Raw genomic sequence first — 72089 nt, 5'->3', positions numbered from 1 at the left:
GCTTGGACTTTTCATTTTTCATTTTGTTTTCATGTCAAACATGACGTAACATGTAATAATTAAATATAATAATATAAAAACATTAAATATACTATAGAATAAAACTAATTTGATGACAAATAAAATAACTGTAAATAAGAATTGTGGCACTTAGCATATTTCATTGTTTATGGACGTTGTAATAACATACTTTGGAAGTGTACATTACATAATCATTTTATTTAGTATTTTCTGTTATACAAGCGTTTTGTGATTTTTCCCTTATCCAAAGTGATTAGAATCCCCAGAATTCACTTTTGTTTATGGTATATAAGCTGTATGTGTTGGGCTAACCTGTAGCAAAGTCTTACGTCTCTCTCTGACCTATCAACAGAACCAGCAACTTCTTACGGATCGAGCCAATGAGCATTCTCCCCTAGAGCGTGACAGCTTAATGCAGTCAGATGAGGCTAGTGAAACCTCCCGCAAGACCTGGACGGCCTCTTCCCAGAGGAGTTCCCGCCACATGGAGGACGAGTACTCTGACGCCTATCAGGATCTCTACCAGCCTCATCGACACCACAACAGTGGACTGCACAACACCAATGGCCATGACTCACAGGACCGACTTCTGGAGCGCGACTCTGAGCAGAACCACAACGACAGGAACTGGCAGCGCAACCGTCCCTGGCCCAAGGACAGCTATTGAGCGGGATCTCACTGCACACACTCGTTTAGCACACATTCCCACACTATTCCTGCATGGCAGTGCATGCCATGAGGCACAGCCACCAAGTGTAAATTCCAGGGTAGCACCAAGCGGCACGAATGCACTATGGAGACAAACAGCCTGCCATTTGCTTGGTATCTCTTGCCTACAAAATATCCCGACAGAAGGGCTGTTTTATGAGTTGTTCACCTGCCTGCAGTATGAGTCAGAAAGCCAAGACACAAAACATGTTCCTGTAGTTTACAGGTAGGGGTAGTGCAGTGCTGGAAACAGGCAACAAATCTTAAATATTCACTGTTTAAATATTTATCTGTTAATATTTCAGATCTCGTTCTGTCATTTTAAAACGTTTTCCTAAATACTGTAAAACACTTAAAGTAGAAATATCCAGTATGTTTACAGAGCAGGACACGTAAATATCTATATGCTGAACACCCAGCACTGTCTCCCAAGGTAAGAATGAGTCATTGGTGGAAGACTGAGCGTCTACCATGATCCCCTCCCTCCTTATACTCCAGGCTGCTATGGGCAGTGGTCACACCCCAAGACAAGGTTACAGATCTGCGTCTTGTCTTGTATTGCATTGCCACAAAACATTACCTTCCGTGTTTAAAAGTATCAGCTCTTGTTTACAACAGACATGCTTCAACATGCAAGTGGCTCAGTTTGTTACCCAGTTAGCACCCTGATAATTTGGGGGGGAGTTTGCATTGAAAAAAACACAATGTTCTTATTCACCTAAAAAGAAATAGTTTACTAGTTGCCTTTGTGCATGGAGGACTTCTAAATGTCAATATACTATGGACAAAGTAGCACTGGCGTGGCATTAGGTAAATAGAATGGCAGACTGCACTCTGGGTACGTTTTTGGATAGGAAGCACATGGCAGATACCTGCCCCAGATAGTCTGTATGATCATCTCACAAGATGACAAAGTTTAGACACTGTGTACTATGTCTTCTAGGAGCTCAGCAGAAAAGCTGCCAGGGATAGTAGCTTCTTGCTGCACCCTCTCCTTAAAATTCAGAGAGCCCTTTCCATAAACCTACTGAGAATCATTATAAGAGATTAGTTATGCTAGAACTTACTGCAGTGAGTTGTCCTCATAAATACATCTATTCTTTAGGTTAAGTCTCCAAGCCTTATGTGTACACACAATTGCATAATGCTGTATTTGTTTGGTGGAACGGAGTAAACCAATATGGAGTCATGTTTTTATGCTTAGATCATAAAATTTCCCACCTTGATTCCTATTACATAATCTCATATTATCTAGGGCCTTTGTGATTTGAGAATGATAGTCCATGTCCTAAGTCTGCACAATGCTCCATTCTAGACTGTGTAGAGAATACATACATGAACTGTGACCATGTTATACGATTCTGATTTTAGTGTTCTGACGGTAACCTTAGAGTACAGAGATAAAGAACAATTGTACCATATAAAGAGAGCAAGGCTGTAACTATTGCTGTTAGGTAAGAGGCACCTGCCTAAGGCGCTAAGCTGAAGGGGGTGTGCACAAGGAAATTAACATTTTAGGTCAGCTTGGTTGCCCGTTTTCCTTCTTCTAAGCACTAAAATTTCTAGTTACAGCCCTGGTAGAGAACTTTGCAGGAGCACATTTTATTTTTGCAAAGTCTACAACCCGGGGGCTCCAGCAAGTATTGTTTCATGTCTCTAAACCCCACTGTCTCACAATATCCTCATTTTAAAAGATAATCATTCACTTCTAAAAAGCCATTTAAAAACTCCCTAGCTTCAGTCATGTTTTAGAGAAATCCCAGCTTACTTATTCTATGATATTGGATGACAGATGTGTTAGAACTTGATTGTAGAAACATGTTGTTTGATTCCAGAACAGGCAGTGTAGGAAGGAATTATAAACATCCCCTTTGATTGTTCATCACCAATCCTTGAAGCTTTCTAACGAACTTTCATGATTTGTTCTTGATTGGCAACAGTATGGACCACCTAGAAAGGCATACTCACGTCACAAGCTGAATTGTCTATCCAGGAAACTGGAGCATTGAATGTAAAGACTGAGCTTCCTCATGCCAGACACCACTATTATACATTAAATAGCAACACATCACAAATAGATGACATTGTAATGATTTGTGAACTGACATACTAATACCTGAGGGGCAGCTGGAGAGGAAACTTGAAGACAACACGGTGAGACAACAGAACTGAGTATTCAACTGTTCTCTCACTGCAAAGTGATTGTTAAATAACATTAGTTATGTGTTACAGTATCATGTCTATACACATACTGCCTGATACTCTCAATATCATAATACAGTACATTTAGAAAGGATTTAAGTTCAGGACTGAAGCAGGACAATCTGTATAGTTTTTAGCAATGTTGACTTCTGACACAAATCTATTCAGACATTCCCATGGCCAGTACACTATACTGCACTCTAATATAGGGAGGTAACTTCATAACCATTACAATAATGCACTGCCCCAGTCTAAAGACTAGACCTCAAAAGGCCATATATAATACGATTACAGGAAGCCATATTTAATCCTTCATAAACAGAACAGATTATGTATTTGCATCAAATATTGATATTGTGTCATATTTCACTTTTCGTGTCATGTTATCAATGAGTCTTTTCTATGGATTAATGCACGCCCTAGGGCAAATTATAAGGATATCGGTAGTCACTGAGAAAAAACATGCAAGCTGCTTTCGTACAGGTCATGGAACTCTAAGGTGACGGCAAATGACCTTACTATCTACACTAGATGAGTATGGTATGCCCTTACCTCCTGATTTAGGACCAATTAGACTACTAATCTTCTGTGCGCAGTCTATGTTGGAGGCGAGATGTCCTTACATTGCTGCAGGCAAGTATTTGTATGGCATATCAGGAAAGGGCTCTTTTGGGGGGAGGCTCATATTACAAAAATACTAAAGCTAGAGTGATAACCTCAATACCATTAACACACATATAATTTACAGGAGTTTATATGTATATTAATAGCACATGAGCATTTTATATGAACAAAATATTAGCCATAAGTTCACTAGACATAGCTTTAATTAGCATTTTTGCACAGGCAAATGGAGTAGTAAATATATTATCTTTCTACCACATCTAGGGCTAGTGTTATTAAATAATAGTGTAAAAGTATGTGTGCTTACTAATCGCCATGAATTTGCAGGCATGTTTTGTAATTGGGGGAAAAAAAATCTAATTTTGTCAAAAATACAGTATAAGATTTGTTTATCTTCAAAGTACAAAGAATGTTCCAATATCATTAGAGAACAATGTATCCTTCAACCAATCTAGTACATAGAGACAATTAGTATACAAGTGTGATGCCATTATGGTAAAAGACCATTCCAATGACCAATGCAAGTAATCCAATTGAAATGCTAGTCTTCCTGATATTGTTACAATCTAGGGAATGATGTATGGGTATAAAGTATGCACTAGGGTGGAATGTGGAACTGGAATATGTTCTGTGTCATGTATGTAGCTCAGCTAATTTCCTGTGTCCTTTCATGCATCAGTTCAATATTCTGTAGAAACTCTTGTAGCCTTAGGGCCTCTCGGCCTATACACAGCTCTGCTTCCACGTAACAATTCATTGACGTCAGGCAGTTGGTTCAGCTCACCTTTGTAATTCTCTTCCTTGGCAGCTTCTGCTCTTGATTACATTACGGCTCAATGAAAGCTTGTGCTATGACTATGAACACCCATTATGACATGCATCACAAAACACTCCATATATACATACAAGACATTTATGAACAAAGTGGTTACGTGTAGTATAACCTCTATAAAGGGTTATCTGTTGCTGAACAGAATATTCTGTACAACATATCAGTGAATAGAGCATTTACTCGCCGTGGATCAAACTGGAGTGCTACTAATGTGATGGAATTGTGCAAAAAAAAAAACACGTTTGTTTTTGTTGTTAAAGCATGTTTTAATTGTATAGTAATGTTCTTTGCTGTCTATGTACCACTGGTAAAAAAAATTGACACGGCAGCATAGAACAAATGATTAATTCAGTCTTGAAAAGAATTGGCAGAGATCATTTGATGTGCTAATATTAAAGTATATCATCTACATACAGTGGAGGCAGCACTTGTGTGCTGACACGATATTCATGAGAATCCAGCTTATTAGATACTAGTACCTGGTGAAATCATAGACCAATTATTGGGTCATCCCTAAGGTATAGGTGACAGGCGCACTTTAAATGACACCTCTGCCATTCTCTTTTCTGCCATCCTTTCTACCATTGTAGAACGCTACCCTTTGTATGGCATGTTTGAATGTTTTGACCATTTTGCACACTATAAGATAGAAATAAATGTTGCACTTGTGTACCAGAGCCTGCACGTAAGATAAGCAAGATTCTGCGGTAGAGAACTTTCATTATCACCTTATCTCTGATGTTCTACATGTAAATAGTGAATATCTGTTTACCGTTCAATTTTTGGAAAGCATTTTTTTTTTCTACAATTCATTGTAAGATGTTTCTGGTTTTCTAAAAAGAAATGAAAAATAGAAAAGCAAAATATATAATGTTGTTTAATTTTTTATTTTTTTTTAGAGGCTGAAATTTAATTATTACAGGACGTCAGGGTTTAGAGTGTAAAGCCTTCTGTGCTTGAACGGTCTGTAACAAGTTATTGTCAACGCTGATTTTAATTCAGTCAAGTTCATCCCTGTTGTTGCTGCTATTGCCACCTACTGACTGCTTTGAAAAGTCAAACTGCAATATCTACCTGCTGGGGCACACAAATATTTAAATCAGAAGAGGATTTTTTATTCTGCTTTCCTACAGAAAGAAATTATACAATTCTCTCCTCTCAGCTTCAGCACCTCTTACACAATATAAGTATACAGTTTAAAGTCACCCTTACTTTTTTAATATCTTGTAAACCATAGGTGTTCCATATAATGTTTTGTTTCATGTTGAAGCAGGAATACGTTTTATAACAGATTACCAGTAACTCCTCAACTGTAAGCAAATTTATGTTTTTATTGCAGGCTAACATGTTGTTGTTACATGGAATTGATCACACAGGGAGTTATTTTGCAAAACTTGCAGAAGTTAGGAGAAGGACATAATTAAAAAAAAAAAAGTAGAAATCCATCATTAAATTTGAATCTGATACTCCTACGCAAAATATTTTAGCACTTAATGTAGGAATAACATTGATTGTTCTTATTTTTTTTAAATGAATTATCTGGCAAATAGCAATATATTATAAATCTTTTTTTTTTTTTTCTCGCATGTTGATGGAACAAAGTGGTCAGATCAGACTATTAGAAATTTGGTTCAATTCCAAACTGAAAATAATCTTGATTAGGTGCCCAGTAAAATTGCATAGACAGTGAAAGTATCCCAGAACCCTGGGACAGTCTATTCTAATACAGAACATATTCCATCAGCTCTCATTCTATCATATTAACCTTGTGTGTTTGTATGCCCAACAGTCACCCCTGCTGTCAATCTGTATTCGAATAACCTAGTAAAAGGAGGCAGCTACTAACTTAACTGCAGTGAAATAGGACATGTCACCACAAACAGACTGATTACCTAGTCTAGTGCTATTTGAAATGCACAATTTTACAAAAATGTGCTCAGCAACTCTTAAGCTGTAGCGATGTAACCGTACAAGTAAACATTACAAGAGAGCAGAGTGAGAGTTCAGGGGGTATATTTACTAAACTGCGGGTTTAAAAAAGTGGATAGCAACCAATCAGATTCTAGCTTTCATTTATTTAGTGTGTTCTACAAAATTACAGCTAGAATCTGATTGGTTGCTATAGGTAACATCTCCACTTTTTCAAACCCGCAGTTTAGTAAATATAACTCAAAGAGTGTATTCAAAATGAAGTTCTGCAGGCTCATCATGGAACAAGATATCATCATCATCATCAACATTTATTTATATAGCGCCAGCAGATTCCGTAGCGCTTTAAAATTGGGAACAAACATTAATAAAACAAAACTGGGTAATACATACAGACAGAGAAGTAAGAAGGCCCTGCTCGCAAGTTTACAATCTATGGGACAATAGGAGTTTGAAACACAAGGGCATTTGCTACATCATATTGCACACTGGTCCAGCTAGAATGCAAAGGTAAAAAGTATTCAGTGGGCTGTCAGATCAGTCACACAGCAATGTTGGTCAGAGGGTTGTTGTCTCGTGTTAGCTGTGTAGAGGGTGATAAATAGAGTGACCTGGGGAGATTAAGATGCTGGTTGAGGAATATCATAAGCTTGTCTGAAAAGGTGGGTTTTCAGAGAATGCTTGAAGGTTTGAAGACTAGAGGAATGTCTTATTGTGCGATGGAGGGAATTCCACAGAGTGGGTGCAGCCTGAAAAAAGTCCTATAACTGGGAATGGGAGGTTGTGATGTGAGTGGAAGAGAGACGCAGATCTTGTGCAGAGTGGAGGTGTCAAGTTGGGAGATATTTTGAGACAAGTGAGGAGATGTATGTCGGTGCAATTTTGTTGACGGCCTTGTATGTTAGTAAAAGAATTTTATATTGGATTTGTTGAAAAGCAGGCAACCAATGTAGAGACTGACAGAGTGGCTCAGCAGAAGAAAAACGGTTTGCAAGGAAAATCAATCTAGCCGTTGAGTGCAAAATAGATTGTAGGGGTTCAAGTCTTATTTTGGGAAGACCAGTAAGGAGGGAATTTCAATAGCCGATGTGGGAGATGATGAGTGCATGAACTAAAAATAGTGATACAAAGGTCGCAATTGAAAATGACGTTCAAACAAGATGCCGTTCTTACTAGGGATCGGGATTTGTTCTCACACTGCCGGGAACTTCTTCTGTCATTGTTAAGGTCAGTGATCATTTCTTCAAAGTCGGGGAAGTCATTTTCGTTTTTTTCCCTTCGTGGTAGTCACCGTTAAAGTGACTACCACCGAGGAGAGGATAGATAGATTTGTGTATCATCCGCATAGAGATGATATTAAAATCCAAAGGAGCTTATTAGTTTTCCAAGAGAAGTGGTGTAGATAGAGAATAGCAGAGGACCTAGGACTGAGCCTTGTGGTACTCCAACTGATAAAGGAAGCGGAGCAGAGGTGGATCCCGAGAAATTAACACTGAAAGAGCGATTAGATAGGTAGGATGAGAACCAGGATAGGACAGTGTGTTCAAGACCTAGGGATTGTAGCGTTAGTTTTTGCTGTGATCAAATCATTGACAACCTTGGTCAGCGCAGTCTCTGTGGAGTGTTGAGAGCGAAATCCTGACTGAAGGGAATCCAGTAGGTTGTTTGCTGTAAGAAAGTGTGTGAGGCGAGTGTTGGCAATTCTCTCGAGAAGCTTGGAGGGGCATGGGAGCTGAGAGATGGGGCGGTAATTTGAGAGAGTTTGGGTCAGAATTTTGTTTTTTCAAAATAGGAGTAATCACTGCATTTTTGAATGGTGATGGAAAAATACGAATAGAAGGAGAGAGATTACAGATTATAGTTAGAGGTGGAATGAGCACAGGAGACAGGGACATACCAATTTGTGAGGGTATGGGATCAAGAGGACAGGAGGTAGAGTAGGAAGATGAGAAGAGAGTAGAAACTTCCTCTTCATTTGTGCGATCAAGATATGCCTAGAAGTTCTTTTTTAATCCTTAACTAACATGTAATGCCACTATTTGATATTAATGTGCAAGTTGTGTGCTACTGAGCTGAAAAATACATGTGAAACTAAGTGTTTATACTAAATATGTCAGAGTGTGAATGAAGGTATATTTTGTAGAGCAGGTCTGCTCTACAAGCCTGTGTGGACTGGTGGACTCATACACAGGCTGGACCACTCACAGCAAGTTAACGGGCTGACATTTTGGCTTTTTGACCTGAATCAGATCCCATTAGACTCTATCCTAAAGTTATGGCAGGTTTAATCTGCCTGTAATGGGGGGGAGGGAGTGGTAATAGACTATTAATCTTTTTGTTGAAAGGGTTGCAGCTGAATGTCAGTTATACCTTTTTTTAGCTTCATATCTGAAAACTTCAATTTGGTGGTTCAGTTCTTTATTATTCACATGCTTCTTAAAATCCTGAAAACCATTGCGGTTTTGTTTTTTTCTAAAAAAAAAAAAGGCAAAGTAAACTCAGTTAATTTTATTTCCTCGATGTACTCCATGGCAGCCCTCACAAATGGATTAATCCTTAGCCAGCTGAGTAGAGACAGGAAAAACTTGACACCCCTGGAAGGTATCTAGTCTTACTCCTCCTTCCTTTGTTGTCCTTGATTAAATTCCCAAGCTGTCTCTGACACTTAAAAAGCAAATTATACTCATCAATAATTTAGCCCTAATATAATATTAGTGAGAATAATTTGCTTTTTTCCCCTCTTCAGATTCCATGGCAGCCCTCACAAATGGATGTGCCAAAGGTATATAGGGAGCATTACACAAGGGCAGTGGCAGCCTCCTGGGTACAGAGGGCTCAGCATTCTTTCAGGAAATGAATCCAGGATTTGCTTAAAACACTATTTTATGGGTGTACATGTTCAAAAATGGTTCCTTGCACCATAAAGCCTGAAGTTCTACTCTTCTAGCAGATGAGATTGGAACTAAGAATAGCACCAGGAGAGTAAGCCATTTAAGTTAAACTTCATATAAGGGTTCTGAAACTAGAGCCTACAAAACAAGATAATGTTTTTTGGTGCCACAAAAGATTTGATGGAAGGATGAATCCTTTTAGCTGCTTGGAAGAATTTTTCCACTAGATAATCAGAAGGCAGTCTTATATCTAAGAACCGAGATCTGTATATTCAATGTACTAAGGACCAAGCCCTTCTCTAAACCCAATTAAAAGAAATCCAGTACCTGAGAAATGTTAGCAGCAACAGAATTAATCAGAGTATGAATATCTTCTAGATGTTGTGATACACTATTGAAGAACCTTTCTTTCTTGCTTCCAAAGATGCCTCAATCATTTTGTCAGAGATTGCTTTACTTTTCAGCAGTGACCACTTATTCTCCACACCATCAGGGAGAGAGTCTCTGGATTTGGGTGAATAGCTGATGCAGACAACAGTAGAGGTATTGTCCAATGCTGTTCCAGGATCAGCTCCCACGTCAGTGTGTACCCACGTCAAGCTCCCACGTCAGTGTGTGGCTTGCAAGGCCAAAAAGAATCGCTATTACTTCCACACCTTTCTCTTGATATTCGTGGGATGTATAATCCTATACCCCATTTAAAGTTCCAGAGCCTTGTTAGAACTTCTATTCCATCTGCTTTGGAGTCTCTGTGACGGACGAAGAATTGATCATCTTTGGTGTTTTGACTTGCTGCCATCAGATCTATATGAGGGTCATCAACTGTTGGATCACCTCCTAGTGTAACCCATTCTCCTGTGTGGATCTGATGCCAGCTGAGATAATCTGCCACCTCTTTGCCTGCTACATGTAGAGCTGTAAGAGTTCTCAGATTGTTGCTGAAGTGATCTTGAGATATTTCTGCTGCAACTCAGATAGAAAATATTGCATTGTATGCCATACTGCCTTGCTGTCAGGATGCAATTTATTCTCATTGTGTAACTATGAACCTATTACTGCTTAGTTGTGAAGATGAGCACACCAAACTTTGGCACTGTCCATTCCAGTTCTGAGAGGGGTACTCCCTTTTCCTTTAATGCTGGATCTTGCCACCAGTCAAGATATTCCCTGGTGCTCATTGGAAGTCTAGACTCATCCAGTAAATCTGGACTGTGATCCCACTGATCGAGTACCTCTAGTTGAAGACTACTCAGTATGCGCTCTCTCCTGGAAGGACAGCTATGGCTGAAGAAAACATTCCTAATTGCTGTTACGAGCCACGGCGGTGCCCAGCCGCCGCGACTCTCCTACCTCCGTCCCGGCCGTCGCTATGACGACCGAGACGTCGCTTCCGGGGCCAGCCCGACCGTAGCAACGGTCGGACGCTGAGTAGTTCAGCGCTGCGTCCCGACACTGTGGGGCAGCCGGGCGCATGCGCGATATTCCTAGCAAGTGACCACTGACCTCGGCCTGTTCTTTGGGTTTGCTGTTTGCCATTACCCTCTGCTCCTGGGTTCCCCGCAGCTGGTACACATCACACGACCCTCTGTAGTCTGCAGCCAAGTCTGTCCCCACCACTAGGGGCTCCAGTGAACACCAGACTGTCAGAGCAGACTCCGGGTGGTGTTGTACTGGCTGGAGGGGTTTCTGACAATAGCCTGAGAAATTCCCTAATTGTGGATTGTTGTGGACACAAAGTCAGGTACTGAATGTTTTGGAAGCCTTTCCTCTGACACAGATGCTTTGTGTTTCTTTGCATCTATATGTATTCCCAGAGATCCGTTGAGAAGAAGCACCAGGTGTCTCCTGATTGTTTTTAGGATCCAGACATGTTCTGGTAGAAAAGAGATTACTTTGAATGTTTTTGTTCGGGCACTGTATACTGATTTCCCTATTACCAGAATATCGTCCTAGTTCCTGAGGGCAGCAATAAGCACCACTAGTGAGGCCAAATTGCAAACAGATAATCTGGAAATTTTACCCCAGGCTGAAGAATCAGAGAAAACAATACTGTTGTGAAAATATCTGGCATATACAAATTGATTGAGTCTTTTTAGATCGAGAACTTTTTAAAAGCCTGATTCTCTATGAGAAAGTGTTTAGAGTAGAAGCAGGTGCCTTTCTGAGCAGTAGGTACAAAGAAATTACCTGTTTGCCACATACTGTCTAGCATACGATTTGTGAGGATGATATGTTAGGACCTCTTTAAATTACTGTCTTCAAGAAGCAGCAGTAAACGGTTCTCTACAATCCAGTGAGGAATTATGTAATTTATCTTCTGGATCAGAACATCCAGTTTGTCACCAAAAAGAAAATCCCCTTCAAAAGGGAGCGCAGTTAACAAATATTAACTGTTGATCTGCCACTACTGTTGATGCAGCCATAGTGTTCTCCTATCCACCACTGTAGAAGATGCACATCTTGCAGAAAACATGGTCGTATCTAGTGGTGCCTCAGAAAGGAAATACATTTCATTTTTCATTATTTCCATACTCTTCGCAAGTGTTGTCTTTATACAGATTGTCTATCCAAATTGTGAGTGCGCTGGAGACAGAAGATATGGCTACCCTAGATTTAATTACCGTTCCTCAGGAAATATAAAGTGTTTTAATACATTTCTCCATTTTCCTATCCATTGGGTCCTTTAATGGACCTCGATCTCCCACAGCTTTTTTGTTTCCCAAAAGTCAGGCCACTGCAGCATCAACATTAGTTAATGAGCCTCACATAAAGGAGTCAGTCTCTCGTCAGGGATAACATACTCTCCAAACTTTTGTAGTTTGCCTATTTTCCTGGGTTGTCTCTATAGGGAATACAGTCTCATTATAGTCATTAGGTAAATATCACAAGCACCACAGATGTGATTGTGAGTCTTGTTAGTCTTCTCCTTCACAGGCTCTGAAAGAATACGGAGAGGAAGAGGTAAAATAAGCAACTACTGATATAATAAAACGCTCCTAGTTAGGGGCTTACCTTGAACAGGACTCTGCGATGCTAGCTCCTGTTTTCTAGAAGTACGTTGATCTGGAAATAACCACAGCTGCTTAGGTCACGCTACCAACGGCCACTACAGAAACTCACAATTTTTTAAAAAATCTACATTTTACATGTATTTACTCCTAAAATGCGGTAAAGAATGGCCTACAAAACTAGGTAAGCTCATTAGATAAAAAAAAATAAAGTTGCTTCCTACTCTAACCACTGCTTTAATCAGCTTGAAGAGACAGGAAAAAGGTAATAAAGGAGTCACACGCTACCTTCCGGGAGTGCCAACTACTTCCTGTCTCTGCCCAGCTGACTAGGAGTTAACCTATTGTGAGGGCTGCCGTGGAGTCTGAAGAGGAAAATTATGTTTTAAGACAAGATATAAATAGATGGGAGTCTACACTTTACCAACACTAGACGACAAGAAGCAAATAAAAATGTGTATATATGCATGTATACATATGTATGTGTGTGTGTGTGTGTGTGTGTGTATATATATATATATATATATATATATATATATATATATATATATATATATATATATATATATAGACAGTATAATCGGTGTGCAGTCAAAAAAGCCAATTTGTTCTTCCACGATAATTCAAACACCAGTAGAGTATATTCTACGCGTCCTTCCCTTCTACCACCCGATCTTCACGGGGGACCAGCAACAATTCGACAATATCAAACAGACAGGGGCGCTTCCATGGTGTATTATCCAAGTAAAATGTTTTATTCAAAACAATAAAATGCACGTACCAAAATATAAAAGATTTCAGGCATTGATCATAAAAACGGCATCAGTTCAATATAGCTCTTGGAATATATCCACAATCACCTCTACGCGTTTCATCACAAGGACTTCGTCAGGAGGGGGGATCTCTTTACAAGGGTTCACCTATTTAAAGGTTATTACTAATTCATTCACAGGTGGAACAACCTCCACTCATTTGCAAAGACATAGAAGCACATATTAACAATATGTTAACCATTAACAGCTCAGTATAGTTACCAATGATTTAAACACGGATACTTTCATATATATGTCAGTCTTTTTTAAAAAATATACAAATAAAATACATACAAAATTTATAAAAAAGGTGTAACCTCACATCCTTCATTTAGGCCCCATAGAACAAATGTGTTTAAAGTATAAATCCAGAAAGTTTCCCTTTGAGCCAGTTTTAACAATCGATCTCTTTTATCTAGCTCTACATATTCAGTCGCTTTAAAGTGTAGGGATTCCGGATTAGCATTATGGCAAGAGGAAAAATGTTTTGGAACACTATGGGGCATATTCAATTAGCTTTTGGATTCGCGGTAATGCGCCGGAACAGCCGCGAAACGTAATACACGGTACCGCAATAACGTGGATTTTCGTTCGCAGCCCATAGGGTTGCGAACGAAAATCCGCGTTAATGCGGTACCGTAATACCCGCAAGAACGCGCACTTTTCGCGGCAACGCGCGTTACCGCAAATCAAAAAGCTAATTGAATATGCCCCTATGATTTTCTATCTTGTGCAGAATATTTCGTAGATGTTCAAACACACGTATTTTAACAGATCTCTTTGTCTTCCCTACGTATTTCTGCCCGCAGCCACATTCCAGCAAATATACTACATAAGTAGTATTACAGTTCATAAATGACTTTATAGTTCTCTCTTTAGTATTAGATGAATCAGCGAAAGATTTATGTTCTTTGTGTACATATTTGCAGACTTTACAATGCCCGCATGCAAAGAAGCCTTTTAGCGGAGCTAGCCAACCATTCCTTTCAATCATAGATTCCTTAAGATATGAAGGGGCTAGCATAGATCTTAATATCTTAGGTTTTTAAAGATAATACGTGGTTTAGCTGGTAATAAACTCGTAAGAGATGAATCCAGTTTCAAACGCTTGGAACAATGTATTAATGCAGTGGTTCCCAAACTTTCTCGGCTCGAGGCACCCTTAGGGTCGCCATAATTTTTCCAAGGCACCCCTAAGCAAAAATAATTACCGGGTAGTCCCGTTTTTTAAGTAGTTGGGTCAAAATGACGTAAGATGTATTTAGACCGCTTCACCATCACATTGTGCCCCTTTATCATATGACTCTATCCCCTTCGCCATCTCACACCCTGTGTCGCCCTCTTCGCCATCTCACACCCTGTGTCCCCCTCTTCGCCATCTCACACCCTGTGTCCCCCTCTTCGCCATCTCACACCCTGTGTCCCTCTTCATCAGCTCACACTCTGACCCCCCTTCAGCGTCTCTCTCTGTCCCCCTCCTTCAGTGTCTCTCTGTCCCCCTCCTTCAGTGTCTCTCTGTCCCCCTCCTTCAGCGTCTCTCTGTCCCCCTCCTTCAGCGTCTCTCTGTCCCCCTCCTTCAGTGTCTCTCTCTCTCCCCCTCCTTCAGTGTCTATCTGTCCCCTTCAGCCTCTCTATGTCCCCCTTCAGTGTCTCTCTGCCCCTTTCAGCCTCTATGTTCCCCTTCAGCCTGTCTGTTTCCCCCTTCAGTGCCTCTGTCCCCTTCAGCCTGTCTGTGTCTCCCTTCAGTGTCTTTCTGTCCCCTTCAGTGTCTCTCAGTGCCCCCCTTCAGCCTCTCTGTGTCCCCTTCAGCCTCTCTGTGTCCCCCATCAGCCTCTCTGTGTCCCCCTTCAGCATCTCTGTGTCCCCCTTCAGCGTCTCTGTGTCCCCCTTCAGCGTCTCTCTGTCCCCTTCAGCCTCTCTGTCCCCTTCAGCGTCTCTGTCCCCTTCAGCCTGTCTGTTTCCCCCTTCAGTGCCTCTGTCCCCTTCAGCCTGTCTGTGTCTCCCTTCAGTGTCTTTCTGTCCCCTTCAGTGTCTCTCAGTGCCCCCCTTCAGCGTCTCTCTGTGTCCCCCTTCAGTGCCTCTCTGTCCCCTTCAGCCTGTCTGTGTCTCCCTTCAGCGTCTCTCTGTCCCCTTCAGCCTGTCTGTGCCCCCCTTCAGCCTGTCTGTGCCCCCCTTCAGCGTCTCTCTGTCCCCTTCAGTGCCTCTCTGTCCCCTTCAGCCTGTCTGTGCCCCCTTCAGTGTCTCTCTGTCCCCTTCAGTGTCTCTCTGTCCCCTTCAGCGTCTCTCTGTCCCCTTTAGCATGTCTCTCAGTGCCCCCTTCACTTACCTTCTTTTCTGACGTCTTCTCTGCTGCAGCTCCTCACTGAGGCTGCCGGACATGATGACGTCACGCCCGGCAGTCAGTGAGGAGAAGGATCCGGCGCTGGATGATGGGTAAGTTTGTTTTTTTTTTGCTTTTTTCTCTTTTTTTCTAGGGCGATCGCGGCACCCCAGGGAGCCGCGGTGCACAGTTTGGGAACCGCCGTATTAATGTGTTTGACGAGGGACTGATTCACACAGCCGTTTCTAGTCCTCAGACATACAATATGTGCAAACAAATCTCTAGATAACCCTTTTTGTGACTATTAGTTAAAGAAACAAAAGCCTGGTGGGAAATCACAGGTCTTGAAAATTACCTCAAAGTTAATAGAATACCTCGAGGTTTAAAATTGCTCAAAATGCCTACTTTTGGACAGTCAAATGAGGTGTTTTTGAAGGAATGGTTTCGATTGCTAGATGATTGTTCATTCGGATTAATGAAGTTAATTATATCAGAGAAAAAGAAGATTTTGGAAAGTATAAATACAGAACTTAAAGAAGCGGAACTTACACTTCAGACTCTTAAAATCCCAGTTGAAATAGAAAAATTTAAGAATGAGGTTGATTTAAAAGTTAACAAAATTGAAAGTGAAGTTATAGTCAAAAAAGAAAAAATTTCAGAGAGATAAAACCGATTATTTATTATTTGAATAATAGAGTACGCAGTTGGAGTAAATATTCGGGTCAGTTAAAGAACTCATTGAATACTAACCAATTTACAACAAATAAAGATCAACGTATCTTTGGTAATGCTCAGCGCAAAAAAGGCGCAACAGACCAATAGATATGATTACAGAGAGCAGTGGAATACTGTTCCATATAAGAAAACATTTTCTAGACAACAACGAAATAAATCAGATACTCAATTTTCTATTGATACTGGCAATAGATTTGAAGTTTTAGACGAAATAAATATGGAATCTGAAACACGGGGTACTACTCCTCCCACTACCTCAGCTGCTTTTTTAGGACAGCGGAACAGACATATGTGGCTAGACTTACTAAGCTGCGGGTTTGAAAAAGTGGGGATGTTGCCTATAGCAACCAATCAGATTCTAGCTGTCATTTTGTAGAAGGTACTAAATAAATGAAAGCTAGAATCTGATTGATTGCTATAGGCAACATCCCCACTTTTTCAAACCCGCAGCTTAATAAATCTAGCCCATGGACTTCAAAAGTCCTATGTTAGAAAATATGGTTCGGTCACCAAGGAAAAGATATGGACAACACATAGAGGAAAGAGAGCAAAAAAGAGATCACAGAAAGAGATAATATCTGCGAATACCCCTACACAAGGAATTTTTAATTTGTCAGACAAAGTTTTGTCAGTTGATGAATTAAAACTTTTATCTAAAGGTCTGTCATTCGCCCCAACTTGTTTCCCTAATGGGTTTGATCTTTTTATTGATATCAATAAATATATTAGAAAGCTAACTTTAAAAAGACATTTTTTGAAAGCAGATAAAACTTTAGGTGATAAGATACTAGCAATGCCGAGTGATTCAGTGAGCAAAACGGGTTTGAGAAAACAATCTACATTTTATCCAGTAGAATCAAGAGGGACGTATATTGACATGTTTGGAGAATTGGTCAAAAGAGACCTTAAGATGTTAGCCACTAATAAAATAGGAATAAAATCTAACCTAACAAGAAATGAAAAGATAGCTTTGAATCCCTTATCAATAATGAGGAAATGATAATCAAACCAGCGGATAAGGGAGGTGGCCTGGTGATTTTAAATAAGAGAAATTATATTGATGAAACATTAAGATTGGTGAATGACCTTGAATTTTATAAGAAATTAACAACGGACCCAACAAATGTGTTTTTACAAGAATTAGAAGAATTACTCTTAAAGGGGTTAAAAAATGATTGTATTAATAAAAGTGAATTTGATTATATCTTGAACAAACGTCCTAGGATTGCTACTCTCTACCATTTACCGAAGATACATAAACGATTAGTCAACCCTCCGGGACGCCCTATTGTCTCGGGTATTGACTCTTTAACGGCACATTTGTCTGAATTTATAGATCTTCAGTTAAAGAAATATGTATCCGGTTTAAAGTCCTATGTGAAAGATTCTACTCAGGTATTACAAATTGTGGGAGATGTGGAATGGCAAACAAATTATTTTTGGTGTACTATTGATGTACAGTCTTTGTACACCGCCATTCCACACTCTAAAGGTATACAGGCAATTAAAGAATGTTAGAGTAGTGTTTAGTTTTTCATCATTACTCAATGCAATTTTTTTGTAGAATGTACTAAATTTATATTGGAACATAATTTTTTCATTTTCTTGAATCAATTTTACCATCAGGTGCGAGGGACTGCGATGGGCAGTCCCTTTGCACCCAGTTACGCGAATATATATATGGGTCACTGGGAAAATCAAGTGATTTATATGAATAGTAAGTTTATGGATAATATTGTCTTATTTAAGCGCTATATAGATGATATTCTAGTAATTTGGAGAGGATCAGAATTATAATTCCATTTGTTTGTTCAAGAGATCAATGTTAATGATTATGAATTAAAATTTACATCTGTGATTAACAAGGATAAGATAGAATTTCTGGATCTAGTGTTGGATACACAATTATTTACAGAGAAACTCAAGATTGATACATATACTCACATTAAAAAAGTAGACAGCAACAGTTATATTGATTATAAGAGCTGCCACCTGAGACGTTGGAAGGACAATATACCTGTTTCACAACTAATGAGGATCAGACGAAACTGTGAGGATGTTAATACATTTGAAATACAAGCCGCTGTGTTAATAGAGAGATTTAGAGAACGTGGTTATCCAGAAAATATCTTCGCAAATAGTCTAATAAAAGCTAGGCAATGTGATAGGAGTAAACTTCTTGTGTAGAAGGATAAAAATAAACAAGAGGTTAAACCTGTGGAATTGGACTGTGCATTTGTGACTACATACAACACAGCTAACCAACAAATTAAAAGAACTTTAGAGAAACATTGGGCTATTTTGAAACTGGATTCATCTCTAAACGTATTATCTTTAAAAAACCTAAGATATTAAGATCTATGCTAGCCCCTTCATATCTTAAGGAATCTATGATTGAAAGTAATGGTTGGCTAGCTCCGCTAAAAGACTTCTTTGCATGCGGGCATTGTAAAGCCTGCAAATATGTACACAAAGAACATAAATCTTTCTCCGATTCATCTAATACTAAAGAGAGAACTATAAAGTAATTTATGAACTGTAATACTACTTATGTAGTATATTTGCTGGAATGTGACTGCGGGAAGAAATACGTAGGGAAGACAAAGAGATCAGTTAAAATACGTGTGTTTGAACATCTACGAAATATTCTGCACAAGATAGAAAATCATAGTGTTCCAAAACATTTTTCCTCTTGCCATAATGCTAATCCGGAATCCCTACGCTTTAAAGGGATTGAATATGTAGAGCTAGATAAAAGAGGAGGAATCGATTGTTAAAACTGTCTCAAAGAGAAACTTTCTGGATTTATACTTTAAACACGTTTGTTCCATGGGGCCTAAATGAAGGATGTGAGGTTACACCTTTTTTTATAAATTTTGTATGTATTTTATTTGTATATTTTTTAAAAAAGACTGACATATATATGAAAGTATCCGTGTTTAAATCATTGGTAACTATACTGAGCTGTTAATGGTTAACATATTGTTAATATGTGCTTCTATGTCTTTGCAAATGAGTGGAGGTTGTTCCACCTGTGAATGAATTAGTAATAACCTTTAAATAGGTAAACCCTTGTAAAGAGATCCCCCCCTCCTGACGAAGTCCTTGTGATGAAACGCGTAGAGGTGATTGTGGATATATTCCAAGAGCTATATTGAACTGATGCCTGCCGTTTTTATGATCAATGCCTGAAATCTTTTATATTTTGGTACGTGCATTTTATTGTTTTGAATAAAACATTTTACTTGGATAATACACCATGGAAGCGCCCCTGTCTGTTTGATATTGTAATATATATATATACACACACACATACAGTATATACACTGATCAGCCACAACATTAAATCCACTGCTAAGTGAATAACATTGATTATTTTGTTACAATGGCACCTGTCAAGGAGTGAGATATATTCAGCATCAAGCGAACACTCAGTTCTTGATGTTGATGTGTTGGAAGCAGGAAAATGGGCAAGCACAAGGATTTGAGCCACTTTGACAAGCACTAAATTGTGATGGCTAGATGACTCGGTCAGGGCATCTCCAAAACGGCAGGTCTTGTGGGGTGTTCCCGGTATGCAATGGGTAGTACTTTCCAAAAGTATTCCAAGGAAAGGCAATAGGCAGCAGGGTACTCTAGGCTCATTCGTGTGTGGGGAGTGAAGGTTAGCCCATCTGGTCCAATCCCACAGAAGAGCTACTGTAGCACAAATTGCTGAAAAAGCTATTGCTCGTTATGATAGAAAGGTGTCAGAACACATAGCGCGTCGCAGCTTGCCACAGGCTGGTCAGTGTGCCCATTGCGGACTCCAGTGCACTGCTGAAAACACCTACCAAGAGCACCACAACTGGAGCAATGGTAGATGACCTGGTCTTAGGAATCACGTTTTTTTGTGTTTCGTGGATGGCTTGGTGCGTGTGCAACATTTAGCTGGGAAAGAGACGGCACCAAGAGACACTATGGGAAGAAGGCAAGTCGGCAGAGGCAGTTTGATGCTTTGAGCAATGTTCTGCTGGAAAACTTTGGCTCCTGACATTCATGTGTATGTTTCTTTGACACGTATCACCTATCTAAACATTGTTGAAGACTTGGTACTCCCCTTCATGGAAGCAGTATTCCCTGATGGCAGTTGCCTCTTTCAGCAGCATTATGCACCCTTAAACTGCAAAAAAAAAAAATGTACAGGAATGGTTTGATGAACATGACAGAGTTCAAAGTGTTGACTTGTTCTCCAAATTCCCCAGTTCTCAATCCGATCGATCATCTGAGGGATGTGGTGGAAAAACAAGTCAGAGCCTTGGAGGCTTGCAATTTGCAGAATTTAAATGATCTGCTGCTAACATCTTGCTACCAGATACTACATTACACCCTCAGAAGTCTTGTCGAGTCCATGCCTCAGCGGCGTAAAGCTGTTTTGGGGACACGAGGGGGGACTTACACAATATTAGGCAGGTGTTCTTAATGTTGTGACTGATCGGTGTATATATTAGTAATAGTAATCATGCAGCATCACTTGTTTTGGAGCACATAATGGTGTCAACTCACTTCAGATTAGATGAGGTTGTTCCGACACACACCTATACCATCTCATTTATAGGTGCACATTTAGTTAACATAAAGTAGGTACAAAAATGGATTTCCCACCAATTCCTCCATAGATAATGAAGCCTCAGAGATTTAAGTCACTTAAACTGCAGCTCATTTTAGTGTACTGTAAGCTGCTGTATTTCTTGGCTTCCCATTGTAAAGTAAATATACTTAGTCTAAAATAAGACAGAGCTCATACAGGGCAAAATGTCCAAAAATGCTGTAAAACTGGATTTTTATACTTCTGTTAAAACCATTTCTCTGAATACATTGGGAGACACAGGATCCATTGAGGTATAGAGGCTCATTTGGAGTTTGGGCACTTTAAAAAATTTTAGCACAAAAGTCTAAACTCCTTTATACCCCTACGGCCTGCTGGTGATTTAGTTATTTTCTAATCAAGCCCCAAAGGACAGAACAAGAACCTAATGAGAGGCAAAAACAACTGTAAAGCATAAAGAGTGGGAGCTTATTACCCCCAATATATTAAAGAGAATGATGTACGCCAAGTATACAAAAAAACATTCTCATTCATCCTCTGGGGGACACTAATTATGGGGATGTCCCAAAGCTGCCCCTATAGTATGACACACTCAGAAATTGCAGTGCGCAAGATCGAAAAATATTGAAACTGTAATACTTTGAGAACATTAAACCTAACACCAGGTGACCACCAGAACAGATACTCAGCCAAGCCCCTCCTGTGCTGCACCCACCGATCTGGTAGAATGTGTTCTCACATTTACAGGAACAGGTCGCCCTGCTTCAAAGTAAGCCTGACGCATTACCAAAGTAAATACACCTAGCAATAATGGATGTTTGGACGTAGGTCAATCTATCTTGTGGGCGTCAGACAGGACCAAAAGATCATCTCACCAGTCCTATGAACATTGGTCTTGAAAGCCTTGGCAACATCCAAATCATGAAGAGATATATGGTGTCTATCTAACCTAAGAGTGAATAAAACATGACTATGGAAATAGAATATAGGAATACAGAGTTGAGTTTACCTCTCGATACTTTGGTTCCTCTGATTTAAAGACAGATGGTCCGTGGCTCTCCAATTGTTGTGGTGCTATAAATCCCAGCATGCAGTCAGCCAGCCACAGGATGATGAAGTTTGCTCTAATTCACACAATGACCACATATAAAGTATCTTAAGGACTGTAGAATATTTAACATACTAAATTGTTTCATGTAGTGACATCTTAGAACTATAATTTTAAAGGCATTTACTTTGCATGTACACTATACATATTTATTTATATTGTGCCATAGATTAGCCATATTCCATTTAAATACATTAGACAAACCAAAACTAATGATGATTGTCCTGACTAACTTGTTGAGAGGCCTTTGGTGCTGAAGCAGTTAAACCATCTGAGCTGGGGGGACAGCAGCTATAGTCAACACTATTGAGCATTAAGGAGTTAAACTAAGGCTAATATGTAGCCGAGAACAATTTTTCTTTTGCGTCAAACAATTAAAAACGTCATGGGGCATCAGAACTGCTAATGGAGCTTCAAACTGGCTGTTAATTAGGGAAACCAGAAGCTCAGTGTTGGTATCCAGCATAACTGTGTGTGGAAATTGCCGCTATTTTTCTCTCTTGGTGCACTCTGCCAGACCTGTACTAATAACAGTTCAGTATTAAAGTCTCAAGAACAGTTTACAGATTACGTGTGTGAAATTTCTAAACCAATAAAGAACTTTTTTATGTTTGCCTGTTAGGAATACAGACTCCAATAACTTATTTGTTTTCCAAGTGTAAGTGGAAGAGGTATTTAATCTGTGTCTTTAAAATAAACAGCTGCAAAAACACACAATCAAATGTCTGCATCAGATCCCACAACAAATCAGTCTTGTTACTTTAACTAGGTTTAATTTAAAAATCTGCAGTACTTTGTATTTGACAGAATATCAAAAATACAGTTTCAACACAAGTATTTACAAGCACAAATAAGTCACCTTCCAGTCTGCAGTGTATCTTGTTACAACTGTAAAGAATACTTTAATAAAACAGGTTTTATACTCCACTTCTTTCCAAAGGTAGTAGAGGCACAATAATTTCATGTCAGAACTAGAGATTTTAAATTCTGAAGACAATCTGGAGCAGAAACAGATGAATGGTAATGGGATATTGTATATAATTTAGCCAGCAATTACTAAATATATTCTGTATCAATGGTGCAGACCGTTTCAGAGGTTAAAGTGGAGCCCAGACCAAAGAATAATGCATAATTGTGTGGGCACTTCTAAATAACAGATCATATAAAGTGAAAGGTTCATACAATCATATACGTGACATTTTCTAGTCCACTGTTTCACAGCTGTAGAACACATTCGTTTCCTTGAGAAATTTGTTCAGTGTCTTGTTCAAAACACAACAGTATAGTATATCCAGTTTATATTTCACCATCCACATGAGGTTATTACAATATATGATATAGATGGTAATGAGGAGAACAATTGAAAATATAGATATTTAGCAAGTGCAACCACAAAAGGATGAAATGAATCACTGACTGGATCATATATTATAAATATCACATGGGGGCAGGTAATATATATATATATATATATATATATATATATATATATATATATATATATATATATATATATATATATATATATCTATATATATAAAACATACTTCACTTATTTTTTATGTGTTCTTTTGAATGGGGCACTGAACAAATTCCTCAATGAAGTGAATGCAGAGTATTCTACAGATAATGTTCAGTGGACGTTTCACATATTTCATTTTATTTGGGAGCACCAACACGCACACAATGTATATTTTAGTTTTGTACATTTAATGAGTGGAGTAGCACTTACTATATATGAGAGGCAGAATGCCTTAGGCATCAGAACAATATACAATTTTATTTAAACAATGCCATGGGAAATTTAATCTGTAACAAGTGGCATATTGCTGGCATTAATGGTTGCTGCACACAAAAAGTAGGACAAATGGTAAAGAAAAACAAAAAAACATGCGTGGAGCAACACCTACAATAATCTCCTGCCAGAAACGGGTGAACTTCTGGATCACAAAATGGTAAAAGATCCACTTTAAGAGATTCTATGGCAGTGTTCACCAACTGCTGTCTTCTGATCCCTTTAACAGTCCAGGTTTTAAGGATATCTGTGTGAGAATAGGTGACTTAATTAGTGCTTCAGTCATTTTATTCAGCCACTTGTGCTCAAGCTTGGATATCATTAAACCTGGACTGGGCTTGAGAACTGCAGTTCGGAGCCAATGGTCTATGGGCCTATGTTCACTGGAGGATTTTAAACAATTAGCAAACGCACCAAAATGGCAAGAATACCACAGATTTGATCAATGTATCAGCCACAAAATCTGCAATAATGAGAATGCTGCAGAACGTTCAGGAGAAAATAATTGTAAATCATTAGCAAAATAATGAAGGTCTTACAGATTAAAATAACCAACATTTTTAATCACTAATAAGTTCGTAAAGTAAACTGAATGGGAGGAGTCTAGTACAATTCTGAAAACTATGGCCTTTTAATTACATAGTTTAAATGCCATGTGTGCTTTAATCTCTTGAGCTCAGATGGACAACTCTAAAAGGTTAAGTGGTAAGATGTTTTGAGGCTTTACAAACCCCCCTCCCCCTATATGGTGCAACATGTAAATAAGCAGGTACTCCACCCAGACACTACAAGTTCTTTATTGTCTGTATGTCATTTATAGAGGGACACCAATAATTTGTAGACCTCAACGCCTCAGACTGGTGAGGGTAATCACATTTTCCAGCCATTATTTCAGTCATCTGACATTTTGTATAGGAAAGTGCTCATCTGAAGAGCCGGTACCTAACAAGTACATAAGCAGTCCCTGATGTCAATCTTCCCAAGTAATGTTCAGGACACTTTTTATCCATATAAAACCAGGAATATAAAGTATTGGCAAGTGCCAGAATACACTTCTTGTTGGTCTCCAGGAACAGCTCAAGCGAAGATCGTCTCTTCCCTTCTCTTCTTGGTAAGGATGGTGCCAGGCTTGTGCTGGGCATCTGGATGGTTGGCCAGCTCTGGTGGGCAGGACGACACTGGGCTCTCAAGGATGGCTTGCTTAAGATCGTAGAACACCGTGGAATCTTCTTTGGTGAGGAAAGTAATGGCAACACCACTCTTACCAGCTCTACCTGTTCTACCAATGCGATGGATATAGTCTGTGGAAAGAGAAGAACTCAGATCAGCAGAGTACTAAACTCGGTTTCCCGGGAATGTTACAAGTTTCAATTTAGTTTTCATTCATCTTGCAGACACTGCTGATTTGTCATTATAAGTGTAACACTGAAGAATCAACACTACCTGTCCATAAGCAAGTTATAGGTGATTTAGTAGTAATACATAAGTTATATCGTACGTGACATATGAATAAAATTCTTGATTTAGGCGATACCATAGTGGTGTAGAGAAGCAAATGCCAAATGTAAAATAAAAAACAGATGGTGGATCAGAATTAGACTTACCTTCAATATTTTTAGCCATATCGTAGTTAACGACCATGGAGACATCATGAATATCAATACCTCGACCAGCCACGTCTGTGGCTACCAGTATATCCTTAGCTCCAGCCTTAAGGTTAGACAGGGCAAACTCTCTCTGTTCCTGACCTTTACCACCATGCAGAGTACAAGCATTGTACTGTGGAGAATAAAATAAACAAGTTCAAGAAACTTCTGAAATCATCCTGCCTCATACAAGTACTCCAGACATGGGAAGGAGAAAAGGTTCTCTGCTGTTTGGGGAACACATTTCTTTAATAAACACAATTAAACCATACAAATTAGGTTTGGAGACTAATAAATAGTGCAAGAATGTAATTTCTGAAAAACATGTCAACCTCAAAAAGGTCCAAGCTGCAGGCAGAATAGAAGTGACTGCAGACAATAAACGCTAATACACTTAGGATACATACCCCCATCTTCTCCAGAGACTTGGCAAGCACATCACAACCCTTCTTCTGGTTGACAAAGATAATGATTGGTGGATCAAAGCCTTTCTCCAGGATGTTAAGCAGCTTCTTCCTATGGGAAGAAAAGCAGGTAAACGTCAACCAATTATGTATAAGCAGGAAAGAAAAACAAATCATTTATCCCACACAACATCTTCCTTGCTTACATACACTGGGCCGAATTCACCACATCATGATCCACAAAAACATGGGAGAAATGAAAACCAAAACACCCACCTCTTCTCCCCTTCAGACATGAGGAACACCTTCTGCTCAACTCTCTCATGAGGTTTACCAGCAGAGCCAATGTACACCACCGCAGGACGACGAAGATAGCTTCTGGCCAGCCGTTCCACAGCTGGAGGCATAGTCGCTGTAAACATGACCGTCTACACAGGGAGAAAAGGTGTAAAATGATTCTGTGCCAACAGACAGTTTAAAAACAAATAATCAAAGATTTCTAAGATTTTCCTGTATATCTGAAGTTGCAATTAAAATTAACACTTACTTGTCTATACTTATGTTTCCCAGACTCAAAGTTTGCAATCATTTTCTCTGGGTCTTCCGCCTCATCTGTATCAGGCTTCTGGTTGGTGACTGGCATGTGCTCCAAGATCTTCTGGACATCAGGCTCAAAACCCATGTCAATCATACGGTCAGCTTCATCCAGTACCACATAAGTGCAGCGACTTAGGACTAAGTATCGATTTTCTAGCACATCTATCAGACGTCCAGGGGTAGCTATCACAATCTTTTGGAAAGAAAGGTAAATAATGTGAGATAATAAGAACCTGTAATAGCATTTCCCATAACCTTGTCCAATCACTCAATGGAAGTAAAAAGATCACAGAAAGGTCAAATCACTATGTAATATGTGGGAAGGTCTCACCTCACAGCCCATTCGCAGTCGGAAACCTTGGTCCTCACGAGAGATACCTCCAATAACAGCCACAGTTCTAATACCCAGTGGCTTTCCAAACTTGATTGTTTCCTCCTCAATCTGTTGAGCCAACTCTCTTGTTGGAGCCAGAATAATAGCATAAGGTCCCTGGTCAGACTCTTCAATTCTAAAATATACAATGTAAAAGGTAAGTTTCACAATTTTGCCCCCTCTGATGCAAATTATGGAAAAGTTTAAGTTTGGTAGCAACACAATGAGTTATCTCCTCCATTAGGCAGATCATTTGCAGAATCATAAAGGTTTATCTGACCTGTCAATCTTTGGCAGAGTTGTGATCCAGACCAGCAGAGGAATGAGGAAGGCAGCAGTTTTACCACTGCCAGTCTCGGCCACACCAATGATGTCACGATTCTGCAGGCCGATGGGAATGGCTTGTCTTTGAATAGGTGTTGGTTCCTGTAGAAGTAAAAATGCAACATGAGGTTCAGAGACTAAAAAGGTCTCCGCTCTCTAATTCACACGACAAACTAAGTGGGAGTTACTCAATCAGCAACCAGAACACAGCTGAAGATAGGTATAGAAATGGAGAACACACACTAATGTCTCTGTCCACCATATAAAACATACGATCCAGAATCTAATGGGGACGACTAAGGTTACATGACGCAAAACAGCAGAATTTATTTCTTCAGCAAACACACGTTGCCACATCTGTATCCTGTAGCAGCCTCTGCTATTACAGTCACTCTCATGACATATATGCGGTGGTAGATATTGTAACTTTAGAGTAGGTCACTTTAACAATACTTCTAGAAATGTAAGTTAGAAGCTGGACGCTTGAGAATTACACTAAGATCTCTAACTATATAATATTAGACTATGCTCCTGTACACACACAATTTGAATTTTTTTATTATCTGTCACCAAGGCACTTCATGTAATCATTTACGGTTCACCAGAATAATTTACTCTACTGATAATATCTCCAAGAACACTCACCACTCCAGGGGGTTCATTTATCAAGCTGCGGGTTTGAAAAAGTGGAAATGTTGCCTATAGCAAACAATAAGATTCTAGCTGTCATTTTGTAGAATGTACTCAATGAATGAAAACTAGAATGTAATTAGTTGCAATAGGCAACGAAAGACAACTTTTTCAATCTCGCATCTTGATAAATTTACCCCCAGTAATCTTTCTAATCTTAATCTAATACACACCTTGTATCCACACTTGTCAATAACTTCCAGAATATGGGGCGGCAGGGAGGAATCAATCCAGGAGCGGATGGGGTTGGGAATTTTGCCACCCTTGGTGGTAATGCTGTAATCCTCCCTAAAGATACGCCAGTCTCTGTCTGTCATTTCATCAAGCTTCTTCTGAGACCAGTGCCGGTCATCCCAGCGCTGCTTGGCTTCCTTCTTCCTCACCTTACGCAGACGCACCCTGTTTATGTGTAAGACACCACGTTATCACTAGATGCTCCTTACACAAGTATATGGATAAAGTACAAGCTACTGTCTCAGTTCTCTATAGACACTCAGCCATGCTCACACCTATAGATTATCATCATTTATAGGAATATATTACATGGGCACTGTGTGCAAAGGAAAGCTTAGACATCGCCAGAACCATGTAAACTTATCAATGTGAAAGAACAACCTATACGCAGGAAGGACACACCTGTGACTCCAGTGAGGTACAGCGTGGGCACGCTGTAAACATACCAAATGGAGATACCAAACTAGAAATAAGCTGCATCCTAGTGAGTGGATAAGCTGAACTCTCATCAATATCGCTTCAGCCCACACTATGGCTGTCTTGTACATCACTAATACGCAGCGAGCAAAACACAAATATCACAAACAGATGGTGGCAAAAAGCGATTAACTAGAACATGCTTAAATACTACTGTCAAGTAAAACAATACTCTACCAACAGAATACAATTAGGGAATTGTATAACCTGAAAGTTATAGTACATTGCAGCAACAAGGTTCACTTACTCCTCTTGCTCCTTCTCCTCCAGTGTCCGCCTCTTCTCCATCAGATCTCCATAGAACCGGGACTGTTCCCGCTTCTGTTGTTTTAGGTCTATACCTGCAATGAAGCCACGGCCCAGAAGCTGGACATGATGTCGTTCTTTATACCTAAGATAGAAGACATATTAGGGATGGTTATATATGTATGTAGATGTTGGGATGTCTGATACCAGCGCTAGTCTTTACAATCAGTTATATAACAGTGAGACAAATGCTTGCTGAGCAATGCTTCACAGCAAATTCCCACAATTACCCTTGCCAGCTAAGTTATTGACTGTCACCGTCCATAAAACATAGATGTTTCATCAGAATAGGAAATGTCAACAGTTAGACACAAGGATATTGCAATATATTACAAAATGCTTAATTACTTTACGACAGTAGTAGTCAATAGTGAATACATTCCTTGGTAATAAGTGGTTTATTGAAACAAGTCAGTAATTGGTTTGGCAAAAAAAAATATATAACAGTGCAGTTTGTCTTCTAAACTTCAAAACAAAAATCAATTTTGCATAAGACAGGGATGAGCAGTAGACCACTGATTAAATGCACTGACTGAGCAACAATGACATTGGGAAACTTGCAAAATAATGGGTCAAGTGCCCTCTGCTTTTGGCAGGTTACAGGTGGGCAGGAAAAGTGCTTAAAAAACTGTGTTCGACACTGCATAAAAGTTGTATGTGTTTTATAACAAACAAGTATTGATATCACTGGTAATGTCCACTTACAGAGGGTTATAGTCAATTGAAGTATCCTCTGAAGCATCCCATTCAAACACAAACTTTCTGTCATTCAAATGCCGAGTACGTCTCCTCTTCTTTATACCTCCCAGGTAACGTTCCTACACAAGAGATGAGAATTTGCCTTTAGTATATAGGGCATGTCCATTGCATGAAGCATACAGTCCTGTTATTCCAGATACCTTTAATTCAGCTTACTCTTGGATAAACCCTAGATTGCAAAGTCTCATTCCCAGACTATGCAAAGCATGAATCAATTTATATAGTGCAGTAACTTCTACTGCTGTGTGTACCTCTAAAGTGCCTAATTGGTGCATGAAAGGCCCCTTAATTTGTGTGGAAACAACTGAATTTAGTATATTAGAGAATTACCCCTTGACCAACATTGTTGTGTGACAGGATCATTTAGCTTATGAGTCACTTTTATCTTTGCAGTCTGGCTGGGCCAAAATGCAAAATGTAGACTTAACCTCATGTGTCAATCTCCCATTGTCCCATAGATTGTAAGCTTGCGAGCAGGGCCTTCTCACCTCTTTGTCTGTTTTACCCAGTTTGTTTATTAGTTTACTGTTTGCCCCCAATTGTAAAGCGCTACGGAATATGTTGGAGCTATATAAATAAATCATGATGATGAAATGATGCATTTGCCAGTCTAGCATAATCACCAATAGCTTAGTCAAACAAGAAAACCAGTCAAATATGTCAGATATTCAGTAATAAATGTTCTCAGTTCAACAAGTTCAAGTGAAAATCTCTCAGAGTAAAGAGAAAACATAGCTGTTCAGATATTCAAGAAAAGACAATACAGCTCAACCCTCCTTTACTAACAGAGTTACCATTATTCAAAATCATCATACAAGGAACCCATTAGAGAACCCATCACCTATACATAGATAGCTAATCTGTGGCCGACGCAAGAGGATGCAGCTGATCAGTTCACCATGACTGATGTGTCACTGGTTCCTAGTGAATGGACAGGACTTGTACTGCTGTTACAAGGCAGAGAAAGTACAATAGGACCTTTACTCTAAAAACATAATAGGAGTCTTTCAGGGAAGATGATTTCCCGTATATTTTATACACAGTCATTAATCTTCATGTTAAGAGCCGTCAGCAGCTCCAGCACAAATAAATACAAAGCGTGGCAGCAATGGAGGATGTATAAATAAGATATGAAAAGGTGCAGTGTGCATATATTTACCTTTATTGCCTGCAGCTCTTTGGTTTTATCTTTCTCCTCTCTGACTTTTATCCTTCCCTCATCATCTTCGTTGCCATTATTTTCCCGTTCCATCCTCTCCCTCCTCTCTCGCCTCTCCCTTTCCTGTGGATCTTCTACAAAGGTGCAGATTTATAAGAAACAGGCGTTATCCTTTCAATCTCTCCAAATTCACCAAACGATATACTAGATTCAGAATTAGCCTTTTAAAACCTACACAGTGCTATAAAGACATGCCAGATTCTATAAGGTTTTTGAAAAAGAAGAGAAGCAGGAAAAGCACATCTCTAAAAAGCAAATGTTAAATGATACTGCACTTAATTTCCCATCCAACTTGTGCATTTGTAGTTCAAGCAGTGGAAATGTCAGTGTACAGCTGCTGGAAAAGCTTCACAGCAAAGGAGAGATGCTCAATCTGCTTTCTTGCACCAAGACCTTCAAATGGTCTGCTGCTTCCCCTGTAAACCAGCACCCGAATCCTCATGGCCCAATGGATTTCTGAAGCAATAATAAAAAAAAAAAAAGGAGCCCTACTCCATAGTGCATTAAAAGCAACCCAAATTATTAGGCAGCTAAAAACAGCGCACTAAATGCGTACCATCAATTTCATTATACAGAGCTGTTTATGAAATGGATTGTATGCATTCATTGTGTTGTTTTTAGCTGCCTAACAAATTGTGTTGTTTTTAAGCACTATGTAAGGCTCCCTTTTTACTCTTGTTTCACTTATATATAATAACTGGGTCTGGACAGAAGATTTCAGCTCTCACTAGTGAAGAAAAAAAAGCCTTGCTCTGTCTGTGGTTGCTCTAACTAGCTAGTGGATGATATGTCAGAATTAACACAGATGAGTTCATTTTTATAAAAAAAAAACTCATCTAACCCTTATACATTTTACTAAACTACGATGAACTACATATGTCCAGACTACACATTAGCTAACATAAGGAAACAGTAGTTACATGAAAAAGGGATATATAACATTCACCCCCCAATTTTATTTTTTTATTTAAATGTGTCTGGCTACGAAGCTATAACATTCCCCTGATCTTTATTAGATTTCTATGGAAGGGGAATTTCAGGTTTTGGTATGTTTGCACTCTACTCTGCTGCAAAATACTATTTCACAGAAACGATGTGACTATGTAATAAGAAACAGGACATTACCCAGCATCCTCCTCCCCACGTCCTGAAACTGCTTCCTTCTTTTGCGCTCATCTTCTATAAATTTCTGTTGCTCTTCAACCTGCATTTGCCTGCGTTTCAGGGCTTCAGCCTCACGCTCCGCTTTGGAGAGGAATTTAGGCTGAATCATGGTGAAATCAAACAAACATTACAATGTTCATTAGTACAACAGTAATAATACTTCTGCCTTTACAAGGGCTACATATGTGATGCCACACTCCAAGGACATAGTGGTAGGTTAATTACCTTTTGAATAAATGGATGTGTTTGTGTGTGGTAGGGAATATAGATTACCAGCTCCACTATATATATAAATAACTTAATAAAATCATGATTAGCTGGCCACTTTGTTCAAATGCTGAGAGAAAGCTAAAAAGGTACTTTGTATTTTGAAGACATTTATAATGATGTAAATGATATTCTCTGTGAAGGGGCTGCATAATATGGTGGTGCTATATAATTTGCCTCTAGATAACAAAACTTATTGCTTTGCATCAATGTGCAATTCTATATCAGAAAACAGGATAACAGAATTTTAAAAGAACTGGAGACCAAACCAGCATTAGAGCAGACGGACGCATTTCACAGTGAATGAATGGAAGAAGCGTGTTCCACACCAAAGATGGTGGAATGTGAGTGCATGCCAGCTGCTACCAACCAATTATATAGCAGATACACGCCACACCTTTCAAGAATCACCAGGAAATACAATGGACTTTAATCCTGGTTTTACACCAGCGGGAACTACTTTGATGAAATGTGTAGAAATTTGGAAACTGCAGATAACATCACAGGTATTTAAAACCTAAAATAGCATTGTATATAGTACATTTTGGGTTATATACAGAAAGGAATATAAAAAGAGAATTACAGAATATAGACCATCTTTTCCATCTGATTGTGTATGGAATATCTATTTCAGTATTCCTCAAATGTCAGGCAGATGTTACGTAGTGAGGCCATGTAAAAATTTGTTCAGATGTATGTATAAAAGAATAAAAATATCAATCTACGCTGACCTGTATACTTTAAGGATTTATAAAATGTAAAAAACAAAACAATCTAGGGAGGTGCCATCTATTTCTGCTACTTTACATTCAATTATTCTAAATATTTTATGAAGAGAAAGCCTTAGGCAAGAATTTCAACACAACCAGTTTAATACAACAGGGTATAAATATTGCACACATTTTCATATTCCTCAGAGCACTGGTAATGAGTTATTTGTGAAATCTAAATAATGGTCATCATTTCACCAAGTGTAAAGGCGTGTTCTACTTTAAAGTATATATTATTAAATTCCTCATCCTTCCCAAAAATAGAGCTTGGGACTCTTCAGAGCGGGAAAGATGGGATGCAACAGCTGTAAGTAAAGGCTCCTACAATCAGCAGCTGGATTTGGAATCTCTACTGCTCCATAGACACCTGAGGATTGCTGAAGGCGAGTGTCAGAAGTGTAAGCTATATGTAAGTGCCGGGTGCCTACTCAACACAACAAATGAAGAAAATAGGAATTTTTATACTCATGATAAATCCTTTTGTCCGATTCCATCTCGGGGACACTGTTACCATGGCGATTGTAGGTGAAGAGCGTGGGAGTTGGCACTTTACTAGTTAACTTTTTAATCTAAACATGCTGACAGACAACTTTCATCTGCAACACCCCCCCCCCCTTCCCTGTAGCTCCTCAGTATAATTCTAAAGCCAGAAGGAAGGGGAGAAAAACAACCAAACAGCATTAGAGCAGAAGGGAGGGAACGCAGTGTCCCCCAGATGGAATCAGAGAAAAGGATTTATCGGGAGTATAAAAAAAATCCTATTTTCTCTCTCAACCAATCTATGGGGACTTACAAAAGCAGTCCCCTTAAGGGAGGGACCGTTCTGACTGCCCGGCCCGTAAAACACTACGGCCAAAGCTGCCGTCTGAATACGCAAAAATAAAATGAACTGGTAGAATTTGGTAAATGTGAGCACCAAGGACCAGGTAACTGCCGGCATAGCTGTTCCACCAAGACCCCATTCCATGCAGCCCAAGAAGCTCCCACTGACCAGGTGGAATGGGCGGTAATGCGACTGGGCACAGGCCGGTTCGCACTGATGTAAGCATACTTAATTTTCACTAGTCAGTTAAGAAATAAGCCCAACTCCTTGGGCACAATCTACACTGAGGAGCTACAGGTTTGTTGCAGAGAGGAAGGGTCTGTCAGCATGTTTAGATTAACAAGTTAAGTGTCAACTCCCATGCTCCCCACCTACAACCCCCACGATAGCAGTGTCCCCCAGGTTGGTTGAAAGAGAAAATATGATATATAATTTAAAACATGGCAATACCCCTATAGCCTGAGCAATAATTAAAGAGTTTTATACAATTTTAATTTGAGCAACTTATACGTATATATTAAGCTTGTGAGTAACTAAAACGTAAATAATACACTATATGTTCCCAAGCTATCTAGGGTTGTTACACTTGTTGAAATATTGAGCACTATAAAACCAGAATGATTATTAATTAGGAGTATGTTTGAAAACTGAAAATCTGTTTAATTTTGCAATCTAATTCAAGTATTCCTAACTGCATATCTTCAAGAATGTTTCCCTATTGATCATAAAACTGATTGACTTTTAGTCTGATCTTGACACACAGGATGGAAATCACTGCGTTATGGGATTCTAAACATCAACGCCTAGTTTGTTAAGAGTGTTAAAGTTTACAGCAAGGTCCCGTGTTATTTGTATTCTTGGCCAAGGAAAATGGACTCGCTATTGAGTGCAGAGATACAAAAATACTTTAAGCCAGATGTTATTTTTAAAAGGAAAAATGGAAGGCAGTCCCTGCGATATCCCCAGCTCTGCAATCCATATCTACCTTAGATTCTGCCTCCTCTTCTTTTTTCTTCTTGGCCAACAGCTCTTCCAAAGAGAGGGGCTTTGCCTAAAACAAACATATTATAATGAGTATTGCAAATATGTGGGATACAGTAAGTTGTCAAGTATAATAAAAGGATAAATAAATGCCCATACAATAAAGTAATGCTTAAGGATGATTTTTACCTTTGCCTTTTTTTCACCCTGTGTTTCCTCTTCACCTTCCTTTTTCACTTCTTTTTTCGTTTTGACGTCCTTACCACGGCTGGGAGATGGGCTCCTAAACAAAGAAAATAGACATATAATCGCTTGTTAGAAATGGTTATTTCTTGTTATGGTATATATGGTTGTACCTGATGAGATTCAAAAGGGGAAAAAAAACAACAACTTAGGAATGCAGGGCTTCCAAAGGAAAGGAACATCCATACTAAAGATTAATCTGGACCCCCACCCCACTCCCCCAAATAGCGGAGTACCAATATGTAGGCCTCCAACATGGGACCAGTGAGTAATTGACACAAGAGGTGTCAGCAGCGTGAAAATCAAAATTCCCCTGGCAGCAAGGACGGCCAGTGATGACTGGAGAATGAGTGAGGAACATAACCAACCCCCATGGGTTTGCCATCTGAAGAATAGGTGGAGATCATGTACAAAGTAAAGCATACAGTAACAGATACCCAGCTTTAGCCAGAAACGGTGCTTTGTAATACTTTCTACTCACACTGTCTGGTTAATACAGACAAATTGTTTAGTATTTCTTTGTGCACAGGTCACTAGAGTCAAGTAGACGCGCTTTATGCAAAGGAACTTTGTATGAATGATCATTCAGCATAGCTATCAGACTCCTGGGTTCTGCTGCACTCATCCCCCTGATTAATGCATGATGCTCTGCAAATATCCAGCCAAGGGTGCATAGATGTCTATATTTTTTAGCGCTTAATTGACATGTTTAAACCATTACCTCCAACCCTCTGTATTTCGGAGTATATCAAGCCGATGATGTCGATTTAAATTTTATGCCGTGCTGGTTTCTAAACAGTTCAATGGATGTAACGTTTTAAACCAGAGATGTATTCTCATTTGGCTAACTGCTTCCTGGTGAAGTAGTGACTGAATACTATTCACTTCCACCCAGAATATTATAAAGCTTGCTTACAAAACAAATTCATGGAATTTGGGCACCCTTGGCATAAGTGTATTTCATTTTCTACATTTCTGAAATTAGCAGTATTACATTTCTAAAGGCAACAAGTAAAACAAATGAAAATAAAAAACAGTTTATTGGATTAAACACGTGTGTGGATCCCATTAACTTGCTTTGGATTGGTTTGCAGAAAGCTAGATTTTCGCACGAAGACCAAATGTTATGGTCAGGTGTTTGCATGGTTAATTGAATAAGGAATTGTTTACAAAATGGTCGTTACTTTTACCTTGATCTTTTCTTGTCTTTGTCCCGGCGATGTGTATCCTTTTCTCTTTCCCGGTCTTTTTTCCTATCTTTCTGTCTTCTGTCCCTATAAATCAAGACATGAGCACAATGTTAGCTAGAAAGAAGCAAATAAAAGAAAATTCAGATTATGAACTGTATTGTGACATAAGTGAAATACACTAAGGGCTAGATTTACTAAGCTGCGGGTTTGAAAAAGTGGGGATGTTACCTATAGCAACCAATCAAATTCTAGCTGTTATTTATATAGTACTTTCTACAAAATGACAGCTAGAACCTGATTGGTTGCTATTGGCAACATCCCCACTTTTTCAAACCCGCAGCTTAGTAAATCTAGCCCTAAGAGTAAATAGCCAAATTTAAAAATAAAATGGATTGCAATATGAAACACTTTTGTATAGGTAATGTACAAAAAAATGGAAACACCTAAGTAAAAGAGGGGTCCAGCATATTAAAAGCAAACAGCTTTCACACAGGATTAGCTTGTGCATTATTACCACGGTCAGATCCAAATATGAAAATTCTGGACTGCCCTGGCAGCCTGTCATAGGTTGTAGTGCATAAATGCACATGTACAAATCCAGTAATGCAATGAGCACAGGCAATGGACTAGCAAGTAGTGGAAGATGATGATATGATCAGATGAACAATCATTTACCATTTTCTTGACAAAGGCAGATGTGGCGGGAACCTAAAAAAAATCTACAGCCTTGCGTGCTTGTTTCCAACAGTGAACGGCTCTGGTGGTTCTGTAATTATCCTGGTCATGGCTTGGGTGCAGTATTTCCATAAACAGCAAGCAGGTAAATACTAATCATGACTTAACAGTGCTGGGTGATCATCTTCATCCAACGCTGAAGCATTTCTTTACTGATGTCAGGCATGTCTTCCAGGATGACAATGTCCACATCCATACAGCATGTGTGGTCACCCAATGGTTTGATGAGTAGGACACTGATGTCCTATCATAGCCTTCTCAGTCACCAGATCTGAACACAGCCACGCATTTAGGTCCACAAAACAGGTGTCAGTTGAGTGAATGTCTTCTGGAAAAATTCTGCTCCATCCCTTTCTGCTCAATTCGAGACATTGGTGGACAGGGTGCATTGAGGCCACACTGGGTGCAAACGGTGGCCCATCGTCCTATTAAATTACTCTATAAAGGAATTTTCATTTTTCTTGTTTTTCTAGCTGTATGTTAAACTAAAACCCACTAATAGAACAAAACGAAAAAAGAGCATGGGCCACGAAGCATTATGATGTGGGTAGTGTTGGATTAAACCTTTACTGTTTATGTCCAATGCTGCCTTAAGAAAATAAATACACAGAATAAGAGGATGTTTAGGAATCTTTAACTCTGCTAAGTGGTATTTAGTAAAAAAAAAAAGTTTACAACAGCTCATCTTCAATTTTACATAGAAACCGTGAAAAAAGCACAAAAAGCTGGTTGGTCTTACCTTTCATTAGATTTAGACCTTGAACGGGTACGACTTCGAGATCTTCTTCTCTCCCGAGAACGGTGCCTCTTCCTGTCTTTTGATGGAGAGACTTTCCTATCACGGTCCCTCTCTGCAGATCGGGATCTGGACCGCTTACGGTCCTTAGATGGAGACCCATCGCGGTCACGTTTATCGGTCAGCTCCCCAGCCATCTGAACACAATAATAAACTACCATAAAAAACTACAGCCATAGCTTGTATCTTTAACTTAAGCACACACAAAAACAAACAGATGAGATGCATTATTTAAAGAAAAACATGTCTTTATTTATATAAGAACTGGCATATGGTGTATGTGTCCCATGTCATTCAGAAGATACTCATGTTGACACTTTGCTTACGGTACTGATACAACATAACACCTCATTTTATTGTCGTAGATACAGTATTGCAGGTAAGGAATTTAAACCTAGAAATATATAGCTGGAAAATCTGAGAATATAAGACTTGAAATTGCAAGTATTTTGTCTACTAAGTGCAATGCACCTTTTGTATGCACACTATGTCAGCACTGCATTCAATAAATGGAAATAAATTGGTAATTTTCTCAAGAGAACACAAGTGAGTCTTGAACTGTTTGTTTTAAATGCTAAAAGTGAATATTTGACTTGCACTGAATTTCACCATGGCCTTATCTGTGAGGAGTTTGTATGTTCTCCCTGTGTTTGTGTGGGTTTCCTCCAGGTGGTCCAGTTTCCTCCCACAATCCAAAAACATACGAGTAGGCTAATTGGCCGCTATCAAAAAATTGACCCTAGTCTCTCTCTCTCTGTGTGTATGTATGGGAATTTAGACTGTAAGCTCCAATGGGGCAGGAACTGATGTGGGCGAGTTCTCTGTACAGCGCAACAGAATTAGTGGCGCTATATAAATAAACAATGATGATGTCGTTTGGAAAATACTCATGTTGACACTTAGCTGACGGTACTAATACAACATAACACCTCATTTTATTGTCGTAGATACAGTATTGCAGGTAAGGAATTTAAACCTATAAGTATATAGCTGGAAAATCTGAGAATATAAGACTTGAAATTGCAAGTATTTTGTCTACTAAGTGCAATGTACTTTTTGTATGCCACACTAAATTTTACAACAGAAATACTACACTGCTAATCTTTGGTAACAGTTTATATAGAAGAAACAGCGGGTAACTTGGAAGTAAACAAGTGGCTTTTAACATTAGTTTATGTAGTATTTTGCATAAAGGGTGACCAACAACATTCTAGTTAATAGTACAATTTCCACAATACTATGAAGACATTGTTATTATACATTTGTCCACAACAAGAAAAGTATTTTTACAGAAAATATGACAAAAATAAAATAATCTGTAAAACATACAGGCTAAGCTTGAAACACATTAGACATTATGTTAACTAAAGTACCAGGATGTAGAGGCTTATGGGAAATCTCCCTGCATGGAAACACACTAACTGGTCAACCTCTCAGGTCAAATTAAATGACACCCCTATGAAAGCAGCCGTGTACTCCTCTATCCCCGTGATGAAGCCCACACTTGCCAGCCTTACTCACCTCTTTATACCGATAATATGTTGTTTCCTTATTGTACGTTACCAATCCGTTCACACTAAGCCGCCATGTTGCTCACCCTGTCCTGCTGCATGCTGGGGAGGGAACACGTGACCGTGCGTATGACGTAGTCAGGCTGTGCGGATAGATTGTACCGGGCTGCTCGGCTCAGTGCTTAGCGCCTCTAGTGGTGATTGTGCAGTGTTATTGTTCTATGCATTTTCATGGTCACTTGCAAGGCTTCGATGTAACAGTTAAATGAGAGTATTGATTAGGTGCACGGAGGAGTGGAAGGTAGGTAAATGGTGCTTGTAAAGAATGTTATGATGCACTATCAGTAGGGGGAGATTGTTAAACAGAGTATTGCAGAGCCATAACTTCAAATTTTAGCGCCTGGGGTGAGAAACAAAAATGCGCCCCCCCCCCCCCCCTTCAATTATAACCAAATGAACCCACAATATTTATAAACTGCGTACCCCTTAAGCGTTTTGCCCTTGGCCATTGTCCCTATTGCGCAGTCCTAGTTATGGCCCTGATGTCATACTTGCCAACTTATGGCAGTTGGCGTCCGGGAGCTGCCAGGGGGAGGTGGGCGTGCGGGGGGCATCGTTTAGAAAATTACGTCATTCTTGCCCGCTCTCCCGTGATGTAATAACATTTTACAGCAGGGGGGGCAGGACCAAATGCAGCGATTAACAGGGAATCGTGGCATTTTAGATCTAATTCTGCCCACCCACTTCACTTGGAAGTGGGCAGATGCGGGAGGCTGCCATAAACTCCCAAGAGTCTGGGAAACCCACCTGGAATCCGGGAGTCTCCGGGAGAGTTGGCCAGTATGCCTGATGTATTCATTTCACATCAAATTAACAGCGCTCGAAAGGGGGGGGGGCATACTTGCCTACTCTACCAGAATGTCCTGGAGACTCCTGTATTTCATGGAGTCTGGGAGAAGAATAAGAGTGTCCAGGCTCCTGCCTGATGTTCATGTGAAGTTGACAGGGTGGGGCTGTGATGACGTAATTTGATGTGAATCTCATCATCATGGTCCCGTCCTGATCATGCAAATTGCGCACTTGCCCTTTGGACCTCGGGGGCAAGAATGGGACATAGTTTATTGTGACAGACATTCGAGATTATTTGCAAAGCGCAAAGTTGCTGATGCCCAGAACAAGAATAAGCTGTGGTTCACCCATTTGCTTTGATTTGTGCACATGTACCTAGATGTGTACTGGGTGGACCAACTATCCACAGCTGTGCAAAACCAAGGCGTTATAAGGTGCAAAATAACTTATTCCCAAAGCGCTCCAATACAATCACAGCAGCCCTATCGCACCATATAGAATTACTACTAATCTATAAATAGCAGAATAATATGGAAAAAGGTTTGATAGTTGGCGCTAGATTCTGTCAAACGGAGTCATTAATGACAGTGGATAACATACAACCTCCATAGAAAGTCCAAACTAGAGATGTAGTCTTCTTTACTCTCTTGACTCTACACCTCCAAATCATGAATGAAATTCCACATAAAAAGAAAAAATATCAAATATAGTGAAGTAAATCTAACATATATTGATACTTCCTCTTGTGAAAGATACCATATTCCCAGTGTATGCACCCAATAATTGTGATAAGGTGATGAATCTCCTTGACCCACAATGGTAATATGCTGACATCTAAACAGATGAAGTTCAGCCTTAATACATGATCATTCTTGCTTCTTCTCCTTTCTTTGAGTTCTTCCTCAGGAGTATATATGGTATAAAAAGCAAAACACAGGGCCAAATATTGACGAGTTACCCCTTTAAAAATTTCATTCACAATTTATTAAGTCACATAAAACCTTAAAAACATATATATCCCTTCAGGAAGGTATTCAATGCAGCCAATGTTCCTACCAGATCTTCTCATCTGTGAAGCACATAGCAGCCAGCTGTTTAGCACTGTCATGATAGACCTCTATGGGGACAGCGAACTGAATTTATTCATCAAGCTATGAAAAGCTCTTTTTTTAACTGCTGGCACTCAAAACTTAATGCAATCTCGGGATGGTGTTACATTTTCCAATGGAGTGCAGTCCTGCTGGAGAGCATCCTCTGCTGGCTGCATGCTCCTCCTCTTTAGGGTAGAGTTGATTTTGCTGCGCATGTATGATGAAACATCTGTCAGTTCAGTGGAGCCTGTCTCTTTCACAACTAGCAAGATTTTGTGCCAGAGAGGGATTTTCACCGTGGATCGCCCGGCAGGTAACTATTCTCAAATACCGGCGCTACAATCACAGGCAATACAGATCGTTAATTACCATTGCACACTGCTCACCATTGTTGAATAGTCCCTTTGGTCTTTTTCCTTAAATAATTTTTGACTATGAGTAATATTTTTTATTAAATGTATTTTTTTATATATTTTTTTATATGTTTGATATAATTCTCAATAATTTTAAATACATTTTATCAGGTAAAAAGCATGGCAGAGCAGGGGTGAACAGGTAATGAAGATGTTTGGAGGGGAGGGGAGGAGAGTACGAGACTGCCTGGCACTTCAAAAACTAGGGTGTGTGGCCATGCTCCAATCATCACGTGGTCACACCCCGTGTCCTGATGCTGGATTACCAAATGTTGGTTGGTATGAAGATGTACATATCTTTAGGGGAGCAATACATGTTTAGGTCAACACGGTGGTCAGCATTACTGCCTTACATTGCTGAGGTCATGGGTTTGATCATACTTGCCAACCTTACATTGGCTGGGTTCGGGAGATCTTGGAGGACATGAGGGGGAGGGACCAAAATGATGCAAATTGTGAAGCCCTGCCCCCTCCGTCCGTACATGTAGGCTCTAATTTAGTGAAGATGCAGGTGCGGGAGAATCGCCAGCTCCTGGGATTCCGGGAGACCTACCCGAAATTCGGGAGTTGGCATGTATGGGTTTGATTCCAACCACAGTCCTCTCTGTATGGAGTTTGTATGTTCTCTCCATGTTTGCACAGAAACATACAGGGTAATTTATTTCTGACAAAATTAACCCTAGTGTGTGTTTGGATATATAAAGTGTAAGCTCCAATGGGGCAGGGACTGATGTGAATGATTAAATGTTCTCTGTGTAATATATAGGCGCTATATAAAACACTGTTAGTAAATAATTGCGTGCACTATGTATTTTGTGCTCCATACTCCGGTGCCTGTGAATAAAAGATGCTGGATGTGCTTATTTGATGTGAATGGTGCTAATCAAATATTCAGCAGTTCCTTTGAAAATGTTATTAATGATGGATGTGATTTTTCTTGGAAGGCTGTTAGCTGAATAAGTCTACTGCACATTATCCTGCATTGCAACTATACTATGAGAAATGACATATTGGGGTAAATGTATTAATGTCCGGATTCTTCAACTCCGGCGTGTTCAGCGTCTTCAGCGATTAAGTTTAAAGCGGCGCTGCATTGTAAAGGTAAACTTCCCTTTACAATGCAGCGCCGCTTTAAATTTAATCGCCGAAGACGCTGAACATGCCGGAGTTGAAGAATCCGGACATTAATACATTTACCCCATTGTGTTTACATTTACAAAGTTGAAAAGTGTCACATAATGCAATTATTTCCAAATGCATTGCTCGAATCAAGGTACATTTTTAGAGTAGCCTCAGTCAACTTAAAACAAAAAGAAGTGCTGTGAAAATAAAAATGCCCCTAATGTAGTACTCTCCAGGTAATAGAGTAATGGAAACTAGATGTACAGTAATCTCATATAAAAGTACAATTTATTGGACAAAACAATAGGAAAATAATACCTAAAGCATAAAAATAAACAAATACATACATATATAAAAACAAACACCACCACACAGAAAGATAAAATTAAATAATCATGGACAGAATGCTTCAGAATAATGTGGCAACACTAGGATTAATATATATCCAGAAGTTAAAGCATAAAATCCATAATAACTCTCCTTAAGGAGAAGTATATGACCCTGTGCAAGGTGCCCAATATGTTTAAACAGTTCAGAAAAGAAGGTGCTCTGACCTTGATTAGGTGCCTAAAGAGTGATGAGTAGAAGGCTGGGGCCATCTTGCATGGTCACTATTTATTTTTCTCACTGTCACTCCACTTATTTTAATGTTTATTTCTTCACGGATTGGCGGTGGTGCGGGAGCCCTTATGGGTCCGATCCCCAATGATCTAGGGGAGGTGGTGTGGTCCTAGTGGCTCCCACCTCCCTGAACCATCTGAGGTCTCCCATTTTAGGAGGCGGCAGAAGATTCACTGCTATGGTGGAAGCTTCAGCAGAACCCTAGGCAAAAGGGGCCCCCCTAGCCTCGCGGCGAAGGGGGCGTGAAGACCCGTGCCCCCTAAGGGTCCTTTTGGATCCGGGGATAGAGGGACCATTCTTCTTTTGAAGAGGGTCTGAACCGTACCCTCAAGCACGTTTTTTTAAATTTCACTGATTTTTCAAGCACTTGGGAGAAAGCAAGTTTTCAGGCTTTCAATAAAAAAAAAAGAGATGAGTGTAATTTGTTCAGAGCAAAGGGTACCAATCAGAATCAAATAACTACAGGGTCAGAGTATGGTTTAGTTAGGAGAAAGGGTACCCTGTTATGTATTAATATTGCTACACCACGTTTCTTGCAGTCCGCAGAGGCAAAAAATGTTTGAGTGTATTGCTTACTTTGAAGACATGTATGTTGGCCCCTGAGGAGGGTCCCGGTCTCCTGCAGAAACACTGTATCGTCTCTCTCTCTCTCCTGCAGGCTCCCAGGACCATTGACCGTTTAGTGGGCAAGTTCAGACCATTGAAGTTAATTGAGAACACCTTGAGCACCATGGGCGGGAGAAAGAACTAAAGTCCTATATAACATTAAAAATAGAGCAATGCAAAAAAACAAAACAATGAGCATCAATTCACCTGTAACCCTGCGGAGTGGACGGGGATGGTGGGGGGGATTCCACAGGTAAGGAGGAAACAGAGAGAATAAGAAAGAGGCGCCATACGGAGGCCAAAACCCTCGAAGAAGAGAGCCGGGTAGGGCCATCGATGAAACACTCATAAAATGAGAAAGCACTACAGTAAAAGTAAGGGTGATTAGGAGGGGTAGTTAATTAAGGAAGACAATGGAGTTCCCAGCGAGGGGCCATGAATAAATGCCCAGTACAAGAGGCTGGGCTGCCCAGAAAAAGGCTGGAGTGACCAGAGGACCAGGAAGTGGGATGTAGGGGTGAGAGGATAAAAATATTAATAAAAAAAATACAAAAAGTGGGGGGTGTATAGAGGATGGAAGGGGGGGGGGGGCAGGACAAAGGAGAGGAGAACAAAGAAGGCAAGATGAGGAGGGGTTGGGGGGAAGATATTTAAACTGGATGGTATGAGCAGTAATATGACATAGCATTTATAGCATCATAACATAATCAGAATAAGCTTTAAAATATATGATGAAATGCTTCTATCCTTATTCTGATTGGGGAATATACTATGTAAGAGGACATAGACGACATATAGCAACAGGCAGTATTAATCTTAAGCGTCGGTGGCAAAATAGAAGTAAATTGCCAAGTTCTCTTGGTCTTCCTGTTTCTCTTTCACAGATTCCATTTCGGTACAAAGCAGTGCTAGCTCATGCTCACAGGTCGTCTTAGTGCCACAGATCTCATCAGTTTTAGATCCAAGAGTATCAGTCCTAGAGCCAAGAGCTGCTATTTCTGTACAATAGCTTTTTTTAAGTTATTATTGGAAAGTAAGCTTAATGTCCTGTGCTAGGTTAGTGATAGCTGCCTAAACTATAGGATCAATGTCCGCATCTGACAAGCAGAGAGGACTTGAAGAGCGAGGCTGATCGACGGGTGGTGAGGAGGTCACAGTCTTCTTGGAAGCTGCTGTAAATATGGGGGCTGTGCATGTAAATATGGGGGCAGCATGCCTCTTGGTTTTAATGGTCATATTGGTTGTGATTTCTTTGTAAATTCTTAGCTTCAGTTTTTCCTCTCGTAGCTTTTTTTTCTTTTTTCTGTTCTTCCTTTCCTGTACCCCCCGTTAATATTAAAGAATTGTAGGTATAAAACAAAGGGGAGGGGGAGAGGAAAAAGGAAGGCTGGTTGTTGGTGTTGGAAAGATAGTGCACTCCAGTCAAAGTGCCATGGCCTCTCAAGGTCTGGGGCTCATAGGGAGCCTACATTCGGTTGCCCGAATTACATTGACCAAGTTCAAAGTCACAACATAGCTGGGCCACAAAGACTGTTAAGAATCACAGTTGTACAGCCATCCAGTATGGAATTTTGTCTATGCAATATGTAAAAAGTGCAATATCTGCAAACATCCACTAGATGTCAGCAGAATTCTAGACAGACGTTACTGAGAGCAATCTGATCAGGTCAATCAAATTGCTAGGCCAAGCAGAGGTAAAGCTGCAGGAGAGTACTCACTTTGTAGAATTACCGTGGATGAAGCACAGTATGCTGGGTTGCCAGAGACCTTGACACAGAACACAAGCTAGCAATGCCAGAAAGGCAACCTACCACTGGGTCAGATGTCTGGCGTCCTGATGTGCATTAGTCAGGAAGCTGCAGGGGATTTTTGGTGAGCTTACAGAGCAGAGAATGCTGCAGGCGAGTGGACACACTTATTCTGGGATGTGCAGCTGTCAGCAGTAGCACGTGGTGTCAGGATGACAGCGATGAAGATCTGCACCGTGGAGGCAGGACAGTGCTGAGCCACACCACGGAGCTAGGGCCCCAGGGAACCACTGCAGCAGGACTGCGGGACCAGCTCAGTGGCAGATCCAGGAATAGACAGCACTTCTGGGGTCTCAGGTAGAGACATACAGGTGACAAGCTGGCAGTATATTCTAGGGCACGGTTATTGATCGTTAGTGGCAATGGCCTCCGTGTAGGTTGTGAAGGCACTCCACACTATACCAGGTCATTGCGTTCTTTGCCTGGGTTGAGCTACTTGGGCAAATTAAAATTTGTTCTGGAAAGATGATATTCTCAGACAAGCTCTTAAAGAATTGACTGCAGGTCCTTCAGTCCTAGATGGAGAGAAAAGCTTTAGTAGCAAAAGATGGAAAACATATAGAGAAGAGTGGAAGAAGAAGTCGCACGAAAATGATTATGCAAATTCTGCCCATGAAAGGAGCTCTACCAAATTATCTTCATTGGCAGAGGTATGGATCCTAAGAAAGGTCTCCAAATCCTGATTCAGTCATTCAGTCTGACCATTCTGTATCATATGCTGTGAAGAAGTTCAGACAAATGTTCAGAAACTTGCACAATATTCTCCAAAATTTGGAAACAAATTGTACTCCACGATCTGGCACAATTTCTAAACGACATCCAGGCAGATGAAAGATTTACTTAATAAACAGGGCATCCGTAGTATAGGCGGACCCTCCCCAAACCGCTCCCATCCTCTTCCCACCTTCATCCCTCCCCCCGTCGCAACCCTCCCTTCCTCTCTCCCCTGAAGTACCACTAATCCACTCCAATGCTACTGCAGCTCCCTCCCTTTCCCTGAAAGATTTTCCCCCTCTTGTGTCCGTTGCAGGTAAGGAGAACAAATTGAGGAGGAAGAGGAAAGCGCTTGACAGCCCAGCTGCCGACTCTGAAACTTTCAAGAAGCCAGCGGTTGAGCTCGGAGAGGACCCCCTTCCACAGGAGGGGAACTTGAAAGAGATGGTGGTTGAGCTGCTGGCAGTTCAGGATTCGGAAACGGAGGAGGAGTTGGAGGTGGATGAATTCCTGCAGCTGCCCGACCTCTCCTTTTAATCAGCTGGACGAGAGGATCATAATTAATGTATTGTATGTGCTAAGTTTCATTTTCCCCCCAACTAATTGCTATTTTTTCTCTTTTTACCATTAACGTGAGAAGTGTTAAGGATAAGATTAGACATCAGTCTGTGTTTTCCTTTCTTGATAGTCAGAAATGTGATGTTTACATGTTGCAGGAATGTTCTTTGCCTTTCTCTAGCTCTTATAGACATCTGGGTAGGCAGTGGTCTCATGGGCCCTCCTATTGGTCTGGGGGAAGTGACTGTAAGTCTGCGGGGGTCGCCATACTTAGCAGGAGAAGCCTCTTCATACTAGATTCCATTCAGGAGTTTGTCTGAGTCAGATTGCTTAAGGTAGATGGCTCTTGGGCAGGTGAGCCTATCAGGCCAATCTGTGTGGTGGTAAGAATGAGCGTTTGAAGCTTTTCCAGACCTTGCGGGCCCAGCTCGCGACCACCAGGGTGGTAGTGATGGCCAGGGATTTTAACTGTCATATAGAGGAAGGAGGACATAATACTAACAGCACTGCTAAACTTAATGTTTCTTCTAGGTTGCTCGAGAAGATTGTAGTCGAAGCATCCTTGCGGGATGCAGTGGGATCCATGGGGGCTGGCTCTGTAAATTATACTTGGAGCCGCCCGGATGGCTCAGTGTGTTCCCGGATTCACTTTGTGTTTACCTCGAGGGCAGTAAGGCAGAACAGGCGTGTCATGGTTCCCTGCTTCTTCTCAGACCACAGGGCCATTGTCTTTGAGGGGGTTCTGGGCCACGGTTTTCCTCCTGGCCCAGTCTTTTGGAAATTGAATTGTGCTCTGCTGGAGAGGGAGGATGTGTTGAGGAGCTGAGGGATGCCTACATCATGTGGAAAAACTGATAAATGCTATTTTGATTGTACGTCTAACTGGTTGGAATATGTTAAGGGCAAGATTTGCAGTTTCTTTTAGGCTAAGGGAAGACAACAGGCGTGTGAGAGGAAAAGAAACTTCAGGAGGCTACAACGTCAGCTGCAGTCCCTGTTGGATCTACAAATTTGCAGCTGGGATCTGAAGGATGATCTGGCGGAGGCCAAGGGGGACCTGAAAAGGCACTTCGAGAAGGAGTCCAGGCGCATTGTCTTCCATTTCAAAGTAGAGAATCTGGAAATGGGTGAGAAATGTGCCTCTTTCTTTTTCAGAAAACACTCCGGCCACACCTCCCTGACTGAGCTGCGAGACGAGAGCATTCCTAGAAAGGGGAAAGAGGGAGTCATGGTAGTCGTCACAGACTACTACAGCAACCTCTACTCATCGACACAGACACGGCTGACACATTCCTGTCAGGTATTACTAACACTATTGATCCTTCAGGTAAAGAAGCCATGAACGCCCCCCTGACGTTGGATGAGCTGCACTCTGCCGCTAGATCCTTTAGGCCGGGTAGGACCCCGGGCAGTGACGGTCTTCCAGCGGAGCTCTATGTTGCGCTGTGGGACCTCATTGGCCTGGACCTGCTAGAGCTGTACGAGGAGATGGTAGTGGAGGGCAGAATGCCTCCTATTCTGAGAGAGGGACTGATCACGATTCTGTATAAGCACAAGGGAGAGAGATGTGACCTTAAAAATTGGCGGCCCATCTCTCTCCTGATCGTGGACTACAAGATCCTTGCCAACGTACTAGCCAACAATATAGGTTGTCATTGTGCAGTTTGTTCATCCGGATCAGACTTGTGGCATTTCTGGTCGCAGGATTATAGACAGCCTTGCGCTGCTGAGAGACACGGTCCATTACATCAAAGATAGCCATGCACACGTGGCCCTGGTCAGTCTTGATCAGGAGAAGGACTTTGATCGAGTTCCTCATGATTTTATGCGCAGGTTTGGCTTTTGGCTTGGGTGATGTTTTGTTCTTATGTTAACCTGATGTACCTTGACATTTACAGTTCAGTGTTGGTGAACAGCTGGAAAACTGACCCCTTTTCGGTCATGTCTGGGTTCAGACAAGGTGCCCTCTTTCACCTCTTGTTTTTGTTTGTTGTATAGAGCTCTTCGCGATGTGCACCAGACGGAATCCAGAGATAAGAGGCATCACCGTACAGGGCCCAGACCGTCTAGAGGCCAAGAGTTCACTCTACATGGACAACGTCACTGTCTTTTGCACTTACTGTGTTCACCAAAACCTGCGAGAACTTCAGCTGAGTTTCAGGAGCAAAGGGCAACTGCGGGGAGTCAAAGGCGGTGCTCTTCGGGCAGTGGCACCTGTCATCCCCCGCCGCATTCTCCTTTACAATCAAGTCAGACTTCATCAATATTCTTGAAGCTTGATTTGGTGGAGAGGGTGTGGCCCTGAAATGTTGGGAAGAGAGACTCGCTAATGTGAGACAAAAAATTGGCTTGTGGAGCCTCAGAGACCTTACCATCGAAGGGAAAGCACTGGTGCTGCCCAACGAGATTCTTCCCGTTCTTCAGTACACAGCCCAAGCTTGGCCACCTCTTGCTTTTGTCTGCAAGACCATCACGAGGACAATCTTCCACTTCATCTGGGGCTCCAAAATGGACAAAAGTGAAGCAGTTGGTTATGTACAAGGAGCCTCTCAAAGGTGGGAAAGGGATCCCGGATATCCCCACCATGCTGCGAGCCTTCTTCGTTTGTAACTGCATCCGCAGCACTCTTATTGAAAAGAACATTTGCTCTACTGGGAAGTCCATATCTTGCTTTTTCCTCCTGCCTCTTTGGAGGACCTTGGTTGGGACAAGTGGGACAGCTCCTTTCCTTACAACTGGACTACACCTTGGTTTTACCTGGATGTTGGACAATTTGTGAGGGAGCACCATCTGGAGGGACTTAAACCAGACTTGTGGAAGCCAAAAACTGTCCACAAGCTCATCAGAGTGAAAAACATTATGGAGTCTGTTCTAGGGCTCCCTGTTGCTACAGCAAAACACATGTGGGAGAATGTGGCCTCTAAGAGACATAAAGATATTGCATGGATGGCTTTCCAGGGAGGTCTGCCTTTCAGGACATTCATGCACTCCCGGAACCTGTACAGATATGTTCACTGCCCCTTATGTATCACCAGAAGGGAAACAGCACAGCATATTTTTTGGGACTGCCCCACTGCACAGGCACTGTTGAATGCCTTGGAACACAAAGTTAAGGACAGTGTGCCCAGGACTTATCTTTCATTCCATTTGGTATTTTATGGATTATTTCCTGGGACCCACACCATGGGGCAATCCAAAAGGCCTGGAGCCTTATGAACTGTTTTAAAGACGCTATGTGGCTTGCAGGAATTGCCTCATTTTGAAGCGGGAGAAGATGACCATCCAGGACTGTCGCAGGTGGATCCACAGCCTACTAAGAGACTATAACACCATTGACAATCCTGAGGAAGAGGAAGATGATTGATTTTTCTGTCTCCCTCTTCTCCTTCTCCCCCTATGTGTCTGTTCATTCAATAAAGCTTTGGGCTTTGTGAAAACCAGCATATGTGGAGGAATGAGTTCAATGAAGTAACTTTTTTTGTAATTTTAGAGAGTCCAGAGTTTTACCCAGAGGAGGTGCAATAGTAAAGGTATCTAAAAAACATTGAGGATATACTATAGGACGATTTCCGGATCTTGATCTGAGTCAAAGGAATAAGATAAAGCAGGTGCTTTTTTATTTTTATCCACAAGTTTGAATGTTATATGAAGATTGAAGCAAGTAAAAAATAGTGACCATTACACATGAGGAGGGTCAAGCATTGAGGAGATTAAAAATATACATTTTATGATTCGTGAAGACTTTTACTGGACAAAAGGCTCCTTGATTCCTCCAGAACGAACTTCAAGGCCAGCATCTCCTTGTCCATAATAATGTGATTATCCTCAGCTGGAAGAAATTTGCAAGAAAAGAAGCTGCAAGGATGTAACTTCCAGGTACAATATCTTTGAGAGAGATTTGTTCCTACTCCAATAGATGATGCATCTACTTCTCATAAAATGGTTCCTTGACTGTTGGTGCAGAAGAAAACACTTGTTTGAGAGTGAGAAATGCCTTGTACTTTGAAGATGGACAATTTTTGGCATTAGCACATTAATGAGTTAAAGCTATGATTGGAATGCCATAGTGGAATATTCTTGAATAAATTGACAGCAATAATTGGCAAAGCCAAGAAAGAGTTATCAGGTGTTTGAGGCCACTCTAACATTGCTCATACCTTCTCTGGATTCATTTGGAGACCTGAACCATCTCCAAATGGTATACCAGGAAGGGCATTTGATCACATTAAGAAAGACTTGAATCTGGCAAAAAAGTTGGTGCTTCCAAAGATGAGAGAGTACCTCAGCCACATGAATACGATGAGTATTCAGAGCCTCAGAATAAATCAAAATGTCATTCACGACACAAAAAGTCCCTAAAAATCTTGTTGATAAAACTTTGGAAGACAGCTGGTACATAGCATAACTCGAATGACGTTACCAGATATCCATAATGGGTGTCACTGATATTGAAGGCATCTCCCTTACATAAGCAAATGAGATTATGATTATGTGAGTCCCTTGATGCGAACAAACAGTTCAGTAATCAGAGGAAGTTCATAGCTATTTTTGATTGTAACAGAATTTAGACGCCAGCAATCGATGCATGGCTGAAGATTCCTATCTTACTTCTTTACAAAAAAGGAATTCTGCCCCTGATGGGGAAGTGGAGGGTCTAATAAAACCACGGTGGCGGTTTTCCTTGACATAGTAAGACATAGTCTGTATTTCTGAAAGAGACAGTGGATAGACACAGCCACAAGGTGGGATCTTACCAGAAATTAGATCAATGGGACAGTCCCATGCACAATATAGTGGCAAAATTTTTACTGCTGCTTATTGAAAACATCTCGAAAGTCCAAATATTGTGGTGGTATAGAAGAAACTACTGTAGTAACCACAGTGATTTTTTTCAGGAGCGTGCCACTTTACCAATATAACAGGTATGGAATAGGCAGGAGCACCGAAGAATGATGGAAAATAATCAGGAACACATTGAAACAGAATATTCAGTAGAACACTTGATCATTATTTCCAGGAACACACTGAAGGATCCAGGAGCCAACTTATCTGGACAAGAACCTTCATAAACTTCACCCACCCTCTTCTCATCCTCTTCTCTCATTTGCGTCTCATTCCCACCCTATCTGCCCTCTCCCCTTTTTTGATTGGAGCTTAAACATCTTAACTTTCCTTACCGCTTTAATTATGTAAAAAAAGAAGAGTCAACATCAGTTGCACATTTCAACGCCACCAGATTTATCGTTATGATACACAAGTTAGATATCAGCTATAAAACTTTGTTATGCTCAGTGTTTTGTAACATTGTGTACCTGCTGATTTGTGCTTGATTCCTGTAAAAACATATTTATAATAAATAGCCAGTATGGTGAATTTTTCATGCAGTTTTTTTTTAATTGATCATCAGATATCTGTATTTGTTTAAGATGTCAAAGTGAACCAACCCTTTTAATAATAAGTTATAAAAATCATATAAATCTATAAATGCTAAGTTAACATCAAATATTGAATTTTACCACATACACCTAAAAGAAGTAGTTCATTGCATATACACTAGTCCTGGCAAGGGTTTTACCTTATTTGTATGACAATTTTCCACAAGGTGGCACTCTTCTGTTGTGATCTGTAAATGATAGTATTTTCCTTTTTACCGTGGCAGATCTATTAAAGTAGCAAATCCATATATGCAGAAATAAAAGGTTCTCTGTGTGAAATAAGTTATCCTCAAAATAACATATTTAAAGAAAAGAAAGTGTAAATAATCCTTCTATTTTCAAATTAGGATAAGAATTGAGAGCATGAGAGACATTTATCTGTAGTAATTATTATTGTTTATTTATAAGACACCACAATATTTCGCAGTACTCTACAGTAGGGATTTATGCATGTACATAAAACAAGCAAAATACTGAACTAAATAACTAAAATAATGGGCAAATATAAAGCATTATATCGAACAAACAAGGACACACATCTTGGACAGATGGGAATAGAAAAGGAACAGGAGGAAAGAGAGAGCTTACAATCTAATGGAGGAACTGGCTTATTGAGATGATATAGTCGGCCCACTTTCTATATGTGAAGGTTTCATTAACACTGATATTTAGACTACAGGCATTGATTGGAAATGTACTGTGTATCCTCCCCCTTCCTAACTCATGAAGAGAGAATGATCTGTCCTGACAGTGTTAATAGTTTCACATTATCCACAGCATTAGGCTCTAATCAGTGCTTGTAGGTTTAGCTGCCCCTATTAAGAGGATTCCCACTCATTCAAGGCTTACTGGTCACAGTTCTGTGATGAGTAGGGCTGTCTTTTGAAGTGCTAAAAAGTTTGCTTGATGAGATGGAGTCACTCTCAGCAGGACAGGTCCCCTTAAGAGGGCATTATCACACAACAGACCCTTTGTTCCTTATTTAGTATTTCCAGGTGATTAATATATTCTACTTTATTTACAGGATGGTCAACCTAACCGTGCCAACACACTGCAGTCCCATTCTGTGGAGCACATGAAGAGGCAGACCGTGATATGTCAGAGGGGCTTTGTCTTTAATAAAATTGGTGTTTTAAATCGCATAGTAAAAAATCTTTGTTTTTTTTAAAAAAATAATCCTTGATAAATAATGCCCCATGTTGGTGCTCTCCCACTGTATGATATGTTGTTGTTGATTTGCTTTTTTGTTGATGTTTTTTTTTGGAGGGGGGGATATAAAATTATAAAGTAATCAATTCACATAGAGCTACTTTGGGATGAATTTAGTGATGTCATTGGTGATCACAACCCTCTTCCATCCAATGCTGCCACTTCACTGACAGAACTGACATTTGGTGCAGTACAAATAGAAAGATTGGCCTGGATTCTCATTCACAACATTGACTGATTTCCAGGAATCCCCAGATTAATGTGTTGCAAATTGGTCTAGATAAGGGGCAGAACACTTCATTGACAGACCCCATAGTAAAAGTTTGGGGGAGGGTCTAGCCTTCCAGGGCCCCTAGAGCATTAGGTGCATGAAACAGAAGCCATTTTTTTGTTCCTAATAGACTGCTGAGCCGACCCTCCCCCCACCACGGCTAAAATTTGCCAGCCAGCCTCTGCTTACAGCCCATCTAAAATTATTCTTCCTGGATTGTAGTAGCATCTGTGATCTGTGTAAGCGCCTGCGGGGAACAGGAAAGACGCACACAGATAAACTTACCTTACAAACGATGGTCACCTCCCGTTCGCTTCCGATGCACCCCAGCCGCTGTCCTATCCCAGCAGATCAGCAACCGACCCTATGTCACCTCCAACCACTTCCCTCTACGGAAGAAACAATTACGGCCGGGCCTACCAGGAAAGGGCTGTCCGAGACCATGGCAATGAGCAGAGACACTCTAGTCAAGCTCGCTTGCCGCCACCTCGTTTTTCTCTTGCCAAGGGCGCGGGGGACTACAGGCACTTGAGACCAGGAACAGTCCTGCCTCAAGTACCCCACTCACCTCTCGGAGAGGGCCTAACCAAAAGACAGAAAAAAACGTTTACTCACCGGGGCACTCTAACTTCCGGTCCTGTTCTCCTGCTCCTTCCTGACACCTGTATATGACAGATAACCCACAGCCTCCCTCTACTCTACCAGTGAGGCTAAGATGTACACCCACAAAACTACTTACTACAATAGGCGACCCGACCCTAACAACTACTAATGGCCGGTAACGCAACTCAACTATATAACAATAACTCTAACTGGGTGTGGTGTACTACCGGGACCTACTCACTTTACGGGGGACACCAGCCAGTGTTCACGGTCTATTCCGGAGGGCTGTTCCTAACACCCTCACCCAGGTCGTACCAAGAAGACTGTCTTCTTGCTATGGGGTCACCCACGGAATCCTAAATACTGGCTGCACAAGGCCCGAAAGAGGCTCACTGGAACAACACACCACCGGAGCGCAAGGAACCACCAATCGTCACCGCCGGAACTCAAAACAACTGCCTCCACTCAAGCGGAACACTCCAGAACCGCCAGAGAACCTGCCAAAACTGAGGACTGGGACATTCAACCAGAACCACTGGCCGCCCCTGGAACTCAATCGAGCTGTACTGCACTGCCAGTAAGATACTGAATCACCCCCTCTGGAAACCAGCATAACCCCAGGGACCTACGGGACGGGAAAACTACGGTGTGTTTTTTCCCTGGCTATGTGTAAGCTTGTAACTACACCTGGTCCCCACAGTATAGGTCAATGCAGGAAAACAACAAGTACAAGAGCCTACCTTTAATGGGGGCCTGACGTCTTGCACCTGGAAAGAAACATACAGCACACCAAAATACAATAGACAAGGCAATATTTGCCGCACAGCAGAATAATACTTGTTACAGTATATGGCAGGCTGACCAGGCAAGTACACAGCTGCTATCTAACCAGCCGGTTAATACAGCTCTAACAGGAGCCTTCTGCTCTACTGTTGTCTCCCACCTAGTGTACTCACCACACGCACAGGACCGCGCCCTACTCAACTCAGGGCTCTCATGCCACTGACTACAACCAGGGCCTTATGCCCTACACCATGGGCCTCTCTGCCCAGCTGGCTACAGAGCCATGTGCTTTGACTATGGGCCTTAGCCCCCTCTTTATGTTGGGCTCTGAGCCCACTAACTAGGTCCTTTTGCCCTTCTACTTTTGGGCTTCCAGCCCCTAACTAGGGCCTTGTGCCCTGTCACCTAGGGACACTAGCCCCTACCTTACTAGGCCTTGCGGCCTACCTGAGTATGGGCACTAGCCCACTACCTAACTACAAGGGCCTTGTGCCCTTTATGCACCTTTGGGCTTTAAGCCCACTAACTTTCTTTACAGGGCCTTATGCCCAGTTCCCTGGGCCTTATGCCCCTAACAAGTGCCAACGGGCTTAGCGCCCGACTGTGGCCACGGGCCTTGTGCCCGACCTAAGTGCTGAGTATACTTACCTGCTCTGCGCAGGATACTCAGCTTGCCCCGCACTCTTCTTCCTCCGGGTCTTCCAGGCCCTCCAGCCGGCAGCGCCTCTTCTGTTAGGCGCGGGTCTTGCATCAGCTCTCAGGGCAGGGGGCGCTCAGCCCTTACAAGGGCTCCCCACCGGCGTCTCCGTCGCTGCCCTCTTCTGGGCGGGAGCGCTCTTAGCCCTTACAAGGGCTCCCCGCCGACATCTCTGGCAGTGATTAGCAGTGGCAGGGTAGCTCCTTGCCCTGACAAGGGCACCCTGCCACTTCCGGCGTCTTCTTGATCCGCCGCTCTGGACGTCCCACAATGTCCTCTTCTCATTGCGCCAACGAACTTCTGCTAAGATGGTGCTGCACGGTGGCTTATATAACCGCCGGCGCGACATCATCACTGGGTGCTGCCGCGAGCGCTCATTGGCTCGCCGCGGCGCCAATCTTTTGAACGGCTGGAGGTGAGCCGTGATTGGCTCACCGATCCGGCCATTGATTGGCCAGCGGAGGAAGGTGAGCCCTGATTGGCTCATCCTCCCTCCACTGTCAACCCCTGCAGGAAGGAAGAAATACTCAGCGCTGGATCGGTGAGTAGAGTTTCTTCTGTTCTTTCTTCGCCCTCTTCATGGGCACAGCAGCCAGCACCATCTTCAGCCTCTTCTGGGGCACAGCAGCAGCCTCCATCATCGCCCTCTTCACGGGAACTGGAGCCAGGGGGCACACCTCTACATTTCCCCCACCTTTTTCTATTGTGGTTCCCACAATCGACATCTTCCCCTCTCCATCCTTCTTCAAGGGTCGCTTACTGGCATCCCTGACTCGCATCCGTCGGATCCTCTGTGGTAATGCCCTCTCGCGCAGGATCCACACCATCCTGGCAACTTCCTCACCCAAAGCCGGTATCCAGGGGGTCTCTTCCTCTGCGTTCGCCGGAACCTCCCAATCATCTGATACCTCTGCTGTGGCTCTGGAAGCTTCTTCAGAGGGTGACAACACCCACCACTCACCAGCTGCACTCTCTAGAGTACCGTCTTCTTGGTGCGGTACTTCTTTAGCAGCTCTCTCTTCCGTGGTACTGATGACTTCCATCCTCTCAGGTACCACCGGGCAGACATCTTCACATGTCTCCGGATACGACGCTTTCCAGTGGAGAGTCTCCTCAGGTCTCCCTTCGTCTTCAGGGACCAACTCCTCCACAGCCACGGACCAGTCGTCTGATGTATCCGACGTCTCGCATACCCCGGTTGCTGCATCTTGCTGCTGTGGGTATTCATGTCGCAAATCTTGCTTGGATGGGATGATCACCTGCGATCCACCAGTCAACAGGCTCTGCCGATCCTTCCCTCCAGACTCCGACTTCTCTGGAGACCATTTCTCGAAGACTTCCTCGTCTTCCCACTCGCCGAAGACTTCCTCGTCTTCCCACTCACCGGAGAACCCCTTGACGTCCGGGCAGTTGTGTGCGAAGTGTCCGGACAACCCACACTTCCAGCACCGCGTGTCTTTCACCTGTCGTAGCTTAGTGCCTCTGTTCTTCTTTCTGCAACGTTCCAAAGCTTGCTTCATGCACGCTGCCACTTCCTCGCAAGAGACGACACAGCTGGGTCCCTCGTACCGCGGAATGATCCCCCAATGAGCCATCGTTGATCCTGCCGACTACGCCAAAATGTAACGCCTGCGGGGAACAGGACAGACTCAAACAGATAAACTTACCTTACAAAAAACCCCAACAACAATATTTTACTGTGAAGGAAATTTAATTTTAATACTGTTTTCACCTACACAGACAGTTCCATGGCTGCTAGACCTCCATTGCCTACAGCCTTACAATAGAGCTAAGGATGTTCCCAGCTAAAAAGCTAACAACAATACAATACGTAGACGGCCAGTCGACATTACAGACCAAAAATCATCAGGTTAGAATTTTTTTTTTCTTTTTACTTCAATATTTCTATTGAAGCATTTAGAAACAATTGGGATACAGAAAATAAAATAGGGGATGGAGGATAAATACAAGAAATTAATGGAGGGAGGGTTACATAGTTTAGATTTTTTTGAGTGACATTGATAACATGACAGTGTTCAAATGTGTAGTATGTGCTCAAAGATTATCAGTCTCCTTTGGGAGAAACATACAAAGACCTTGTCACGAGCCGCGACGGTACTCACAGCCACCGCGGCTTGCTTCCTGCACCCCCTGGCGTCCCGGCCGTCACCTTGACGACCGGGGCGTCATTTCCGGAGTCTGCTCAAGGCAATGGTCGGACGCCAGCGGTTCTAGCGCCGCGTCCTGGCAACAGGGGACAGCCGGGCGCGTGAATAAGCCTGTGGGCTAATTAGGTTCAATTATTTAATCAAGCAGGGCTGTACAGGATTTCAGAGCTAGGCTCTGATTGGCTGATAGTTGTATTTAAGGCAGTGAGGTCTGAAGCCTCACTGCCGGTTATAGCTTACTGCTACCAGTTCTGCTGACCTGCTCTGCTCCTTGTTCCTGTCCTGTGGATATTCTGTTGGATTGCCTGTGTATGACCCCTCGTCTGGATTTGGACCCTGCCTGTGTTTTTTGTGACCCTGACCCCTGGCGTGTTTACCGACTTTCCTGTTTGCGCGTGACCCTTGACCTCGGCTTGTTTATTGGATTTGCTGTCTGCTGTTGGCCCTCGACCCTTGCCTGGACTTCACTTCGCTTTCCTGGGTTCTCCCCAGCCGGTACACACTTCACGAGCCTCTGCTAGTCTGCGGCCAAGTCTATCCCCACCACTAGGGGCTCCAGTGAACACCAGACTGGCAGAGCAGACTCCGGGTTGTGCTGTACCTGCTAGAGGGGTTCCTAACAGACCTGAGAAACTAGTCTGAAAAGTAAAGGTGAAGATATATGCTGTTCTCCCTGCTGTTGGTGATGAGGGTGATGATAATTTACCCATTATTCGTATTGGGACTGAACCTGCATCTGTTAAAGTGCAAACTGTTCTCAGTTATTTTCACTTAAAGCTGCAATTCCATCTCCCTCCTTCTGTAGCCAGAGACATAGGGGCTTTTCTGTGTAGCCATTTTCCCATGGGCAACTCCGGTTCTCCTGAATTCCCCGTCAAAAAGTTTAAAGTTGGTGGGTGTGAGCGGGAAGAACGCTTGTGATTGGTCCTCTCATACCTATGTGCTGTTATTTTCAAACAAAGCTGATTTATATGCCAACACGAAAAAAAATAGAACTGCTAAGCTCTCTTCATAGGTTTCACTTCTTGTGTTTTGCTGCCTGCTGCTGCCAAAAAAATTGTAGATGGCTGATAGGAAGTAGGTGATCCCGATTTGCAGGAAGAATTTAAATAAAAATTATTTTGACACACATTTCTGGGGCTTCATAGAACCCTACTGCCATGTTCCCACATCTCTTATATCATACTTGCCAACTTCTGAGGGGAGATCTCGCTGCCATGTCCTAGGGCGTGGCCACATGAATAGTGTTATTAGGCCCCGCCTCCTCAACGAAACATCGCCATTTTTAGCTTATTACAGCAGAGGGAGTGACCATGGTAACGTGATTTGCTGCGAATCATGTCACTTAGTCCCTCCCCCACCAAATTACTAAAGAAGTTGGTAGATGCAGGAGGTTGCCCTGGTCTCCCAGGAGAACTCCCAGAAATTCGTGAGGCAGCTATGATTTACCAACAATTGAAAATTAATTGAAGCACGTTGCTACCCGGCAGAAGTGTCTATTTTTCCACTTGTAATGCGCTACTGAGGATGCTGGCGCTACATAAATGTAGTAATAATAATATAAAACCAGAACATGAAGTATACATATAGTGCACCCTATTCCTGAAATCATGACTTGGCCACAACAGAATTACAATGCTTGTTTACATTTTTAAGCATCAATTAATCTTAACTTGTACCTAATTTAGGATAAAAACAGGCAACTTCTGTGGAAATTAGCAATTGTTGGCAACTGTATTCTCTGGTTCATGCTCTGTAGAGAAAACAAAAGCTTACAATATGAATAATTAATTTGGGTGTAACTCCTAAGTACAGGTTATAACGCCTGTTGCTTGGGTTGTGACGATATACCAAGGAAACTGTGTACCAGAAAACTATCTGCACCACTGTTATAAGACATTAATATTCCTCTATTAAATAATATAGTCAGCTCCGTACTGTCATTGCAGTTGAAAGAGTATAACAGGCACCAAACCATTATTTTTATTGTTGATGTTGATTTGTAAGGCGCCACAATGCTCCGCAGGGCATATATAGTGAGACCACAGGAATAATTATTAATAAGTACCCCTGCTCCACTAAGATAATAGTCTAAAGCTGGGTACACACTACATAATTTTCCACCAACTTTTTTGCCGATCGATTTTACATGCGATCGATGTTCCGATCGCTCGGTCCATGGACTGCATACACACTAGCCTTGTTTAGGATGATAAAGGGAAGAGCGGACGTCCCTTTAGCGACTTTTTACAGCCATGTTGTCGTGAGCAATGACTGTAATTTCGTACTCACTTGTGGATCGGTCGGAAGTTTATACACACTACACAGCGGAAACGAGATTGGAACGAAAATATTAAACGGTACGATCAACTAAATGAGGCTACAATCGTCCATTTGGGCAGACTTTCGACCATCGTGACACTGCACACACTGACCCGACTTTTGAGCAAGCGGTCGTATGTCGGCTGATTGAGCCGATTATTGGATGAAAACCTTGTAGTGTGTACCCAGATTTAGTCAAGGAAGTGGGGGGCATTACACAGTGCTCATTTACAACCTGTAATAAATGTTTGTGTTTACATGCATGTTTGCATTGGTTTTTATCTACAGTTTAATCTGTCTGCATCTTTCTCTTGTTAACAATTTACAAAGCCATCTCTATTAAGGAGGATACCATTAATAGTTAGGTACATAAAATATCAATGTCAGCTTTCAAGGCACCCTGTCCAATCCAGTCATTTCTGGACAAATGGACAAAACCGATTTATTAAGGAAAGTAAAGCAAAAATAAATAGTAACTTTGCACCTTGGCAAAACCATGTTTCATTAGAGGAGGAGATAAAATTAAAATGTGGGGATAGATGTATTGTTTGGGTAAAGCATGTTCTAGATCAACTTTAAATTTCAGTGTAAAAATAAAGCTATCAAGTATTTGTGTGCTACATGAAAATACAGCTAGTATTTATCTTATGTGCAAAATAATAAACTAATTTTCACCCCTTGTATTGTAACATGGTTTTGTCCAGGAGAAAACACATTTTGTTGCCTTACTTCATACTTGCCAACTCTCCTGGAATGTCCGGGAGACTCCCAGATTCCGGGTGGGTCTCCCGGACTCCAGGGAGTGTATGGCAGTCTCCCGCATCTGAAGTGGGCAGAATTAGGCCCAAAATGCGCGGCATTTGGCACCGCCCACCGCTGTAAAATGACGCGTCATTACGTCAAGGGGGCGGGTCCAAAATTGTGAGATTTTCTGAGCCCCGCCCACCACACGCCCACCTCCCCCTGGCAGCTCCCGGACGCCAATTAGAAGAAGTTTGCAAGTATGCCTTACTTCCCTTAATGAATCAGGCCCAACATGCAGGGGCGGGCTGGACCAGGTGGCAGCGGGCACCCGGGCCGCTCAGTCTAGCGGCTGTTCGGGCCGGCCGCCTCCCCCCGTCCCCCGCCGTGGATGCAAAAAACATTTTTATATTACAGGCGGCCGCATCGCACAGGCGGCCGCATCACATGACACGCAATGCGGCCGCGCCATTATGAGGTGGCCGCATCGCGTGTCATGTGATGCGGCCGCCTGTGCGCCCCCCGGGCTGATACCTCCCAACCCGCGCCTGCCAACCTGTTTTGTATGTTATATGTTAAGTGAGAAAGACAAAAGAATCTTACGTTTGTGCAGCAAAATGTATTTGTTATTGAAATGTAATCAATCTTTGTTTGTGTTTCAGAGGGGGGGGGGGGTGTAGTTCATCATTCCCAGATAAACACCGTGACCAGTGAATGATTTCAGAACAACATTTTGTTGTTCTGTGTGTGCTAAGATTGGTCATATATCTGATTATTTGATGTTCATACTGTTTGTCCAGTAGCTCAGATTGATGCATGTAGGACAAGCTCTCAGGTCTCTTTAAAGAGAAGTGTCTTACACTGTCATCTGTTTTACAGATGACATAGTAACACCTCCCCCCTTACTTGAGACTTCCTAAAATCAGCATCACAGCTGTACAATTTCAGTCTAGTCCATTGGAGCTCACATAGGTGTCCTCTTACTAAGCTGCCATACAGCTGCTTGCTACTGTTTCACGGCAAAGACCTAATTGTCCCTCATGACAGCCCCTCTGGTTTAGAAAGCATAGCATTTCACACTGTCAGCTGTGTCAGCCTGCAGAGAACCAGGGGCATAGCTACTGTCCTTAAAGACCTGATTCAGAGCCCGCACACAACACAGATCTATGGGCATCTGGAATAAGACATTTTTTTCTTTTTAGTATAAATCAGCAACTGGAGCATTGACTGAAGTCTGGGAATAATGAGAGTTAGGCCCAACAAATAAAGACACAGAGAGGAGACAATGTCCAGCGTAGGCCACATTACTACAATACAAAGGAGCCCAAGATAAATGCCAATGGATATGGAAACAGTAAAAACCATCCAGTGTCAGATCTATTTACATGTATTTTATAAATGTTAAAAACACATGTAAAATATATTTAAGAACAATAATGGGTTTAAGGCCTAAAGCTGGTCACATGCAAAAATATTTTTGTTTCTGAACAAACGACTTGTTGCCCCAGCCAGCTGGAGGGTACAGGCAACCATTACCAGAGGACACCCCCCAAGTACACAGGTGTTTTACACAGCCATGATGTGGAGTGGACCGCTGTGGTAATGTTATTTCTGGGATACCCCTAAAGGTGGAGATCCCTCTACTGGTTACTTTGCTGTGTACCTTTTATTGCTGGGACACTTCCCCTTTCTTGTTGTATGCCAGCCCTCGTGGCAGCCATCACGCACCTGCTTTCAACATGTTTAGGGCATCCCAGGCACCGGGGAGTACCCCTCTGGTGCCTCCTGTTACATTGGGGTTCTTAACAACCCCTCATGGGGTCCTTAATGCACCCCCATGTACCCACTGCTCACCCCTCTTATTCTAATGAAGTCTTGGAGCTACTGTCGGGTTTAGACTCCTTAGTGGAGTCATACATTTGTGGCCCTGTGGCATCCACTACGCACCCCTCTTGCTCTGTTGGGGACTTGGGACCACACATCTGTCTTCCTAGGCCCCGACACACACTCTCACCACTGTTGCGGGGAGACCAGAGTCTTTTATAGACTTTGGTCTCCCATGTGAACTAGCTATAGCTGACTCTTTCTCACGGCTAAACCCTGGGCACCAGTCGCATCTTCAATTCTCACTAGGCACGTGCATAGTATACTAATGTCGCCCCTGGTGACCTCGCCTGCCATCAGCAGGAGCGGGACCTAACCATGTAAGGCTGTATGCGTTACAATACCATTGAGTCACAGAGCAGAAAGACATTTACAGCAGATACACAAAGAAAGCCAGTAGTGTCGTTTGATTACTCTATACACATGTTGAAAAGATTTTTGACACTGAAAGCTATTGGATTATCTTTAGTTGGTTGTAGTGGTTTGATTGTCATTTGGATTTATGCCAATGTTTTGGACAATTGACCAGACTTTAAAAAAAAAAAACTGATCGGGACTTATGTCCTGCTTAAGATATCAACCTAGAAAGCTAAGTACAAATTAGGGGCATATCCATACAGTCAAGCTCTGTCCCAAATGCAATGCAGCTTGTGAATACTGCATAGAAATAGTGCATCATGGAGATCACCTTGCTTTCCACATTAGCTGCAGTGATGATGTTGATTCTTTCTAGCCAGGGGAAACTGCATTAGCGCCATCCTTTACGTTCAGTGGGAAGTTTGAGAGTTAATGTCCCAAATGTCCTCTTAAACAGCTGGGAAAGATCTTTTGTTATGAGAAAGCCTAGAGCCTAGATTTACTAAGCTGCTTCAAGCTTTCATTTATTTAGTGCTTTCTACAAAATGACAGCTAGAATCTGATTGGTTGCTATAGGGAACATCCACACTTTTTCAAACCCGCAGTTTAGTAAATCTAGCCCTAGGTATTTAATCTGGACAGGGTGCAAGGCAAATGCTTGTTGGATACCACTTCATGTTGAGGAAGGCATTGAGAAGTTTAGAGTAACTGGCTTAGCAAAATTTATTTTGAAATCTTGTAGCTGACCAAATCTTCGGTCATGAGATTGGGCAATTAGACCACTGGTTTAGTGATAATTGCCAATAGGTAATCCACGAATAAAGCTAATTTGTGGTCCCTACCACCAGGCCGTCGGCACAAATACCTGGGTTGGTACTGATAGACATCGCTGGTGCCTCCATGCACAAATCAAAGATCATAGGATACCTTTCTAGTTCCACTTCCGATACTGAAACGATATGAGAGGAAAAATTTAATTTTGATCATCACCTTTAGGTTCTTATAGAGTTTGAGAATTCTATGTAGGCAGACATTTAACAGGAAACTGACCTATAGTTGGAGAACTGAGAACTGGGAGTGGTCCTTTCATTCTTTAGGAATGATTGTAATATGTGTCTCAAGGGATTGTTGCGAAAAGCTAGAGTCATTTGAGATTTCATTGAGTGCCTGCAATAGTAGATTGGTCAGGGGTCTATTTTTTACAAGGTGAAAATCCCTATACCTGAAGACCAACGGTAAAATTCACTGGGACTTGACGGCGAAAGCTTCAGCTTGGAAGCCTATTTAACAAGGATTGCAGCAGAATTGTTCAGGATGGCAATAGGTAAAGATATAAATGAAATAAATGTTTTACTATTTTAATACAGCATTTTTTCAATGGCATTGTTTTAAATAGTTATAATTTTTTTATGTTTTTTACTATTATTATTATTATTATTATTATTTTATTATTATTATTATTATTATTAATAATATCTTTTAGTTGTGAGGCGTCACAAAGGTTTCATAGCGCTGTACATAGAGCATGGGACAAAATGGAACCGGGCATATAGGGCAGTACAAAGACAAAGTGCAATAAACACAAATTCGGCTGAGAACATGTGCACAGGGCAAAAGTGAAGTCCAGAACAAATAGTAAGTGGGAAGGGGATGGAGGAAGTCGGGAAGTGAACTAAGGAGACTGAACCTGTGCCCAGCAGTATGAGCACTGACAGCATCAGGGCAATGATGGGGTAGCAAAGGCAAGGGAGAAGAGTAAAGACAGGGGCAGGAGTGAAGTGTCGAGAAGTAGAAAAAGAGGCTGGGGAGCCGAGTGCGATGGTACACAGGCGGAAGAGGGCACGAGGATAAGAGGGCCCTGCTCAAGGGAGCTTACAATCTAGAGGGGAGAGGGAGCATTTTAAGATTTGCAGTGTAGGGGAGAGTCTGATAGAATGGGGGAGATCATTCCAGAGAAGGAGGGGAAGCAGCACAGGAGAAATCTTGAATGCAGGAGTGAGACGTGGTGATCAGATGGGAGGAGAGGCGGCGGTCATTGGCTAACCGTAGAGGGCGAGACAGAGCATGAATGGAGATGAGGTTGGAAAGGTATGGAACAGTGGAGTTAGAGAGGACTTTATAGATGACGGTGAGGAATTTGAAGGGGATTCTGTAACGGAGTGGGAGCCAGTGTAGAACTTGACAGAGAGAGGAAGCAGATGAAGACTGGCAAGAGAGGGAGATTAGTCAGGCTGCAGCATTGAGTATGGACTGAAGAGGGGTGAAACGAGTACGTGGGAGACCAGTAAGGAGGAGATTGCAGTAATCAAATCGGGAGATGACAGTTTTGGTGGCATCAATGGAGAGGAAGGGTCTGACCAGGGTTATATTGCGGAGATGGAAGTTGCAGGATTGGGCAAGGGATAGTATGTGGATGGTGAAGTAGAGGGAGGTGTCAAGGGTTGAAACCCAGGCATCGAAATTGGGGAGATGAGATGAGATGTTGGTAGCACCAATAGTGATGGAGAGGATGGGCGGGAAGGAGTCTCTTGAGGGAGGGAAGACTTTAAATTGAGACATGGCCATATTGAGTTTGAGGAAATGTTGGGACATCCAGGAGGAAATGGCAGAGAGGCAGCAGGACACCTTAGTGAGGAGGGGGGGGGACATGTAGATTTGGTTAAACTGGAGGCCTAAGGAACTGATAAGATCACCCAATGAAGAGGTGTACAAAGAAAAGAGCAGAGGACCAAAGACGGAGCCCCGTGGGATTCCAATGGAAAGTAAGGAAGATGGGGAGGAGGAGCCAGAGGTAGAGACAGAGAAGGAGCAGTTGGAGAGATAGGAGCTGAACCAAAAGAGAACAGTGTTCTGATATTTTGGGGAAATTGTATTTCTCCAGATATTCTGCCCTCAAGTACTGCCTGGGAGTACTTCCATGTGTATCATCATCAGCTATTTATATACTTCCACTAATTCTGCAGCGCTGTACAGAGAACTCACATCAGTCCCTGCCCCAATGGAGATCACAGTCTAAATTCCGAGCAAGAGACACTAGGGTTAATTAAATAGCAGCCAATCAAACCACTGGTATGTTTTTGGAGTGTGGGAGGAAACCAGAGCTCCCAGAGGAAACCCAGGCAAACATACTCCACACAGATAAGAACATGGTCAGGAATTGAACTCATGACCCCAGTGCTGTGAGGCAGAATTGCTAACAACTAAGCCACCGTGTTGCCCATATATAATATTTTATAATAGGAGTGGAATGCCTTCACTATCTCATGGTTGGAATAATGCTTTCTCCCCTCAGAGTCCCTTATCATCTGTATGAAGAAGACAGTTCTTTGTGCGGATAACACCCTTTCCAAGGTGTTCCCCCCACTGAAATGATCTGTTAAAGACAGACTCAGTCAATTTATGGCCCCAATCTGTCTGTGTGCAGGGTTATTAGCTGACCTCACTAATTAAGCCTTCATGTAATTTGGTTGTTAGATTTGAGCATCAAACAGCTGTCCAATTTGGAAAACCACATGTGTGACCATATTGTAGACACTTGCTAACGTACATTATCTGCCATTGCGGGAATAGTAGGCAGCTTTAGGGGTCTTGTCATTTGCATTAAGCTGCAACTGTTGCCTGCATGAAAGGCCTGGTACAATCAGTGCTCACTGATGGCATGATCTGTTGCTACAAATGCTGTTGCACAAACTTGTAACAAAAAATATCTGTGAACAAGAAGACTTATTTCAGATATTTGTGCCCTCTCTTAATTGCTCCCCACCAGCTGAGCAGTGAATACCTAAATCCACTTTCCCCCTCCGGCATCAAAGAACAACATAGTTAAATTGCTTGGAGAATTTAAGCCCTAATGTATTTGTTTGACAGGAACAATAGCAAGATGAGTCTTTTATCTGGCACTTTATTCAACATGAGCTTTAATCTTCTTTAAAGTGTAGGTTAACAGAACACATTCAGAAAAGCCTGTAATATTTAACCTTGTCACCACTGATCTTGGCTAACAACATTTTGCCCAAATACATTTATGAGAAGAGTGTGAAGGTAAAATGCTTTTACGAGAAACATGTTCCCCAGTCATTATATATTTAGATATACTTTAACCTACTTCTACAAGTTGCTGTGGCAGATGGACAGGGTGCAAGCCAGTTAACATTGGATAAATGTATTTTATATATATCTAGTTAATCTGATTTCATCTACACTATCAAGATCAGATAAGAACAGTGTGAGCAATGAATCCCACGGCTACATGTGTGAGGGTCATCAACCAGCATTTGTACATGATGAGTGCAATTTGGCCATCCACTTATGTGTCCAATTTTTTTGTTGATCTGGCTGTTTCCATTAATTAAAACCAAAATGTAGAATTTTAATGAATCCCATCTAAGAATGTTCAGGAGCTGCCTCAGATATGATATGAATATGATAAGGTAGAGGTATTGACATACATCTTCACAATGATCTAATTCAAGAGTCATTTTTAATGTATGAAGACTGCATTGTATTTTCTGGAATTTTTCCTGTGACATCGGAACATCCACATGGGTTGTAGAATGCCCCACTCTGCACCTGGATAAGGAGTTACAGCAGAAAACTAGGCAGGAGATTGCTAATGTATTATTGCAAAATTATACACGTTTTTGAAACTAGTTGTAAAAAGTCTAATTTTGTAAGATAAACTATTGTCCCAGTCTAACCATGGTTTTAATGCAGAGTGCACTAGACCGGTGCAAGGTTTCTCTGTGCCATAGGCAAAGCTTCAGCCTACCGCTCCTCCTCCCCCCAATTCCCACTTCCTAGCTCCTCTCATGCTTGTAAAATAAAAATAGTAACTCTTACCTCCTCCTGGCTGGCTGGTAAGGCTGCAGTCCAGATGCACTGATGGTGCAGAATGCTGTCCAGGATTCACTGCTGCCCATGGGCAAACACAGATATCTAGAGAGGAGGCTCCAAATGTTACATTTTAGAACAAAACAGCAACAAAAATTGCCCACCTGTTACACACTGGCATATTCCCCACTGCCCACCAACTTTACTTACACATGCCAACAGTACCCATCAGCTCTTGTCACACATGCCAACAGTACCCACCAGCTTTACTCACACATGCCAACAGTACCCATCAGCTCTTGTCACACATGCCACCTCCATTCCACCAGCTTTTCTCACATGCCCCCTGCCCACTAGCTTTTCTTTCATATGCACCCATAGCCTAGGCACCATAGTCAGCTTTTTTCACACATGTTCCGCTGCCCACCAGCTTTCTTCAAACATGCCCCCCTGCCAAACAGCTTTTTTTCTCACATTCCCTCTTGCCCACAAAATGTTAATAAATAAACAGCTTAATGCTGTATGCATGTCATTTAGATTACCTGTGTTTATGTGTTACTGTATTCTGCAGATTTAAATTAATAGTATGTAACTTGTGGAGATTTCTAAAAGTAATCTTCCAGTCGCCTCCCCCCATTTTCTCCAGCCCCCTCTCTCCACAATGTCTGTAGCCCTCTCTCTCCACACTTCCTGTAGCCCCCTCTCTCCACATTTTCTGTAGCCAACTCTTTGCACATTTTCTCCAGCTACCTCTCTCCACGTTTTCTGTAGCCCCCTCTCTCTCCCATGTTTTCCAGCCCCCTCTCCATATTTTCTGTAGCCCCCTCTCTCTCCTATGTTCTCCAGCCCCCCCTCTCTCCAATGTTCTCCAGCCCTCTCTCTCTCCCATGATCTCCAGGCCCCTGTCCCTCCTATGTTTTCCAGCCCATTCTCCCAAATTTTCTGTAGCTTCTCTCCCTTCCATTTTCTCCAGCCCTTTCTCCCTCCATTTTCCTTGTATTACTGTAATTAGCTTACCTTTTCTCAACTTCTCTGCTTCCTTCTTCTTGCTTCTTCTCTTCCTGGAGCCTCTCGGTTCCTCTACACTGACAGCGTCATGAGCCCAACGCTGGAGGGATGTGGAGAGGCCTTTCTTTACAGAGACATTGTTAGTGTGGGTATCCGACCACAGTGCCGCCCCCCAGGACCCGGGGTCCTAGGCAGATGCTTAAAGCTGCCTAATAATGGCGCCAGACCTGATTATGTATCTACGTATGTGTAGTCTTAGGGGTCTATTTATCAATAGGAGATAATTCCTAATTGAGGGATTTTTCCTAGTTATCAAAGGCCCCTGGCCGGTGACAATTATGACCAGCGATACTGCCACAGTTGTCCAATTGCTAGGGACAGAACAAGAAATATGCTACATTATTAAAATATTTTTTTTAATATGTCTATATATTTTAAATAATTTTTTACTTTATTAATTGTTTTAGAGCATTTGCAATTGGAAAGCCAATTATTTATATTGTTAAATTGCAGTATGGAAACTTTTCTATTGCTGTGATATGCGAGAAAATCTTCATAACAAAGGGTTTTGTTATATATACCCCTTAGAATTACTATACTGTACATCTCTCGTCATGCATCTGTGTGCATATCCACCAATGTGAATAAAGCAACGATGACTAATAATAACCAATTTCTTAGAGCTGTTTCGATTTATCCTAAAATCTCCTAAGATTTGTCACCTGTCCAGTTTTGGGATATCTTGTCCACTTTTCAGAACACTGTTTTAGGCTAGGTACACACTGTAGAAATTTCCGGCCGGCTTGTTATCTCAAACAATTGTACCCGCGACTGAAGGTCCGATCAGTCTGGCGATTCATCCATACACACTGACCCGACTTTTGAACGAGCGGTCGTATGTCGGCTGATTGAGCCGATTATTGGACGAAAACTGTGTAGTGTGTACCTAGCTTAAGCCTTAATTGCCTAGAGATGCACAGATCTGAACAAATAACGGGATTAACAAGAAAAGAGCCATAGGGAAATTAAATACAAATGGAGTTTCAATTAAACTACAAATTTCATCTTATCTTGAGTCATACTAATCTAATTAACAGATACAGTTTAGTAATAGAAGATAACAATTTGGGATACATGATGCTCAACAGAGCTAAGAAGTGCTAATGCATCATATTTTCAGTTTAACCCTTTGCTTTGCTTCCAGTGAGGATATCATGTTTGGGCACCCACACCCCCTCCAGCACATCTCATTCCAGTGCAATGTAAATCAAAGACAACCCAATTGCTTCATACTCTATCAAATATGTCTACTTTGTGTAGAAGTCTGAGACACACAGCATGCGGGACAGATGTAGTTAATTAAAACACTACTATTATTGCAGGTATGTATTGTGTAAGTATATACAGTTATGTGAAAAAGACAGAACAACCTCATGCAGACTTTTTCATATCAGGACATAATTAACAATCATCTAGTCCTCACCAAGTCCTAATACGTGAAAAATCTACTCTGATGCGACAAATAATCCAATGTTACTATTGTCTCTGTGATCTTATGATGCTCTGTTTCTCATGTGACTGTAGTTATGTCATAACTTGGCCTGTAAAGTTTCAGTTGTACAGCTAATAAAAAAAATGCCTTTATTACCTCGTGTCACATATACTGCAGTTATTAAACTCTAATGTTGAGCCCCCAGATTTTCAGCCCACCAATATATCTGAGTGCACCAATGAAACGTCTGCTGGATCAATTAGGATCATAAAATATTATGATATCATACAGCACTCACTATAAGTAAATCACTTTATAGCTACCTACTGGCTGGCAAAGCATTCTGGGGCTTGTAGCCTCACATCAGCTGGAGAGCCAAACAATAGTATATAGTAAATAAAAAAACCAACACAGGGTTAAAAATAGTTTTATTCAAATCAACACTTCTCCCAAAATCCTTGTTTAATTTTTTAATGAAATTTCATAAGCCAAAGAACTTCTTCAAGAACAAATAGTAATAAAATAAAAAGATAGTAGATATCAGCGCTTATCCTTAACAGTGCATATCTGTGTGTATCAAGCAACATGAGGAATAAGTTCATATTTTAATCAAAACATTTCAGCCTGCATCCCAGCGTCAAGGACACATCAGTGTATGCAGGTTCTACACTGACCTACATGCCTCATATATGTGTAAATATATATATATACATCAAAAGGTGAAACAGAAGAACATAATGTTTCAGGCTAAGTTTACTGAGTTAAGCCATCCCAAAATGTTATGTATTTATTGTTCACCCTTTGATGTAATTAAATGGGTCACAATTTGTTGAGAAAAACCCTGTGTGTTATTCTAATAATGCAATAATGTTCATTTGCTGTAATACCCTGTAATACCCTGTACTGTCTACTGTTTGTGCATTGTACGGCGCTGCGGAACTCTTGTGGCGCCTAACAAATAAAGAATAATAATAATAATGTTCATTTGCTGCTGCCTTGGATTTGGTGGGCCCCACATTCACATGACTGATACATGCAGTCCTCTTTTATTAAATAAATTATGTTTCTGACTTCTGTGCTTTTCAGCCATATATTTATATCATCAGGCGTAATATTTATATTTCCTGACCTGGAATACGGCACAGCTGTGGTATGCTCTATATTCATAGAGTCATATACACTAAAACCAAACAATACTAGCTACTCATATAAATACATCTGAGGATCACAGAATGATGCTAGAGACAAATAGCAATGTATTTAGTAAAAGTTGTAGGATGGCAATATCATACCTCCCTATTTGGCGCATGATCGTCCCAATTTGTGGAACTCAGGAGAGGCGTAGCTTCAAGATAATGGGGCCGCGGTTTGGGTGGATCTGGGAGTTGTCTGGGTGAGTGGGGCTGGGTAGGGGCTTATTTGTGT

General features: G+C 41.5%; 2 protein-coding genes across 6 annotated transcripts in view; one reads left to right on the top strand and one right to left on the bottom strand.

Annotated features, from left to right (window-relative positions):
• Positions 1 to 5085, top strand: part of CACNB3 (calcium voltage-gated channel auxiliary subunit beta 3) — a 184394-nt gene extending 179309 nt beyond the window's left edge. For 4 of the 5 annotated variants that reach the window (XM_075199646.1, XM_075199645.1, XM_075199644.1 and 1 more), the window contains one exon: positions 374 to 5085. In XM_075199646.1, the coding sequence (XP_075055747.1) occupies positions 374 to 688 (315 nt within the window). In that variant the 3' untranslated portion in view covers positions 689 to 5085. The remainder of the gene's footprint in view (positions 1 to 373) is intronic. The other variant, XR_012688642.1, reaches the window with a different exon arrangement.
• A 19269-nt stretch (positions 5086 to 24354) lies between these two features.
• Positions 24355 to 39208, bottom strand: DDX23 (DEAD-box helicase 23). The gene is made up of 17 exons (XM_075199643.1): positions 39093 to 39208; positions 37515 to 37708; positions 36041 to 36124; positions 34797 to 34890; positions 34612 to 34677; positions 31728 to 31866; positions 30543 to 30676; positions 29330 to 29442; positions 28566 to 28709; positions 27781 to 28006; positions 26874 to 27019; positions 26552 to 26729; positions 26171 to 26413; positions 25900 to 26051; positions 25627 to 25735; positions 25178 to 25352; positions 24355 to 24874 (listed from the first exon to the last, which is right to left on the bottom strand). Exons 2-17 carry the CDS (start codon positions 37706 to 37708, stop codon positions 24651 to 24653), a joined length of 2421 nt encoding a protein of 806 aa, XP_075055744.1. The 5' UTR covers positions 39093 to 39208; the 3' UTR covers positions 24355 to 24650.
• Between the last annotated feature and the right edge of the window lie 32881 nt (positions 39209 to 72089).

The sequence above is a fragment of the Mixophyes fleayi genome, chromosome 2 (genome assembly GCF_038048845.1).
Source record: "Mixophyes fleayi isolate aMixFle1 chromosome 2, aMixFle1.hap1, whole genome shotgun sequence".
Lineage (NCBI taxonomy): Eukaryota > Metazoa > Chordata > Amphibia > Anura > Limnodynastidae > Mixophyes > Mixophyes fleayi.
This window is presented reverse-complemented; position numbering and strand designations above follow the sequence as displayed.

Excerpts from the sequence above, each read along its gene's own strand:
- DDX23 (XM_075199643.1), bottom strand. The coding sequence starts at position 37,708 with ATGGCTGGGGAGCTGACCGATAAACGTGACCGCGATGGGTCTCCATCT. Across the intron at positions 31,867-34,611 it reads AAGAGGAGGCAGAATCTAAG|CCTAAATTCCTCTCCAAAGC; the intron begins GTAGATATGGAT and ends ACCATGATTCAG. Across the intron at positions 26,414-26,551 it reads GACTGCGAATGGGCTGTGAG|ATTGTGATAGCTACCCCTGG; the intron begins GTGAGACCTTCC and ends TCTTTCCAAAAG.